At 38.9% G+C, this 72,089-nt stretch overlaps 1 protein-coding gene across 1 annotated transcript; it reads right to left on the reverse strand.

The window, feature by feature from the left end:
- Positions 1 to 9,587: 9,587 nt before the first annotated feature.
- Positions 9,588 to 31,581, reverse strand: IQCJ (IQ motif containing J). Its single transcript, XM_008710914.2, has 5 exons — positions 31,512 to 31,581; positions 30,660 to 30,798; positions 24,606 to 24,686; positions 12,015 to 12,204; positions 9,588 to 9,701 (listed from the first exon to the last, which is right to left on the reverse strand). The coding sequence occupies exons 1-5, from the start codon at positions 31,579 to 31,581 to the stop codon at positions 9,588 to 9,590; spliced, it is 594 nt and encodes a 197-aa protein (XP_008709136.2).
- Between the last annotated feature and the right edge of the window lie 40,508 nt (positions 31,582 to 72,089).

Raw genomic sequence — 72,089 nt, forward strand, 5'->3', positions numbered from 1 at the left:
AAACACAGAAGAAGAAGAAGAAGAAGAAGAAGAAGAAGAAGGAGGAGGAGGAGGAGGAGAAGGAGGAGGAGGAGGACGAGGACGAGGAGGAGGAGGAGGACGAGGAGGAGGAGGAGGAGGAGGAGGACGAGGAGAGGTAGGGAGGGAGGAAGGAAGAAATGTGAATGGTTCACAGTCTAAATAGCTCCAAATATATTTCTATTGTTCAGATGACTTATGCTATTTCAACAATGATTGAAAGGCTATCAAAGCAGAAGCCAAAACATGTTTGTAGTTTGTCATATAGGAATAATTTTTGGTTAAATAAATACACAGAAAACCATATCTCAACTATAAAATGTATGTGCTAGATAGCTCTTATTATAAATATATCACTAAAATGTGTGCAAAAATATAAAATGTTATACTTCTGACAATATCATAAGTGAATCACATCCTTGAGAGAGAAATATAGAGACAAAGATTGCCAGAGAATAAATTTCTGAATCAGGTATATTTCTCCCCATTTCAGGACATAAAGCAGACGCATTTTATGACATGAGCCTCAAATACTCTAAATTAGAATATTACAGTTTAATCAACCAGAATGATTTGTCCAAAGTCCACTACCAGCAGAAAATGAATGCAGTTTATCATAAAGAGACAATCAAAGTTTTAAAATCACAGAAGTGCACACAACAGTTATTTCAATAGTGTGTGAAAGGCACTACTACACTGTAACAATCAAAGCAGGATTATAAAATTTGGGGAAATGAAACTAAAAGAAACTAGAATCATAAATCTACCTTTCACTCCTTTCAAAAACTGATTTCTTTTAAATATTGATACCAATTAATGAAATCATCAGTGGATCTATTAAGCTAAGCAGTCAAAAATGTATAACAAGACCTCCTTAATATAAAATTAAGTCACATCCTCCAAAATCCTGCACTTCACACACTGTCAAAATGTAAATGCTATTTATCTAAAAATCAAATGCCTAATTACTAAAAAGTAAAGAAGCAACAGCAAATTGACTTGGAAATTATTTATAACAAAAAGAATTAGTTATACTTGAATTAGGGGTTTACTACTGGTTTTTACATATAAGAAGAACTATTGAGGGAAATAAATTTTATATTACAATAATATAAAAAGATAGTTTTATTAGACTTTAAAATAAATGGTTCATTATAAAAAAATGTTCCAAACCTCACTTAACTGACCTGAGAAAAGATAATTATTTGTTATATTACTTTTTTATGACACTATGTTCTCTTAGACAAATTTGAATAGATAATCAAAATATCTATTACAGTCATTCTTGGTAGCAATTTGAAGTTTCTTTTCTTCATTCGTTATGTGATATCATATCATAGAACAGTCTTAAGGATGGTATTAAAAGACGTTTTTGAATAAACCATTTCTTTAATTTCTAGTTTGAACAGTTAGACTGGACTATTTTGAAACTAATAAAACATTTCCAATGATGCCTAAAAGTATGTCTTTAGTGGCCTATTATTTAGTCATTTTATAAAAGGATTTGCCCTTTCCACTCATTATAAATTTTTACTGTATATATTTTATAACAGTAAATTTAAAATTTTCATAAGTTATCAAATATCCCCTATGTGTCCCAACATTAGAATACTTAGACATCTGCTCTTTTTGGTAACTGAAAATATAACCTGCAATTAAAAAATTTAAAACTGTCCTTCTAAACACAAATCAGAAACTACTTTTCAAAAAGAATTTTTACAAATGACAACAAATTGCACAGTTGGAATATTTTTATTGTGTACATAAAAATGCTATTCCCAAAGCAATTGTTTTGTCCAACTGCAATGCAATTAACTTATGGTGAATTAAAACAAAAACTTAGATTCTCAAAATTCAAAGCACCAAACATTCACATACCAACTGTTGCAATGAGAAAGTAATTTTTCAAATATTTCAAATATTAACACTTCTTAATATAGTATCTTTAAGTGATTAATACTGAATTTGAAATGCAATGAAAGCCATCACTTTTTATAGCTAAATTTAGCATAGCTCAGTTAGACGTCAGAGTTTCCTTTCTATATATGCAAAAATGTGATACAAGTAAAAAAAAATAACAGACATTTGGAAAACTTACACTTTCAGATTGCTTGTTCTGGTCACAGTCCCACGTCCTCGTCCCACACTGCCCAGACCTCTCCATGGTGCTGAAGAGCTACCCTTGCCCATTTGAGAGGGAAGAGTTATTTATTCGAAATGGCTTTGAAAGAAATCCATAAGAGAGTTGCCTGCGTTAGCAAGTAAAGTTATCCGAAGAATTTCTGTAACATATACTACAAAGGAGATGCTTTGCCCTTCAGTTATCAACCACGATGCTCAGGCGACTCAAAGAAGATTTTGGAGCAGAAATCTTCAAGTATTGACAAAAAAGAGAGAGTTCTTTGGGAAATGAAGTTTGCTGATTTTCTTCAGTGTTCTTCAAATTGAAAATACACACACACACACACAAACACACATACACAGAATAGAAGGCTATCCAGAGGATTCCATAAAAGTTCTCGATCTTCATGCAGAAAACAATCTCCCATTAGTCCAAAGCAACCAATTTACTTCATCCTATCATTGCATCTACTTTTTTGATAAAAAATAGTAAAATGAAATAAAGCTCAGAATTAAACAAGGCACTGCACACACTATATAAACAGGTATGCCTTAGCCTCTGTCTGCTGATTTTATCACAGCAGAAATCAGGCTCTTGTGGCTTTCACAGATTATCTCTTTCTGAAGCTGAAACGTATAAAGAGCCACATGACACCCAATGATGTCATCTCTAAAGCAGGTCACAGTTGCTGCTGTATGTAGATGAAGTCCTTCTAGTGAAGTGTTTGGCATAGTGATTTTCTTGAAAATCTACTTGCATTAAATAGCATGGTCTTCTATCAATATGCTTAACCCTATCAAAATACTGCCATGAAGAGAAAATCAATTTATTGCTCACATGTGAAGCAGTGTGTCTGTTTAAGTTAAAATCAGCTTCTGGTGCTGCTTTGGAAATGAATAACTGTAATTAATTCATAGTGAATATAGTGAAGAAGGAGCTGTTATGAGAACTAGAGGAACTGTAGAGACATAGAATCTACTTCTAAAAATCTTTCAGAATTTTTAGCAAGTTAAAAAAACTTATTCTTTTTAAAATCAATCCATGAAAATTGCAAAATAAAAATTAAGGCGATGGTCTTCAACTTCTAACAACATTTTATGCAATGAAAATTTTTTTAAGATTTTATTTATTTATTTGAGAGAGAGAGCGATCAGAGCAAGCAAGAGAGAGCCTAAGGTGGGGGAAGGGAAAGGGAGAAGCAGACTCCCCACTGAGCAGGGAGCCCGATGTGGGGCTCGATCCCAGGACCCTGGGATCATGACCTGAGCTGAAGGCAGACACTTAACCAACGGAGCCACCCAGGCACCCCCTATGCAATGAAATTTTTTAAATGTTTCAAAGACATAAAAAAATTTTACTGAAAGGATCTGAGTATGCTCTCAAATGTTAGTAGGAAACTTTAACTTATTATTTTTAGATATTTTTCAGCTCTGAATAAAGTAACAATTAAAATTTTAACTCTACCTAATCTATACATATAACCGCTGACAGTAAACATAGATTCTATTTTAGAGATGTGTGATAATGAGAAATGCCCTTTTCCATTCTGTGGTATGTATTTCTTTTCTCGTTCTCATATATGTAGTCACACATCACACTTGAGGATTTTCAGTCATAGTTGACATTCCTGTCAGCTAATAGTTAAATAATCGAATTCCCTTTCATGCCAACTAAATAATCTTCACAACCAAAGTGAAGAATAATTTGAAACTAATCAGAGTTTATTGAATGTATCCCCCTTTAATAAAAACCAAACTGGATCAAACAACAGAAACCTTTCTTGAAGAGCATAGTATACACGGTCACATTTTTTGAGGAAGAACCTTAAGTCTGAAGAAGAGACAATGGAATTTTCTACACAACCAGTGCCACTGGGAAAATTCCATTAAAGCTGTAGTGATTGTTTTGGTATCAAATCAGGAAAAATTTACTTCAGCACCTCCCCAAGGTATATCTATGCCATGCTAAAACATTAAAATAAAAATTGGAAGAAATACTGATCATCTGCGTGTTCTGTTCATGTGAGTTTACTAAATAAAATTTATTTTTTTTTTGCAATTCCTATAACGTGCTTTTTATACTTTAATGGTGATGAGGATTACATTTTTAAAAAATTTTAAAAATACAGAATCTCAGACTTCTTTTCAGATATTCTGATGCAACAGACCTGCTGTGGTTTTGAAATCTCTCTCTATTTTTTTAAAGTTCCCAAAGTAATTCTTATTTGAAAAATATGGCAATAATTAATATAGTACAATGTATAAGTCTTATAAAAATCAAAATAGGTTAAAAAATTGATATTTATCATAATAAAAGGCCAAATTGTTGCTACACGAAGCATCCAATGTTGGGGGCTCCCTTCTTTTATGTCCTCAGGTTTCCATGAGGAAGCACTTTCCTAAATACTCCTACACTTCAATATTCTCCATGAAGGTGGAATAAGTAACCATGATTGGGGATTAGGCAAAGGGACTGGGCAGCCCAGTATCATTTTCTCTCCATCTTTCTATGGGATCCACCTCCCTGCACAAGATCTATGGGTGAGGCTGGCAGTTTTCAGTGCTTCCCATGATTGGTAGGTTTCCCTACAAAGGTCAGTAGTAGGAAGCTCAGTGGTGCCACAAGTCAGAATTACACCCTCAAATCCAGCTTTGACAGTAAATAAAGATGAGATTTTGATGTCACTCTTCCTAAATCTCTTGCCTTTCAAAATAAGTTCCTAAATCAAGACAGGAAAGGAGTTATTTATTGCCTTCCTAAATCCACATCTCTGACATGGTTACGTTGTTAACTAGGCTTGTCCCTTTTATTTAAACTCTACCAGCCAGTTACTGTAACAGGTTTTACATGTGAAGTAACTTAATAATACTTATATTTGCATAATACAGTTCTGTATTAAAGGCCTATAAAAAGGAGTGTAAAAATTTCATTGGAAGTTTTCAAAATGCATTGTTCAACTCATATTAATTTTATTATTGAGTCACTTAGAAATTCCAGCTCTTGGAATTTTTCTTCAATAAGTACTAATTCCAGAACAGCATTTCCTGAAGCGTTTCATGGATTAATAGTCTAATGAGATGTGACTCTTACTGGGTTTCATGGTCTAAGAAGTACCCCCCACCCAAGTTCAAAATGTGTATTAGGTAAGGAAGGCCCTAAGAGGTCCTGATATAAATAATTTGGCTTATTTCACCCTTCCCCCAATTAACATCCTTCAATATGCCATGAAACTAATATTTCAGGTACCGCATTATGGGAAATTCCGCTCTAGAAGATACTTCAGCAGTCAGATTTTTATTAAAAGTAATACCTAAAACCTATACAATTAATTAATAAAATGTTATTATCCCCTACAAGTTACCAGTGCATCTGTGACAAGAACTGCCAACCATGACTGGGGAATTATGTAAATTCTGCAAGGGCAGAGGTCGAGTATATTTGGGTGATTGAATCACCAGTGCTTGGCAAAGGCCCAGGACACAGTAGGCACTCAGATATTTGTTGAATGAGTGAACAGATGATGTAGACCTAATCTAGGGATGTGAATAACTAACCCCCTCCCCAATGATGTCTTATTTACAAAAAGAAAGAAAGTCCAAAAGAACCTTAGGCCAATGAGCTTCCAGAATAAAAGGAATACAACAGTAGATCTTACTCCAGTGCTACTACATCCAACTTCTCCTTGGATCCTAAAGCATCTTTCACACTCACCCAGTGAGTGAAATACTGATCTGTAATACTAAAACTGGATTTTATAACAGAGGGTGTACTCTGGGTCTAAACAAGGGGATTTGACACTGTAGCTCGCCAAAGCTGTAGAATAAGGACAGGCTCTACATGAGGACAGACGCTGAGACTAGACTTGAGGTAAAGCGGAAGGAAAACAAGTTCCTTCTCAACTCTCTTTTTCAAAAGTGAGATGAGATGCCTAATGCCTAGGTTTTTGCATCTATACTTCAAGGTCAACAACTTTGAGACTGCTAGGGAGGATTGATTATAGTAGTATGGATGAGTGAGTCTGTTATCAAACAATGAACTGTAAATTTTGTATATCATTCTGAACCTAGAAAATGATCAGTATTAGCAGTCCTCAAAAAAAATTTTTTTAATTCCCAAACTGAAACAACATACTTATTTCTAAACCTATTGAGAAAAATGTCCTCAAATCCTTAAGTTAAAAGGAAAATTTGGGAAAAAGAATCTATAATATCAACCAATATTCAAAGATATAAAAAGGAGTGTTTTGGCATAAAAATAACATGTTTTTATACAAAAATATGTTAATTCAAACTGTCATATGTAGTTATATATTATATAACGTAATTTCTAAAACTTTGGGGAAAAATTGTTCTCTAAGGCTCTAGTTTGAAGAAAAGAGAATTATATCTACTTCTATGTAAATACCAATTAGTCTTCTCTTTTTACATATAATTACTATAGTCTCTAAACCAAAGTTTGGGATGAATAGACTGACAATTTGTGCTCTTTGGGGGTCTGAGAAGCTGGAGGGAAGATAGAGTTTGGGGACTGAACATTAAAGCTCATGGGACCTAAGTTTATAACAACAGCTGGGCATAATACTATAACTTGTCCCTGACCTGGAAAATCTAGGTTATTAAATTATTAAGTAGCACAAGGCTTACATTCTCTACAATTTCACAGCTTTCAAGACTGTACTGGAAGAAGTCCCAGGAAATCTTCTTTTAGGGTCTGAGTCCCCCCTCCAAAAATAATTGTGACTTTGTAAGAACCTTCTTATCCTTTTAGCCCCAAGATTTTTCCTGATGTATTTAAAGCCTCGAAGTTGTAAATCTCAAAATGGGCAATAAAACTTGAGGGTAATAAAGCAGTTTGAATGCAGGCGTACATGTCATGTTTGACAGACAGAAGCTTTTGGTAGCATATATGGGAAGGTGTGGTGGGTCACCTGGCTGCCAGTTGCTAACTATCCAGCAACTCTCGCGAAAAGCTAGGGCAACCCAAGCAGCCCCAACCACATAAGGGCTCCATGGACTTCTCTCCAGGACAACTGAAGTAATGGGGTCTTTAGCTGGCCTAGACCACTGATCTTTGAACCTGCTCAGAACTGTAATTCTTCCTGACCAGGAGTGAAGTAAGGGCTTGTGGCTGGAGTTGTGCAGCTGCTGGAAAGGTGCTCTTGCATTGACCTGCCTGAGAGGTGAGGCCACATAACCCTGCTCACCCCAACATGCTGCAGATCCCCCCACTTCTTTTTTCCCAAATCTGAAGGGAGCAGAGTGACCTACACTTGCTTTTACTACGTATATGGGTGTGGTAACTCAGAAGAGGCCTACTCACTGAGAAGCAAAAATACTTTCACCTACTTTTACCTTTGGACCTTGAAAATTAGTCTTTAAAAGAAGCAACTCTAAAACAAATGCATGATGTATTACTTTATAGCTCCGATCTCAGAACATACATATATATTCTGGTTTTACATATATATTCTAAGATACGATTTGGTTCTCATGGATTCATGAATCAGAAGCAGGCAGTGTGCCCCTCAATAGGAATAGAGTTAAACATTCCACTTCTGCTCTTCACAAGCTTTGCAGAGTGTTTTGAGCACATGGAGTGTTTTCAAGAGCAGATACAGAATCCACTAACATTTTTTGAGAGCCTTCAGAACTCTGTGCTACGTTTTACGTATGTAGTGCCATTTAATCTTCACAGTGATCTCAATCCATCAATAAGGCTGGTGTTACTTCCGGTTTGCAGATGAAGAATGGTCTCTCAAGCAGTACATCTCAGACTCACAAAAATTGTGGCAGAGCTACTATTAAGTCATGTCCTCTTACTAAGCCAGGGCTTCATTCCATGAGCCACGGAGCCCCCTACAGGTCACACCATAATAATATGGAAACCCATGGGAATAAGTAGGTGTGGCCAGGAGGATAGAACCAATTAGAGACAAATGGGATTGAAAAAGTCTCTGAATGATCCAAAGATTTTTCTGAATTTATCTGAGGGGAATGCTAATGATTTGTGAAAAGGTTGCCAAGTCACTTGCAATGTACCATTCTATTGTTTCTGTCCATGATGTTCTGTTAGACAAACTACAGATTTTTCAGAGCTGGGAACTAAAAGAATAAGTACTTGGTCATATGAAGCTGATTAATAAAAAACACACAAATCATTTTCCACTATTGTCCTCCATGCAATAACTAATATTTTTATGATAAAAAAGTTCTTTTTTTTTCACTTTGATACCCACAAGCTCCATTTTACAATAACTTGCTACTCAAGATTGGTTTTTCTAAAATAAATTTTTCTGTTACCTCATGATACATTGTGGTATAAGGACATTTAATATGCAAATTGCTAACATAATTTCATATATATTTTCCCTCCTGTTGCTCTTTAATTTGGCACTGAGCAGCTGAGTTTTGAGGTTTTAATCAAAGAGCACTGAATGAGGCAATTTATAAAATCAAATGAGGATTCTTTTTTTTCAATTATTTCATTCACTGTTTATACCTACTAAATTGTGGAACAGTCTTAGAAATGCATTGATGCACGGATTATTTCTTCCTCTGGCTGACCATGTCTAAATGCAGGCTTATTTTCAAGTGGTACAATACAGTAGAATAGTGAAGCATGACGGCTCCAGCCCAATGAGTAACTCAAGGCAAGTTAGTTATCTCTTTAGGTCTCATCTTCATCACCTGTAAAATGGAGGTAATAATATACCTCCGTCATATGGTCAGTGAGAGGATTAGGTGAAATAACCCATGGAAGGCATTAGCAAGGTGCCTGTCACATAACAAGTGCTCAGCTCTTATTAAGATGATGATTTTGAGAGCTCATACTGAAACATTACTGTTCTTATATATTTTAGAGTAGAAATATTCTCAGAACTATATTAACCATTATGTGTAGCCAAAAGAGAGCAAAAGCATGCAAGAGCATCATTCTCAGCTCGGCACAGGGACTCACCCAGCTCGGGTTGCTGGCTTCCCATGCAGCACATGCCTGGGGCAGACAGCTACTATGGGCAGTAATTTCAGTTATTATAGACATGGGCCAGGCAGAGCAGGTGGAAAGGTCCACGGGTTAGACGAGGGCAGACTGGCCTCCAGTTGAGGCTGTGTTAGAGGACAGTAGAGGGTTAGTAGTTGGGACAAGACAGGCAGCTGATCAAATTCGAGAAAACAGACAATGGTCTAGGCAGCAACAGTGACAGATCAAGCCCAGAGAAAGAGGGCTGAGTTCAGCAAGCTGGAGGTATCTGGTAGGAGTTAGGATCCCAGAGAACCCCCCAGGGAGATACCTCATTGAGAGCATTTGACTTGGACTACAGACTTTTACCCCTGAAGTTCCAAAGGGACTCACTGGTTACTAGAGAAAACTCATCTCTTTATGACAGGCTTAGCCAAGGTGGGCCAGGGCTCATCTTTATCCCCTCCATAAATCTGAGGTCTATTCATCAGAGAGTAGTAACACCAAGTCTTCCTATTTGGAACTCCCTGAGAGTATGTATGAACCCAGTCGGTCTGGTAGGCTGATCAAAGTAGAGCAGAGTCACTTTCCTTTCATGGGACTGTGACCACCAACAGATGTAAGAATGAATCTTCCGAAAGAGGTCCCAAACAAAGTGATGATCATGGGAAATAGAACAACCTTAACTAGATGTAGCAGCTCCAAACAACGAAGCATAAAGTTTTTAAAAATTATGAATTGGATGTTTTACCTGCCTGACAAACTAGAGACCTGGTGATGTTCCAGCAACTTGTATTTTCATATTTTACTTTGCATATTTAGTGTCATGCTACTGACACCATCAATGCCAAAGTTGTTGTTATTATCAATAACCTCTACTAGAATTCTGGGCGGGTCTGCTTGTTTTCTGAAGCTAATTCCAATAATGTTTTTTGAAAATGTTTTGATTCTCACTGTTTATAGGCAATCAGGAGTAAGCCAGCCTTCCACACAATGAACAGAGTTATCCTGGCCCCATGAGCACAGAGGTAAGGCATGATGATATCGTGGTGGAGCAGGCTGCCATTCCCAATTCATTCTGAAACACCTTATAGGAAACCAAATAGCTGGGGACATTTGAGAGAGGAAATCTGCTCTACTAAGAAATATCAGGGGACCTGGTGGCCAGGCTAAATTAAATAAGGCAGAACTGTTAGCAAAGCTGTGCAAAAGATATTACACATCACATTTATATGATGACCCATGGGGGAAGAACCTGCATTTATGCACAAAGATACTTCAGGTGCCAGAATCTAAGTGGTACGGCGGGGTAAATATAAAACAAAGATAGATTATTCCAGAATTTCAATAAAGTCAAATGGTTAATCACCCTAAAGCAACACTAAAACCATCATGTATCACTGGACACAGCAATGGTTGATACTGTCAGGAACTGGGGCTATGAGAAACTACAAAAGCAGTAAATCCAAACCTTCAACTCACAGGCAAAACGATTTCTGATACTGTTTCCACCATTCAAATAAAATATTCGGTCATTTAATTCCTATTAAATTAATTCTATTGTCACTCACAGCAAAGGCATCCTAAACACTTAATTTTCATATTATTTTTGACTTGCAAATCATGAGATAAATAGACACTTAACGGCAACAGACTTTTTCCAATGTGGCTCATCAGCGCCCTCTAGTGATCATAAGACCAGTTCAGACAGTCATTCTCCACCCCCCGCCCCCACGCCCCACCGCAAATTATTTTAAAAAGGCACAGATTCAGGGAGTATTCAGCCTGCTAAAAATAGATCTTCTGTCACTGTTATTTGCACTCAAGTTAGTGCTCTCTCTTTAGAATCCGTAACAGATAAAACCATTTATTAAAGAACATGCAATGTAATCATCTGAAAACATGTCAAAGCAACCTTTGCTTGATCCCGATGTGAATACCTTATTCTGGCCGCTGGGGAGCCTTTTAACTACTGAATAAACATGATTACAAAGTAGTCAAGAAACATTTTTTTAAAATAATACACTTGTACAGTTACTTCATTTCTCTTCTCAACTTCTTTCTGTGTATTCCAGTGACTATCATACATGATCACAATGGCCATTTTCACAACACTCTGTATTACGGTTGCTTGATCATTTATTTCCTACCACATTTGGTATGTTTGTTTGTTGTTGTTGTTTTAAATAAAGACTTTCAGCAGATGTTCCCATTCTTTAACTGTGTGCTTAAACAGGTTCTTAAACAGGTGGCCTCTGGGATAATTGTGATCTGCAGGCATGGTCTAGTTACATTTTAAATTCTTTACTAGTTGCCAAAATTTTAAAATCTGAATTTCTGGCATCCCTTAAGAGGAGAAATCACATTTGGCAGTGTCTGTCTGTCCAGCATCCCTGCACAGCAACATGCCCAGGATCCAAGCGGGGCTACCCCTTTAGGTAAGGCCTGTGTTCTTCAGTAGCCAGTCACAGCTTAGCCCACATTAGCCACAAGGGTTTCTTACCTGGCCCCTGTAGGCATCTGAGTTGCAATTCCTGAGTTTGTGACCCCTTTGCATTCTTCCTGTAAAGTTCTCTTTATAATCCTTATAACCAAACTAATCTTCTATCATATTAGCATAACAAAACTCTACCAGAGGCACAGACTAAAGGGAACACACTGTTATAAAGAAAAGGAAAAAGATATTCTTAGTAACAGAGGAACGCAAACACACAAATGAGCAGTTTAGGTTGAGGTCAAATGCAATCGATTCTCTCAGACCTGATGAAATACACCTGTACTTATGAATCATGCCTTCATTCTCAGATGACAAAACCCTCACCATGGCTTCAAATATAGCAAGTAAGCGACGTAGATACACCTAACAACAAACGGCCTGCCCACATCTCGACATTTCCTTCTAGGAACCAAAGACCTGGTGATCAAATGATTGGCCAATCAGGCCATAAAAAGGAAACATGGCACTCACGGGTGTGCTGCTGTCTGAGAAGGTGTTCATGCTGACAGAGCTGCTCAGCTTCTCTGAGGACACAGAGGGTGGGGACGGGCTCCTCTTCTCCAGGGGGTCCTGCCGCTGCAGGTACTCACGCCAGGCTCTCTGAATGCTGGAAAAACAAAACAAAACAGCACGTGCACTGTCACTACCTGGTTACAGTCCACGGACTCAGAAAAGCACACAACGTCTGAAGGAATTGGCTTTGGAGACAGGGAAAATGTAACACATAGAATGTGACACCGGAAATCAGAAGACCTGTACTGTTTCTCTATTTAACTGATCTGACAGTCACAGACTAAGCTAAATCAGTCTACAAGAGTCATCTTAGTCAGAAAAAGTCATCAAAGTAAAACTAGTTTGCACGTGTAAATGCACTTTGATTTATGGGATGTAAAATCTTTCTACTTCTCATCCTATATTTTAAATAAGAATAATAAATAGGCTGACATATCACTTACTCATGCACTAATACAGCCTTGTTGAGGGACTCCTCTGAGCCAAGGTCACCCTAGGCTCTGGACAGCGACTGCAGTGCAGCTCTAGAGGGTGCCATTTGCACAGACCTCAAGGCAAAGGGAACCCCATGATGCTGTACAGTGTAGTCTACCTGGCCAAACACAGTGGCCCTGCTCTGGGGACAAGACAGTCAAGAGCCCGGTCATCATGAATTTTTACATACCGTGGAAGGAAACAAGTAATAAATGATAAGTAAATAAAGGAACAGACAGAGAGGATAGAATAACTGAAAATGTTATGAACTATTCAAAAAACTAAAATAACACATGATTAGGTGGCTGTTTGAGATTTTACCCAAGGAAGCTGTTTATTTCTTGTGATTAGTATCAAAACAAAGTCAACTGGTTCGTTTAATAGAAAGCTCTTCTTTATGAAAGCTACATAATTTTTCCCTACCTGGACTGGTTTCTAATCTTTGAGATTAACATCTAGTTTTTCACAGGTGATCAGTGAACACAATTCTCTTCTGGGAATTAACCAAACATGAAGACCAATTTTCAAGATTCGGCCTTTTAAAATAGTTTTAAATAGTTGCATTAATTCCATTACTTCTACACTCTATAACTATTCCCACACACAAGGCAATTAAAGTTGTTTCTCTATAAACAAACTGATTTATTTTCACTTGGCTAGAATGGTTCAAAGACCATTAATTCTCAGTAGTCAGAAGATAGAAAGGCCACAAAAATGTTACCATGTTATTAAATTTACATGTGTACCCTAAGTTATTAAGGCTCTGAATTATAATGCTCAAGGTAAAGCCCAAAAGCTGCAGTTAAACACCACCTTTGAATCAGAGGCCAATTTCCCCTGAAGCTATGGAACATAAGCTTCAGGGGCCCTTACAGGCCAGGAGTTTCTTCTAAGACCCTACGAGGGGATCTTCATGGTTTGCATACAATTGCAAAAGTAGCTATCTTCTAGGGTTTTTTAAAGAGCACTGCAAATTATATATACATTTCAGACCTATTAAGGCAGGATATGACCCTGCTTTGGATTTTATGTGATTATTGTTTTATTATTCAATGCTTGCTCAAAATACATCTTTATTTACTTTGGTTTAAAGATTTTAAACAGAATCTCAAAGAAGGTTCTGTAAGACTTTGTCAGTCCTGTTGCTTCTTCAGGGACCCCTTTTATTAAGGAGTAGCAAACTTTGGAAACAATAATTTCTACATCATCTGAAATGCTTGGGTCTCCCAGAGTCCTAACAAGTTCCGCCACTGGAGGGCACCTAAAGTCTGTAAACCTGCTCATCAAGGGCTTAAAAAAAGTGACATTGTAAAGCCCATTTAGAAAATATAAAACATTAACAAGGCATGGAATACCCACGTGTTTATATTGAGGTGTTCCTCTCTCTCTCTTGCTCGCTCATCATCTTGATTATTCAGAAAATATAGAAAGAAAATGTAGCAGCCATTTGAGAGTTTACATTTTAGTTTATTGAACACCAGGGGGCAATGTAACACCTTTAAAGAACCAAGATATACTATATTCTTTTTTAACTCAGAAGTTAAAAATGAGAGGCCAGTCATCACTATTACCTAAATTGTTACATTGGATATGTTTTAAATGGTGGAATCATGCTATTATTACTCTGAATCATGGGAAACTGTTTACATCACACACTGTTTACTCCCATTTGACCACTTTGTAGATTGAATTGTTCTATTGTTAGCTCTCTGAATACAATCTCCAAATGCTATTTTACTGAAAGAGGGAATTAAAATGCAGAAGCACCTCATCACTTTTCAGCCTTCTTATCCCAGCTGTACCACAATTCCTACTCACAAGTCTCCTTTAAGGCTGCAGAGTAAACCCTGAACACCAACCACCTTGACATTTTTATTTCTAAAACTAAGCCTTGCTATCAATACAATTCTTTAAAGGCTGGCTGCAGTAAAGGAGCACATCTTGTGTCTTCCTATATTTTGAATTATAAATAGGCTTATTTCAAAGTAGATGACAAATACATTTTTCAATAATTGTTTTGCCTGTCCAACTCTTGTTTGTCTTCTATCTCAGGGACGGTGTCATCGCCTGCCTCTGCCATCTCTCTATACATCCCTGTCTGTTTCACAGTGCCTGTGGCTCCCTCCTGCACTCGCAGCCACTTGGGGACGTACAGCCAGTGCAGTCCTGGCTGTCACTGGCTGTCCTTACATTCAAGATGTCCTTACCTAGAAGACCGAGCTCTGTGAGCTAGGATGCTTAGAGGAGGTTTGAGGGAGTCCTGGTGCTTTAATTAGCCTTGAAGGATGGAGGGGATTTAGATTGATAAGAAGAGCGAGGAAGGGCCTTTGGGCAAAGCCTTGGAAGTGAGGAGGTTCCCAGAGAAAAGTGGTAGGGTATGAGGCTGTGAAGACAGGAGAAGGATCCCAGATGTCTCCAAGGGCGAGGCTGGGGGCAGACTGGCCAGCAGCTGCCCCTTGGGAGGGGGAACCCCATCTTGGCACAGTTGATTGTTGCCAGATCTTACTACTTATCAAGGACAGTCAGAAATCTGGGTTTTTATTTGGAAGTTACTGGTTCTTAAATGTTACCAAATAATTTTTACAAATTCAAAATACATTATTACCCAAAAAGGCTGAATTTGGGGATGGGAAAAAAAGGACACCATCAAAGAGGACAGAAGTCTGAGTATCTTGGGAGATAACATCTAATCACATGTAGCTCTTTTTATGTGTATTCTCCCATTCGATCCTTACCTCAAGTGGAATGTGAGGAAGACACTATTACCATCATAATTAATTAATTTTTCCTTCATTTCGTACTAGCATTCATTTTTCTTTGGGGACCCACCAACCCATGGCTATAATGTTGGGAGAGCCCACATGAGAATGAAGCAAAATGCCCAGGGCAGAGGTTACAGAAGGAGGACAGAGATGTCTGATGATGCTTGACTACCTGGGTCTAGATATGCTTGAAGCACATTAGCCCCTGGATGTTTCTGTTAGGTGATCCAATATAATCTCTTTTTTATAATAAGTTAGTTTGAGTTGTTTCTTTTACTCACAACCAGGAATGCTCAACAAGTTTCAGGAAACAAGATGGGAGCTAACTGACAGACCCGACATTTGGACAAGATCCCGTCTTTCCATTACATTGTGTTCCCTCCTCATGGTTCAGCAAAAGGCAGAAAGGGAGAAGAAAGCAAGGTGATGGATTTGGCTTGTCACATACTGACTTTGAGTAGATAAGTAGAACCCCTATTTGTTTAAGCCTGTTAAATTTTCTATGTGCTACTAAAAGCTACCCTAACAGGTAAGCCATGTTTTTATTATTTGGTGTCTGCCTCAACCCTGTATCCTGATACAAACCTGCCCAAAGGCCAATGAAGGGCCACTGCATGCAACAGGCAGGTTTTCCAGAGAATTTGCCTGTATCTCTAGCCTGCTTCCACTCCATTCCAGTTTCTGTCTGGTTTGTAACTCTTGACTTCATTTGATTGTTGGTACTTCCTAAGCATCTGGGTTTATGCCCTTCTGGATCTTTCTGCAGGTTCCTTCATTAACACCTATGACCACCTTGATGGTCAGCAACTCCTAACTCCCTCACAGATGGAATCTGGGCAACTTGGGCCTTGCCTCAAGTTGCCAAGATTGAGAAAGCACTTTAGAAATAAGGCACCCAGAGGCTACTGAGTCTGTGAAAGAGAACAGCAGCTCTCGGAGATATTAGCCATGCAAAAAGAAGAGTGTCAGATTAGGCTAATCCAGACAACTCTTTTCCAAGAAGTCTTCTTCCTCCACTAGATTGTGAATCCCTTGAGAGCAGTGGCCACATGTGTCCACCATATTGCCACAGTTCTAGAAATATGGTAAGTAGGTGATCAATAAATCCATTCTCCTAACAGTGCATCCCAGAAATAATTCAATAAATCCTCAAAGAAGAAAAAGTTTTACCTCATGAGGGGTGTGCTTAGAAACTAAATGTGTTTATTATATTCCTCAGCTCTGTGACCTCTGTTTGGAACTTTTTTATATTTTCCATCTCTTTTTGGAAGTTCTCACTGTGCTCATCCATTCTTTTCCCAAGTTCAGTGAGTACTTTCATAAGCATTACTTTAAACTCTTTATTATATAAATTACTTATCTCTGTTTAAGGTTTTCTTTTTTGTTTATTTTGTTTTTGTTTTTGTTTTTTCCCCTGAGGCTTTATACTGTTCTTTCATTTGGAACATGTTTCTCTGTTTCTTCGTTTTGTTTTTACTCTCTACTGGTTTCTACGCGTTCGATTCAACAGCCACCTTGCTGAGTCTTACACGGTTGGCCTCGTGCAGTAGGTGAACCCTACCCTAGCTGCTGGCTGTCTCTCAACCTTTGTGATTGTCCAAGCAGCGTAGTTTATTTTTAATAGCTCCCAGTAGTGGAAGATGTGCCAAGACCAGTCAGTGTCCTACTAAAGGGGAGCATCATAATCAGAACATAAATCCAGGCTGATTGGAAGCCAAACCCTTAGCAGAAGCTTTCAAAGTATGCGAACATATACATTCCTATGGGCCTGCAGTTGTAAACTCTGTTGGCCTCCAGAGCCAGGTGATCTGCAGATGTCCCCTGGGTGGCAATAGCAAAATTTGGGGCTCTAGACAAGTGTATTATCTCCTTTCTGGGAGATTTGGGTGAGCTGCAGTGAGATGTAGAGAGAGCACAAAGATGGCATCCCCAGGCCTATACTCCCTGGGAGCATCTCTGTGGCCTACAGATGTGTGCCAAATCTGAAGTCTGCCCCTAAGGCTCCAGGTCAAGCAAACAGACCTCTTTCACAGAGAGGCTAAGGGTGTATTTCATCTGTTGTTTATTCAGAATAGGGCCCTAGGATGGTAGCCTGCCAAGAACTGTCTTTCCAATTGTTACAGTCCCATAGGACCCAGGAACGCAAGCCCCCCTGGCCACCAGAGCAAGTGATCAAGAGGTTTCTCCTGGGCAGCAGCCACAAAACCAGGGCACCAGATGTAAAGACTAGGACACCAGACATGTATAAGAGCTCCCTTCCAAGACATGTTAGGACTCCGGAGTGTGGCAGAGGGAGAGTTTGAAGGCAGTGCCTGCCCTCTGAGGTCTTAGAAAATGTTGACAGTCAGTCCTTCGATGTGTGTTTAATTAAAAGTTTGCCCTTCAGGCTACAGCTATGGTGATAAGCTAATAGGCCTCTTTCACATCAATACTGAGCTCCTGGGTCTGTTGCCTCTTGCTGTGCCCTTGGGGTGGTAGCTGTTTAAGACTCTTTCTCTAGCGATTGCTAGTGCCACAAGAGCCAGGCAGTAGAGAGATATCCCCTGGCAGCAGCAGCAAAAATCAGGGCCCCAAACAAAGCTATAAGCTCCTTTTTCTGAGATTCCAGTGAGCTAGAGCAAGGCAGAGGGACAGCACAAAGATTGCACCCACTGGCCTTCGTTCCCTGAGACCCCCCCTCTGTAGGCTCCCAAATACGTTTAAAACCAGAAGCCTGTCACTCAGGCCAAAGCTCCTGGGACCAGCAAATAGATCTCTTTCTTAGAAAGAGGGGATGTGTGTTTCAGTCTGCTGTCTATGCAGTGTCCTGGGAGTGGTGGTCTGCCAAGAACTGTCTCTAATTGCCACAGTGTGGTGGGATACAGGAATATCAAACCCCATGGCCTCTAGAGCCAGGTGATCAAGAGGGTGTTCCCTGGGTGGCAGCCCCCAACACCAGACCATCAAATCTGTGTAGAAACTGTCTTCTGGGAGATACCGCTCTTGTGCAGTGTGGCAGAAGAACACAAAGATGGTGCTCACTGGCTGGAGCAAGGAGGGGGAGGGCAAAGATGGCACCTGCCAAAAACAGAAAAAAAGAGAGGAAGAAGGAAGAGGAGGAGGAGGCAAAGGAGGAGAGGGAGGAGAAGAAGGAGAGGGAGAAAGAAGAGAGAAAAAGAAAAGTAAAGAAATAAAAAGAAAAAAATTAAAAAGATGGTGCCCACTGGCTTTAGCAGGGCAGAGAGCAGGAAGATGGTTTCCACCATTCTCTGACCCCAGAGAATATCCCAGCAGGCCTCTGGCTCTCAGACTCATATTTCAAAATAAGGAGACCAGTCTTTTTCACATAAAGTCTGGGCACTTTTCAAAGGGCTACTTCTGCATGGGGCCCTGAGAGAGATGAGTCTGCGCACAGGCCCTTTAAGAGCCCTGCCCCAGGTGGCCGTAGCCCTGCAGGTCTCATGGGCACTGGAACTCCTCTGATCTCCAAAGCCAACTGTTTTGCAGGCTTGTCTTTCAGGTGCTGGTCTTAGCAGCAGGGGTGCCTGATGTAGAGCACAATCCTTCATGCCTCAGGAAGAACTTCCGTGTTACGAGTTCCTTCTCAATTGTGAGTCACCGTACTGAGGCTGGGGTTTACAGCAAGATTATGTCCCAGGCTTTCCTACCTGTTTTGATGTGGTTTCCCTCTTGTTTGCCTGATATAAAGGGGTTGCTCTGCCAGTTTTTAGGGTTTTTTTTCCAAGGGATATTGTTCCATATGTAGCTGTAAATTCAGTATGTCTGTGGGAGGAGGTGAATTCAGGATCTTCCTGCATTAGCCATCTTGAAAGAGAACTCCCCAGAAACTAAGTGTGTTTAGAGAGATACAGGTTTTGCTCAGTTTACTTATCATTAGCTGTAGTCTTTGGGCAAAATACTAAAGTTATTGGCCTACATTGTGTTTACCCACAAAACAAGAATAACAATAACCTCTGTGTCTTTCTTGTAAGGAATTAAGGATACGGTATCTAAGTCAGCCTCAAACTTGATGACAGACTCAGATAAATCATTATAATTACTTAAGAAAAGCAAACACTTTCAAAAATTTTTAAGTAATATGTGCTAATCATATACATTGGTATGATATGCTGGGTTCCTAAGGATTCTTAAGGGCAATATTTTATTAGCCCAATTTGGCATAAAAACATGTTTGGAAACAGTATAACTCCATGGAAAAGATATATTAGGTTAATTTTTTTTTAAATTTTCTCATCGAAAGCTCTCTCCAATACTTTTTGACATGGTTAGTGTTCTCATTTTATAGAGGAATGCAACTGTGGCCCAGACAGTGGTCACACAGTGGGCAAAGAGCAGAGCTGGGATTTCTCCTAGTTGCTCTAACTCCAAGCTATATGCTCTCAACCATTCTTCTCTTGTATCTTCTTTTAATTAAACTTTGACCAAAGTTGATAGGCATTACTCTCAAACAAATGACATTTAAAAAGGCTTTATTATACTCTGGTTTCTCTTCAGATTGTATAAATCTTTCGCCTTTTAAGAAGGCTTTATTGAGAAATATCTTTGAAATTCTCCTGGGAATTGTCTTTTTTCTCCAGTGCAGACACTGTGTGTCTGTGTGTGTCTCTGTCTCCCTCTCTTTTATAGAATCTAAATGTTGTTTCATCTCTAAATCATCAAATACATTAATAAAAAATGAGAGGAACTGGACACATTTAACAAGCTGATGTTCAAAAGATGATGTGTAGTCAACAGATGCCTATGTTGTCCGTAACAAAATAAGTATTTTGCTAAAACATCAGGAGAGGGATTGCACACAGTTAACGAACAACTGTTAAGTGATGGTTTATATTCAGAAGATGTGTTTTAGATCCTACTACAACATGCCAGATGTGACCCCATGTGAAGGGTAGCAGTTTCATGGGATTTGGAGAGTCCGTTTCCTCCCTTTCAGTCAGGCCGCAGTGCTAAAGCCTGTGTTCCTTTGATGTGTGCCTTCATCCCCAGGGCCTCACTCCAGCCTTGCCTCTTAAGAATACATCTGTCTTTAGTCTGAGAGTTGCGTTGAGACCCTTCACTGTGGTGCTCTCACTATTACTTTTGCTTTCACTAAATTTTCTGACTTGAGAGGCTTGCCTTTGCTTGATCTTCAGAAAACCTGCCTTTCACCTCCCCCAAATGACTTTTTATTAATAGCTGTGCAACCTTGATTGCTTTTCCCCTTTTGACACAGTCCTTTGATCCTTCAAGTCTAAAATTCAAAATTACCCGTTAAGGGTTGCATTCATGCACATTCCTGACACTTCCTCTAAATTCCACCCCCATACTCACATGTGTTCTTTCCCTGCAGGTCTCTACTTCTTTCACTGATACTTTGCACTCCACATAGAGGTTGAAGTTTTCTTATCAAATTCTTTTCTTTTTAGTTGGTCTGAGTGTGAGGAAACAACTGAGAGTCTTTTCTGCACCATCCAGCCCCCACCTCAAGTTCTCACTAGTGCAGGTATATGATGGAGGAAGCCCACACTTGAGAACAGTTCTCATCTTCCTTATTGTCTTTTATGTTCACAGATTAGCCTGCCAAGGTGCATCCCACCTCAGGGCTTGCAGAGGTTGGATTGTCCAGAAAACCTTCATTGGAACCTACTAACCCTCTTCTCCTTGTCAGGGAAGGGAGAGGAGAGTTTCCAGGAAAGCAGATTTTACAGTATAGTAATCCTTGCTTCCCTCACTTCTCTCTACCCACCAGAAGAAGACAGATGCTCAGCAGCTTCCCACCAATAAAACCCAGAAGACCCTGAGAGAAAGCCTGTGAAGTCTGACAGTGACTCTGGAATCTGGGACAAGGCACCATCTTTCATATCCAATGCTCTGCAGGTCTAAAGAAAATCCCTTGGGAAGTGGGAATGAAGGTTTGACAAGATCCACCCTGAGGGTGAGGATGCCAAGGTCAGTCTGAGGGAGACAGTTTCAGCAGAGCACGGGACACAATGAGAGGCACAGCCTACACCATCGGTGGGGACTCGGGGGAGACCAGACGACCCTTCTCATAGGCCCCGATCCTTAGAGCTATTTTTAAGGAAACACCTACCTAGGAGGGTAAGTGTTTACCATTAATGGGAATCTTGGGGCAGTTGGGTGTTCAGCACATGAGGGGTGGGAGAGGTAATACCAAGGAGAAGGGGCAACTAGAAAGAGGAGAGAACACAAAGGAGAGCAAGCTGCACAGCTGTAGGAAAGATCTAATGTGTGTAGAGGGGAGATGTTCAACCTGTCATGAGAGTTAAGAATTTAATAACCAGATTAGACAAGAGTCACTGAACTGGACTAAATTCCCCAATGGGACTCAAATTCCATTATTGGACAAGATTAAGTTTTCTCTCCCTCATCCTCCTCCAGTGAGTGGAAATGGGGTTCAGAGTTATTAGAAGAGATAAAACCATTCTGTTTGCACCTCACTGAGCTGAGACTCCTCCATCAAGCCAGCTGCAGGGAAAATCCCAGACTCTCTGAGCTGGCTGAAATCTCAGCCAGAGAGATTTTTTTTCTTGCCTGCTTCTCCTCCTGGCATCTGCCCCTCTGTATATTAGGGATGATGAAAACCAAAAAAGACCAGAGAGGTTTCCTAGCTTCATTTGCATTCAAATCAAACACTCTAATTTTTCACACAAACAACTCTCCATTCCAACACTTTTTCATTTAAGAGGATATTATCTTAATGAGAAAATTCCTAAGGATAAAGCAACCTATGTTTGAAAACTAACATCCTGTGTAGTGAGGCTACACATTGCTTGCATAAAATTTGGTAGCCTGATTTATTATTCCTTTAGTAAGCGTGACACAGAGCTTCCTAGTGGGGGACCCAACAGGTTCAGAAGCCATGTTTGAACTTTATCTTGAAGGTGTCTCTACGTTCTCACTCAGAGACAAACCTTTTATTGATGACCAGGGTTAATGTAAATTGGCAGGGGTTTATGTTAATATTTGCTTTTATCCAGCAGGATATTATATATCTGCATCATTTCTGTTCCTAAAGCCATGGCTTATTGTTCCTCAAAGTTGTACTACAAGGCTCCCTTCTTTGGGGTGACTTATTTTCTAAAAGATTCCTCTTTGGGCTTTTCTGCAAATGATCAGTGATCCTAGCCAAGCTCAGACATGTTTAAATTCTCGGATACATGCCTTCAGAGTGTTAAGCTCTGTGTGTGTGTGTGTGTGTGTGTGTGTGTGTGTGTGTGTGTGTGATATTACATAGGATCTCACCGAAAATTCTTATATGCAACCCTGATGGAAAATCAGAATGGGAAAGGATCACAGAAAGCAAGCATAGTTTAAAATTGCTTCTAAGGTGATTATGATAGGTCCCTTCTCTACTGAAATACGGTTTTAGAAAGTTGCTATTTTGGGGCGCCCGGGTGGCGCAGTCGTTAAGCGTCTGCCTTCAGCTCAGGGCGTGATCCCGGCGGTCTGGGATCGAGCCCCGCATCAGGCTCCTCCGCTGGGAGCCTGCTTCTTCCTCTCCCACTCCCCCTGCTTCTGTTCCCTCTCTCGCTGGCTGTCTCTCTGTCAAATAAATAAATAAAATCTTTAAAAAAAAAAAAAAAGTTGCTATTTTGTTCTAGAATATAGCCTGTCTCACTCTGGAAATTACCAGTTTCATTTTTGTTAATATTGAGGTATTCTTAGCACTATTTTTTTTTAAGATTTATTTATTTATTTGAGAGAGAGAGAGAGAAAGAGGACGTGAGCAGGGAAAGGGGGAGAGGGAGAAAGGGAATCCCAAGCAGACTCTGTAGGGACCCCTGACATGGGGGCTCCCCTGACCTGGGGGCTGCCAGAGAGCTTGAGCGCAAAGACCTGAGATCATGACCTGAGCTGAAATGAAGTGTCAGATGCTTAACCAACTGAGCCACCCAGGCGCCCCTTCTTAGCACTAGTGTTATGTAACAGTCATTTGTAGTGGGGAAGGGTCTCACATTTGACCTTATTAAGCGAGAATAAAAAGGAAAATGACAGGAAGTGAAAAGAAAAAGAAGAGATACTTTTCCAAAATATATGGATGAGAGGTGGAATGGAAATAGGAGGAAGAGAACTGAAAGTGTCTATGTGTATATGATGAAGAAATGGCCCAATGTAAAAATAGCCAGGTTGTTCCAAGGTGGAATTAACCAAGTTATTTTATTAAGATCCTCTTAATAGGACAGAATATGCTAGTGGATGCTGAAGAGCTGCATTCTGCCTAAAAAGGGAAAAACCAAGAAACTAGGACGTTATGACAATAAAAAAATTCCCCACATTGTGCAGTAGATGGCTCTGTTTGCCCAAAACAGTTTTGTTGCTGCTCAGAGAAAAGAGGAAATAGCGTTTAACATATAGATGTGAAATAAATAAATGCTTAATTCTTGTACCCCCAAATTCCAGAGTACTCTAGAAGGTCATAAAACAAGAACTTTATCTTGATGAAGTCCCAAAAGTTCTTTTTTTTTTTTTTTTTTTTTTTTTTTGTTTCTCTTGCCTTTGGAGACGTGTCATGAAAGAAGTTGCTGTGGCCGATGTTGAAGAGGTTACAGCTTATGTTCTTCTCTATGATTTTGATGGATTCCTGTCTCCCATCGAGGTCTTTATAGAGCTACCCTATGACCCAGCCATTGCACTGCTGGATATTTACCCCAAAGATACAGATGTAGTGAAGAGAAGGGCCATATGCACCCCAATGTTCATAGCAGCATTGTCCACAATAGCTAAATTATGGAAGGAGCCGAGATGCTCTTCAACAGATGAATGGGTAAAGAAGATGTGGTCCATATATACAATGGAGTATTACTCAGCCATCAGAAAGAACAATTACCCAACATTTGCAGCAACATGGACGGGACTGGAGGAGATTATGCTACGTGAAATAAGTCAAGCAGAGAAAGACAATTATCATATGGTTTCACTCATTTATGGAACATAAGAAATAGCAGGGAGATCGGTAGGAGAAGGAAGGGAAGAATGAAGGGGGTAGTAAACAGAAGAGAGAATGACTATGGACTCTGGGAAACAAACTGAGGGCTTCAGAGGGGAGGAAGGTGGGGGATTGGGATAGGTGGGTGATGGGTATTAAGGAGGGCAAGTATTGCATGGAGCACTGAGTGTTATATGCAAACAATGAATCACGGAACACTACATCAAAAACTAAGGATGTACTGTATAGTGGCTAACATAACATAATAAAAAATTTAAAAAAAAACAAGAACTTTAAAACTAATGCTTTGATGTAAATTTTGAAATAACTCACATTTTCACCTTTGATTCCAGGGGCTGTAGATTTAGGTGATATTTTTCAATATTATTCTCTGTATCCATGGCCAGCTGGTGACTAGAAACAGAAATAATGCCTCAATATAGCTGAATCTAGACAACCTTTATAGCAATAAAACTGCTAATTCATATTTATTTGAAAAAGCAGATATACATCCAATTTCATTCATTTTAATTAATTCACAGAGGCCTAAAGGTTGCTATTGATGGATAATGGATAAATAACCATACTATAAAAAGAAAATATTGTTTTGCCTTTTACCTTTTCTGTTCTTTTGATTTTTACTTTGATTTTTAGCTCAACATTCATATTTAAGGCATGAAAGTCATTTCCTTTAAGCAAAGAGGAAAACAAAATATTGGGCCAATTCAGGGGAAGGAAAAAAACATAAGAAGAGTGTTATAAATCCCATGGCATTGTCCAAGTTGTAGAGAGGATCTCATTCATTCTCATTCTAATAGCGCCACTGCCATTGAACCTTTCCTCCTTTCATTCTGTAAGCTTTTGCAGAGCCCCCACTATGAACAAAGCATGAATCTCCACCTTGGAAAACTGCTGGCAGGGGTCTATAGATATATGTTCACTGTTCCTATGGGCTTATTAGGCAATGACTGGGCGCTACAATGATCAGGGAAGATTTCATGGAGATGGTGTTAGTTGATGTGGGTTTTGAAGAATGGACAGGAATTAGGTAAGTTGAGATGTGAAAGTAATACATATAAGCGAGATATTAAAACAAAAGATTAGAGGTGAAAAAATTCAGGCTATTTTTAGACAATAAAGAGCAATGTGGTGAAAGTGGAGGATAAATGTAGGAAATAAGTTTGGATAAGCAGAAAACTAATAGTCATTGGCCACAAATTATACATAAAACACTGTCATAGATATTTTACATGTATTATCTTATTCAAGTCTCACAGTAGCCTCTACCAATTAAGTATTTTCCCCATGGTACAGCTGAAAAATCTGAAGCTCAAAGAGATTATGTTCGAGTCACTATACAGCAGAAGCCACATTAAAACTCAAGTCTCACGACAACAAAATGCTGCTTGAAGGATTTTAACACCATACTTACTAAACTTAATCATACTGACTGTGGTTTCCATAGGTCAAATATTTGGCATCCGAATCCATTACATGCACGTGTTAAGGGTGTGTGTGTGTACGTGTGTGCACATGTGTATTTAAAACTGAAACAAAAATTTCAGGGAACGTTATTTCCCCAACTACATGTAATGTATGCTGATATATTTTATTATATTTCAGATTTTTAAGATTATATTTCAGTGGTGACCCATCAAACTGATTTAACAAACCATCAGTGAATTGTTATCTATAGTGTGAAAAACATAGCGGCAGGGAAACATAAAGCATTTGGAGTGGGGAAACGTGAATGGGATGTTTAAGGGTGATTTTTGGTAGGAGTGAGCAAGGAGAATGATGGAAAATATTTAGGAAGGTACTGAAATTAGTCTGAAAATAAGTATCAGGATTGTGGTTTTAGAAAAGAAAAGAAAAAGATTTTTAAAAATTGTGCAGAAGGTATCTAGGATTTTCTCCTCTTTCGAAAAGAATAACCAAGAGGTGGGGAAACACACAGTAGATTAGATAAATTCCGATGTGGCCGGTAGATGGTGCCATCAGCACAATATAGCTTTGTGGTTGCCCAGCTGGGATGTTGAGGGGTAAGGAAAAAACCACTCGTTTGCTCAATGTCATTCGTATTCTGGGTCCGTTATTAATTCATCCTTATTCACTCATTCATAAATATATTGTATGTCTTCTATGTGTCAAAAATGATGCAGAACACGAATGATACAATGGTGAAAATAGTACTAGACATGGTCCGTGTTCTGCGGTTTTATAATCTAGGAGATGATGAATATTAAACAAAGAATTACAAGTGTGATGGATGCTATTAAAGGGGAAACACAGAGGGACCTAATCCAGAGTTGAGGGGCATGTAAAGTCTTGTTTTTACAAGTCTATGATCTCGTAGGGACAACAGCCTTATAGCAAAAATACTTTAAGATATTGTTAATTAAACCCCTTAATAGCATATTAGCAAATTGGGCAATAGAGAGACATGTGAGGTATTGTGGGACCTGTAGTTATGCAGCAACCAAAGGCAAAGCTCAAGTTTTCATAAAAAGAAAAAAAATTTATAGTATTAATAAATTTGCTAATTTGGGGTTATAATTTATACAACCTCAACAAACTATAAACTATGAATACCTGTAGGTTTAATTGGAAAGCTTTAGCTCATTCCATCCATAATTACCTGTGGGTAATAAAATGATGATATGTGAGGGGAATGTCTGACTTGCAATCACATATTTCCCACCAGAAACCCAGCCTGATTCAATATTTACAACAACTAGCAGTCACCCTAAGGTCTTATTTAAGTTAATAAATGATTGTCAAAAACCATACAGTTATAAGCAGGCTCTTAATTAACGGCCTTACTAATTACTCTTCTGTTGATGGGCACATGGAAAACTTTCCTGAGTATGTGCGTGTGTGTGCACAAATGCACTGGACTGGCCCCGCCTATCAAGCAGAATAGAGCTACAGCTTGCCCTCCCTTCATACTGACTGGCTACCACAAAACCCTGTTGAGCATTCAAAATAAATGTAATGTTCCAAGGGGGAATAAATGATCAACTGCTATGACACCACCATCACTTCACTTACGGTCATTTCAAGTAGCTGAGATGAGTCACATCAGCACCTACGGCAGCTACAGCTATAATGAAATGCCTAACTGCTCACTCAAAGTACACCAATTTTTCAATCAAATTTGACAGCTTTCAAGGACACAGTCCTGCCCCAAAGCCATCCAGGAAAGTCTCTAGAATTCCAGGCAAATGGGTATAGGTTGTTAGGGCTGGCAGCCATTGTTTTCTCCCTGCCCTGCACAAACATGATAAGGGAAGCTTACCCCACAGGCCTGTGTGCTTTGAGGGGAGACTTTAATTTCCATCTCTGGAATTCCTCAATCATGATAAGCAAAAATAAGCATGCAAAGCAGATTGGCCACTTCCAAAAGCTTTTAACTTCCCCAGGCTTCAGGATAACAAGGAAAGACTAGGGGAAGAAGGAGGAGGCAGAAGCCCACATATCTGCCATTAATCTTCACAAATCTTCCTGAGAGCAGAGAGCTGGGAAAGATACATGCTGGTATTAGTGAGAAGTTTAATACAGAGCTGTGGTCAATTAGCAAGGAAAAAACTTCAGGAGTTCACCTCTTACATTAAAATCAATAATGAAATACCAGCATAATCAAATTTAATAGATACAAAGTCAAGAGAAATGTAGATAAAATTAAATTTCCTTACAGCTTGCAGCCTATTGACAAATACCTAAGACAGGTAGAGTGTGACATTCCTCAAGGAACTCCTGGCTGCCTTAATAATGTTGATGTTTTGCTAGAGACTAAAAGCAACCTAGTTTGAGAACACCCAGACCTCCAGGATCCTGTAAGTCTTCTTTAGCATATGGAAATCCATTTAGAGACTTTATCTCCACCCTCACCCCATAACCTAAAAGTATATAATCAATCACAATCAATCACTCTTTCTGCTCACCGGTCCTGTCCCTATGCTTTAATAAAAACACCTTTTTGCACCGAAAATGTCTCAAAAATTCTTTCTTGACTGTTTGCTCAGTGGCCGCATGTCAAAAGGGCTGAAAGTCACAGAGAAAGTGTGTCCTAAGAGAATTAAACTACATGAGATTATTGAATAACCAAAGGAATCTAAAATGCACCTAGATCACTGGTTCTCATCCCCAGCTCCTTATTAGAATCACATGAAGTCAGCTTTTAAGAAATACTAATTTAAGGATTTCATCCCTAGTGATTCAGATTCAGTTTGTCTAGGGTGAAGATTATGCCAAGCCTTATGCCATTTTTATTAACTCCCAGGTGATTTTAAGGGCATCCAGGATGAAGAACCACTGATCTAATGTCATCACACTAATCTCCATAGAGGAAAATCTTTCTAGTTACACAGCCAAAAACTTTTTAATTATTATTGTTTACATATTGCTAGTGATGATGGGGGGGCAGAACTGAACTAATTTATTCTTAGTTATTCATATTAATGAGAGTAGACATGATAAGGATAAATTAAATCTGAAGATAACTCAGAAACATCATTCAATCAAAGGGCTGAAACTGTCCTTCAAGTGATGACATGGCAAAATCTTAGAACCATGGAGATAGAATGAACCTGAAAGTGTCTAGTCCAAACAGCCACCGGGATGGAAAGAGACGGAGCTGACATTGGAGGCACTGTGCTATTGTGCGTGTCTTATTTAATGCTCTAAGACTGAAAAGTTAGTGTTGCTGTCTTCATTTTTAAAGATGAGGAAGCTGGGTTCAGGGGGGTTAAATAATTTGTCCAGACTCACAAAGCTAGGATAAAATCAGAAAGAGGAATCATACCCAAGATTTCCCATTTTCAGGAATGCTTTCAATAGCACTTCAGCTGGATGGGCATTTCACTCTTTTTGGGTACTTCTAGTATCTGTCATCTCACTCCTTAACAAGGAAGTCCATTCTGTTGGGCAGGCAGCATTTTTACAAAAGTTATTAATTTTCTGAGTCACAAAGCTGTCTCTCCATAAATCCTGCTCGCTGATTTCTTGCTACGGTCTCTAGAGCAAGAAGAGCAATTTAGTCCCTTTTTAATAGGAAAATTCCTTCAAATGTTTAAGGAAAGCCATTATGTTCCCTCTGAGATTTCTTTTCTCCAAGTACACATACTCAGCTCTTTGTGATAGTTTCACATGATTCCAGAACCCTCACAATTTTAATTGACCTCCTCTGATGCTTTTGGGAAGGTCTATGTGGTTTTTATTTTATTTTATTTTATTTTAATTTTATTTTATTTTAGAAAGACACAGAGAAAGAGAAAGCATATGAGCAGCGGAGAGCAAGGGAGAAGGAGAGAGAGAATCCTAAGCAGGCCTCACGCCCAGGGTGGAGCCCACGGAGGGGCTTCATGGACCCTGAGATCAACACCTGAGCCAAAATCAAGAGTTGGACGCTTAACTGACTAAGCCACCCAGGTGCCCCTCTATATGCTTTTTAAATGTGATGACCAGAGCCACTGGTGACACCCACATGGGCTTTGCATTGGGACTTAGCCAGTGGTTGAGAGCTGGAGCTCTGGTGGTATCCAAATTCTTACTCTCACTACTCCTAGCTAAATATACTTAGACAAGTGCTGAAAGCTCTCTGAGCCTCTTTCCCCGTCAATAAAATGGAAATAGTACCTATGTCAAAGGCTGTAATCAGAATTCTATGAGGGAACATCTGTAAGCATTCACTAATAGGGAGGATATTGTAAATGCTCAGTAAATGATAGTTCATTTTTTCTTTTATCTTGACAATGCATGGCTATTGATCAGTCTAGTATTGTGATAATATTTTTAGAAGCCATATAGAATCATGGTCTCATGTTAATATCAGATAAAACCTCAAAGCACCTATTTACAAATTGAAATCACAGTATATCTCTCACATGCTCAAATTGCACAATTTTTTAAAAATCTAAATGAAAAATTCATTTGTATCTCTGTTAAATTTCATTTCTTTCTTGCTTGCTTTTTTTCTAGTGCAGTTTTGTTCCATTCTGTTGTATTATTTTAAATGTTTATTCTATTGGTCTTCGCGTTATCTTTAAGCTTTTTGCAAATTTTATGACTGCCTTCCATACATGTCATTGATTAAAAGCCAAAAACAGGGCAGGGTTGTTAAGTTTTAAGCCCTCAGACATAGCACCACATCTCCATGTATCATATTACTCTGTTAATCAGTACAGCTTGCGTATCATAGCTCAACTGGCCATAAATCTATCTAACTGTATCTCAAATGAGCCATATTGCTGGGTCCTGACTGCAATGATATCATAAAAAACTGTGGAATTTACTTATTCATTTTTGCCTTGCCAGGTTTTTTTTTTTTTTCTTGAAAGCTTTTTAACCTCAAATATAATTTAATTTCCTTCGGTATTTTTTACTTACTTTTCAAGTAAATATTTTCCATCATTAACTTGTTCTAAAGGATTCTGCAATCTTTTCATTTCTTCCTGTGAAAAAGAAAAGAAGTATCTTACAAATTGATCCCATGTATTTGTGGGTAATAATATTTGAGTACAGTTGTCTGCAAAATTGAGATAACACACTGTTGAGATTTCTGGACTTTGTGATGGATAAGTACTTAAACATACAGTAAAATTTGATCCTTGATCAAGCTAGAATATAATACTGCCACTCAAATTGTGTGATTTTTTTTAATGCCACTAGAGATAATGCTTCCTGTTATTTTCCCAGAGTAGGGATGTGTTTATATGGATCCACTCATGCTCTTCCAAATTTACTTTGTCAACAGTATTATGTTTGCTGGTTGCTGGGTGAAGGGCTCTAATGAGTGTGTGCTGGGTTTGGCCATTCAGCAATTGTCCTCTTCTGTCTCTTGGTAATTCTAGGTAACCTCATCCCTGAGTCACAGTGCTCAGAAATGCACAAGACAGACAGACAGGCGCGCACACACACACACACACACACACACACACACACCCCTTCCCTGCATTTCATGCATCCATAGTCTCTGTAATCCCATTCTTCAGGCCACAGTGTTTGAGGCACTACTTGCCTCTTCACAAAAATTGCTGAAGTGCCAAGAGGAAGCCCCAATTAGAATTAATTACACATTTGTCCCTACAATACCATCAGGACTAGTCTCCACATGCTTCTAAGCTACCAGACATCCAAGTCTCCTAGGTCATCCCCCATTACTCAATTTCTTTAACTTTATACTGCATTGTGCATCCCAGAATTTGACTCAGTCACCCACCTCTCCCCAATCCCTCCAACCTTTCCACTGAGCACTTCGGAACTCAGAATCTGTAGCAAAATCCTCTATCTCCTCAACTTCTTTGAACATTCCTTCAACTTATTCTGACTGTACCCTGCCTCACTGTTCTAAGTTTTTGTTAGAGCAAGAAGATGAAAGAACCATTTAGAAAAGAGTTTTAGAATATAGAGGACTTTGCTGATGGCAAACTTGGCTGAGTCCCTGAACACACCATCTCCCCTGCAGTCCACTTAAGAGGTGGTCATTTCTTTCCTACATGCTATACCCAGCAGTCTAAAGGAGGTATGGGACTCCTTCTTCTCTTCATTTCTTCTCCCAGATCCTCCTTACTCCTACAAAATCTTAGCTCCTCTGGAAATATGCCAGCAATTTATCCTAAGCCTCTGTCCTCTTCCCTATCAATCCTCACTCCTCAGGAGGTCTTATCCAGTCCTATGGCTTTAAATTTGTATTTGCGCCTCCTCTAAACTCCTCCCTTTCTACACCACTTTCTTGACAGCTCCAAATGCATGTGCAATGGGCATCTCAAGTTCAACACCAAAGTCTTGATTTCCTTACCTCCACCCTCCCACCCAAAACTCCTTCTTCACCACTTCTTCCTCATTTTAGCAAATGGCATCACTCACTATTCACCTAGATAGCAGAGCTAAAACCTAGGAGTCAGCCTTTATGTTTTTGTTTCTCTCACAACAATCAGCAATCTTGTTGATTCAACTTCAAAATATATCCAGAACTGACTTCTGCTTCTAAGCCAACTGTGAGTCTCCTATCTCTGTTTCCCATATTAGCCCACTTCAGCCAATTCTCCTTACATCAGCCAGCATGATCTTTTAGTACCTAGGCTTTCATTTTGAAGTGTGTGAAATGCACATATCATAAACATACAACTTTCGGCAAATGCATACACTGGCAGGACCACCACCCAAAAATGAAATAAAGAACATTTCTCTCTCTAGAAATTTCCTTTCCAATTCTTCTCTCTCAATTCCCCTATCCTGTTCTGATTTCTGTTATCATAGATTAATTTGGCTTATTCTAGAACTTCATATAAAATTATTCTTTTGTTTCTGGTTTAATTCACTTAGCATTGTATTTTAAATTAGTTGGTCAACCAGTGTTAATTGTTTAAACTTCACTTTGGAACCTAGAGAAGAATTTCCGTTTTTTTCCTCTGAATTCTAGAGTATAAGGATTTTGAAGTATGAAGAACCCTGGAACAAAAGTAAGTATTTGCTATGGTAAGAGCTACTAACTGGAAGAAAAAGATAACACAGCAGAGGGGATGGAAGCCAAGGAAAACAGCTAATGAACCAATGCCCTAGTGATGCTGTGAACCTCTGGGTCAAAATGGAGCTTGAAACCAGCATATTGATAGACTTTTCAGTTTCATGAGCCAATAGATTCTCTCACTTGCTTAAGGCACTTTTGGTTAAGATTTCTATTTTTTTTCATTTGAAAGAATCCAAACTCAGAAGTGACAGTATGAGCCATAACCTAGGGCTACTATATACAAAACCCTAACTTAGATGAGGCCTGGAACTATAAAAGTTCAGAACTGGGCAGTTCTTGTTTATTTTGTTTTGTTTTGTCAGTGTCTTAAAAAATGTGTTATTAAGAAGAATAATGGATGAAGCAGGTCATGGTCTTCAATTCCTTTTTATTAAATACTGCTGCTTTTATATCCAATGTTGGTATAACAAACCTCATATGAAGAACATTTCTGCATCTTCTGCAAAACTGCTATATAAGACACCGTACATTTTGCTACAGGTTCTCTCATATAAAAGAATAAAATTTTAGGATTTACCACGAGGGGTTATTTTCCCCTTCTGATACAACAGTACTCTTCTTTTCATCGACAATAACAATTCATAAGTCTTAACAGAGGTTGTTTATTTTGCCTTGAAGCTTAAGCTAAATTAAATAGTTGTCAGAACTACTTTTTCCATGCTGTTAGTACAATTATACCCCCTTCTTTCACTATATGATGTGTGAAATTCTTTATTTTTATTTTAACTCTTTTACATGTGTGCTTTTCACAGTAAGTGGAAGCCAGTACAATATTGGCAGAGTGTGTGTGTGTGTGTGTGTATATATATATATACATATATATACACACACACATATATATATGATAAATGGGTAAGAAGATAAAGATGATCAATAGGTAGATAGATCGATAGATAGAGCATCCTTCTCACTCTTACACATGGCTTTTTATTTTCAAGGTAAAACTAACTCTTCAGCACTACAGACATTGGTTTCTTATTCTAAGAACAAGTCTCCACATTTATCTTCTATTCTCCCCCAAACCTCCAACCCTCCCACTTAATCCTTCATCATATCCCATCCCACCTCCAGTGACATAAGCAACAGATGAACCAGCTGTTATACAGAAAGGAAATAGATGGAATAAGAATCCATAGTTATTCTTGAAAACCAAAGGAGGATTTTTAGGTCATAAACTTGTTCTTTTTTACCCCCTGGATTATGACTAGGAAAGAGACTAGGAAAGAGAGCTGTTAGTAGTCCCAGCACTTTCTTCTCTAAGATGTGCCTGTGGCGTGCTTTCTTCTTTTCTTTTCCCCTGGGGATTTGGGGGACAGGAAATAAAGGGCTTTTGCACTCTGTGCCAGCCACTCTCCTTCCCTTGGTTCTTTCATTGCAGAGAGCTTGCTGTGTGGGGAGAGCTTTGATGCAGTACTTTATTCAATCTGACTATCCACGTTCTAGGAAATCATATTAAACATAAGGTCAATGACTAACAAGAGCTTTCTGAACAGCTGTTCTGCTGACAATTTGGAGGATTGATTTCATCATTTGGTTATTTAAGCTAACGATACAAAAACACTTCAATTCAATTGGCCTGGAAGTTCCAAACCATGTCCTCATTTTCTTGGAAATGAATAAGGAAGTTGCTTGCTCAACAGATCTTCACTTGGAGTTTCACTTTTTGAGAAAGTTTTGTTTCAATTTACCATTAAAAACATATACAAATTGGTCTTTCCCATCACTGGTTTCTCCCACTAGTCCTTTTTGTCTCTGATTTCATATCTGGCAATGACATTCCCCTACTAGAAACCACCAGCAGCTCCCAGTGCTTTGAGGATAGATTCCAAATTCCTCAGCCAAGGTCTGGTGCAACAGGGCCCAGCTGTTTCTCCCGACTCCACCCCATGTGCCCTGCCCCACAGACTCCCTCCCTAAGTCTGGTCATGGGAAAATTCACATAATCCTAGAGCTCACATCCTCTCTTACTGGACATCCAATAACAGTGTATCCCCAATTATTCTACACGCCCACTCCCACTCTTCCTTCAGGAAGCCCCCACATTATTCCTCCCCATAGAAGCTTTCGGAACTCAACAGGAGGGTCAGAAACCTTACCTTGCTTCCGTAGCAACCCGTGGTGATCCCTATGTTAGCATTACCTCTCTACCTGACGCACCTGCCACCCCACCACTAGGATCCTTAAAGTCAGGGATGGTGACTTGCTCGCACTGAGATGCCTATTCCTCAGTGAGTCATTTAGGGGGTGCTTAATAAATATCTGTTGAATAAATGAATGATAAATGAACTGAATGCATTATTCTAACTGAAATGAAAAGAAATCTTAGTAACATAATGGCCCCCCGAATCCCAAGAAATTGTATGTCCTCTGCTGATTCTTTCTCTCTCACAATAAACTTTTTTAAATCATTCAGTAATTTCTTTTTTATACATTATATTTTCCCAGTTTTAAATTGACAATTTAGAATTATATATAAGGTGTACTACTTTATGATTTGATATATGTAAACATTGTGAAATAATCACCATAATCAAGCTAATTAACATATCCACCCTGTTACATAGTTACCCTTTCTCTCTTTCTTTCTTCCTTTCCTTCTTTTCTCTTTCTTCTTCTTTCTTTCCTTTTCTTTTTTTTTTTAGTGTGGTAATAACACTTAAGATCTACCCTCTTAGCAAATTTCAAGTACTGTACACTGTTATTCATTAGCTCTCTAAAAGTTACTTACCTTGCTAGCTGAAACTTTGCTCTGCTTGACCAACATCTCCCTATTCATACTCCTGACTCATCCCCACTCTCCTCTGAGTTCTGGGGGGCTCAAAATTTTGGGCTTTATCAACCAGGCCCCTTTGTCTTATGGCCTTGGATAGGATTTAAGCAGTGGGAGGTACTGCATAAGATCAAAGGTTAGCAGGAGGGAGAAGTTGGAGTACTTACTCTCTTTTCTCCTCTTCCTTATGAAAGCACAGACTGGTGTTACTAGAGGCCATAGCTCCTATTGGGTGGCCTCTCCCACAAGGTGGTTCTTGCCATAGTCCCATAACTGCTCCCATTTCTTGCCCCTTCAAGGCCTTTCTTTCCTTTTCTTCCTTTCCCTCACTTCCTTTCCCTTCCTTATTGTTGTCCTTTCTAGCTATTGACAGAGCCAGATGCATCGCCATCCCTTGTGATTGTCCCTACAACCTGCCCATATCTATGTAGCCACTCCATTAACTCTTTCAATCACCCTTTTAAATGAGTCATCGGTCTTCTTACTGGACTCTGGCTGACATGTCTCTAGGATCCTAAGTTTGCTTTTGCTTGAATAATTCAAGCACAACCGAGACAGAGTATTCCATATCCTTAATCCCATTTTCCCAAATAAAACTTGTGTTACAGGAGGCTGTGAAATGCAGGCTGTACTGTTAGGGGTATATTGATTACTTGCCAGTCTATGTCTCCCACTATCATAAGAGCTGGTCTGAAGTGACTTGGGTGTGAACTTTAAGATTAGATGGCAGATGCTGGATTTTGTTCTTTTGTGTCTGGCTGTCCTTCCAGCTTACTCCTGCTGGTTTTTCTCCTGTTCTTTTTTTTTCTTTTTTTTTTTTTTTGTCCCTGCCACTTCTACTGTCTAAACAAGCAGGATATGTTCTTTGAACAAGTTTAAAATAAGAAATCCACTCAAAATTATTTTTTCTCTAAAGTGCACTTATATTTAAATACCAACCTTTAACTTTTCTGACTTATACCTTGGCCATTTTATTCCCAGCATATCCCAGAGTATTTAAAGTAACTTAAAACACGGAAACAATCTGTAATTTACTTCATTGTGCAGCTATGGGTGACAAAGCCTGTGCCACTTACATACATCATTCTTTGTGCTGGAAATAATTTCATGTTAACCTAAAGGTAACTATTTAACAAAAGTTAAGAGCCAAAATTACTTTTGACACTTTTGACTATTCAATCATTCAATTAAACATCACCAATCTTCCTCAATGCCCCCCCCACACTGGCCTTTTTTTAATGGAAATGTAATAAGGGCACTAAAAAAGGGGATACTAATGTTTGCATAATTTGGAAAAGTAGAAGACATAAAATCTATACTAATTTTAGCTCTGCATCATTAAACATGAAATATTGATTATTGCTCTTTGCAACAGAATTTATGAAGCTAGCTAGGCTGCTGTGTCCACATAAAGTGATTCTGATGCTTTGCCCTCAGACCTCAGTGGCTGTAAATGATGCTCCTTGGTGACAGCTGGGAGGCTGGCATTCTGATCCACAGCCTTAAGAGATACATTTCCCAGATTAGACCAGGAATGACCCAGCTGCACAGCCCAACTTCAGAAAATTAAATTGGAGGGAGTCCAACCTCTGTTGAAATAACTGTGAATTACAATGCTTCCATGGGCCTTGTTATAATGTAAATGTGCTTTACAATTTACTGTCATTTCCCTTCTACTCCTGCTGTGAATATGGGCATTAATAGTCATCTCATATATTTACAGGCAAAACGGCATCAAAAATAAAAATGCAAGATTCATGTTTTCTCCCCGGAAAGCAGAGACTAAATTCCTTTCTTTTTTTTCTTTTGCCTTTTTTTGCAAAAAGAGCATACGTTTTGTTTATGTATTATGCATTAATGTTTTTTACGGCTGACAGACCTGTAAATTTCACACAGGAAGTTATCTTGCAGCTGAACATGAATTTCTTTGGGAGGAAAAAGCAGCTAATAGGACATCAACAGCTCATTTAAAGGATTCATTCAGGTAAGTTATGGGCACATGAGGCATATACAAGGTAGTAGACTTAAAAAGAGATTTGCCTGTTTCTAGCACTTTAAGGACATTATGAATGTCTGACAAGATGCAGAGGGGCTGTGATTTTATAGTGGCAATCACTGAGTGAGGTAGTTCTAGGCCTCACTATGCCAGTTCTCAGTGGCACTGTTATTTGCTATCTCATACATAGTAAAACTTACAAACTTACCAACATAAGATATGATGGTGCGAATTGTGATAGCTCATTCTTTATTCTTGTTTGACCAACCAGGCTATGTTCATAGGCATTAGGACATAAAAAAGCCTTTGAATGCTAATTCTGAGAATGCCAAACACCTGGGCTCATTTGAACAGACGCCGAAGAGAAACATATTAAGTAAAAATCCAGTTATGACATATATGTCATTGGTCACCTTGGATCTGAGCTGATTTCAAAGCTTGAGATTCTCATGGAGTAGATGTGAGGAAAGATACTCATCTGGAAGGGTATACCTACAACCAGACCAGCCACGTCAGCCCCTCACCCTAATGTGAATAAGCACCTATAACTTCATGCAGCTATACTGGATGGCCCCAGTGGATCCAGGATTGCCAGACAGGTATTTATGTTGAAAAATACCACTTAGGCTTAAATGTCCTCCTTTCCCTAAGATTATGCATGGTCTCAAGAACTTTCACTAGTTTTAGATCACAGACATTCTAAAGTTATCATTATAAAATGAAATACTCAGCTCATTACAAAAAGGCTAACCACTCCTATTCAATATAGGATGTGAGAAATTAAAACACTATTAGTAATAATTTTAAAGTAATCACTCTACTCAAAGTTAATTCAGCTTAACAGCTAGACAACCATGAAAACTCAACTGAGACTGAAATACTAAGTACAACCAATAGGGTATAGATATTTTTACATCTTATATATTTCTGTATTCTGGGGGGAAAAATCCTAAATACCATGCTTCAAGTGGAAAACTCACATGCACACAGCATACAAGCTATCAAATAAACACCTCTTGAAATGCAGACAATAGCAAAGGTAGATTAGTGAATCTATACACCAACCAACTCCAGGTTTCCTGTGCCAAAGGATAAAAACAAAGTACAGGCAATCAGAACATCATGTAAGTCCCAAGCCATTTATACCTAATTCTGGAATGTATTTCATTATAGTGTAGCAAATGCTGTCCAGATTAGATTTTCTCCTAGTCCAAATGGAAAATGAATTTGCATTTCTTATTTTTCACCAAGTGATATGGTGGGGAAACAACCCAAATGCATGCTGGGAAGAGTTCTCTAACATGCTCTGCAGTATCTCAGACCTGTCCTCTTTCTGTTCCTTCCACTATCACCCATGATCAGGACCTTAGGGACTCTTACCAGAACTATTACATTGGGTTACCTAATTGCTTTTCTTTAAGTACATTTCTAATAATTTAACTCTCCTACTCATAAACTCTAAACAAAAAATAATATCCAGGATTAAAAATATCCTTAATCCCATAACCACAGTATTGCTCCTTCTATACCTTCTGAAATCCCTTAAAGTTCATTTCAAATGGGATTTTATAAATTTTAATATTTCCTTCCATAGCTAATGTCATGTCATTTCTTTGAACTACTGTTATCACTACCAACATTTATGGAATTTTACTAAATTCCAGGTACTTTGTATAAATTATCTTTTAAAAATTATGACTGCAGCCCCATAAAAAGAGCAAAAGATACAATTATTATTCCCATTACCTGGATAAGAAAACAGACTCAGAAAGACTATATAACTTGAACAAAGTCTTACAAGAAAAATGTCATGCCAACCTAAGAAGTCTGATCCCAGAATCTAAATTTATCCTCTCTACTCTTTTCCCATGAATGACATGGAACATACAACAGTGTGAGCAGTAGCAGTAACTCACCAATGAAGCCTATAAATAAGAAGTTGTAGTGTTCTGCAAAGTACTCAGATTTCTTATCTGAACCAGACTTGTCATCTACTGCTGTGTCATCTTAGACAATAAACTCACTCTTTCTAGGTCTCAGTTTCAACATTTGTAAAATGATGATAACAATGCCTACTCCACAGTGTTACATGAGGATCAACTAAAATAACATTTTTAAAAGCATTCTTTGTACAATAAAGTATTGGCCATCCATAAGGAGATTCCTTAAGTGCCTGAGGACAGCAATCACGTCTCACTTGCTATTCCTGTGGCACCCACCTCTGCGCCATTCTAGTTGTGTGATCTAAGGCGGGGAAGCCCCTTTGAGCCCCAGTTTCATCATCTTTAAGATGGAGACACTAATTATACCAAATTCCAAGGCTTGCCGTGCTGCTTAAGAATTCATGTAAAGCATTCAGGCACATAGTAGATGCTCAACAATGTTATTTTCATTATTATTAAATTTTTATTATCATATCTCTCTAGCCCCTCCAAAACATGGATGTTTTAGACAACATCTCCTGGATCACTCTAAACTCATTTCCATTAGTCACTCAGTTCTGTCAGTTCTATTTTCTAATTGTCTCCAGAACATACCCTCCCTATTTGCATGGTCCTTAGTTAAGGATTTATTGCCTGCCAGAGGTAGCAACCTAAAATGCCAACCTCATTATTAGTTCAGTCACTTGCTTGAAACCCTTCTTGCTTTCCTTCACCTAGCTGTTAGAACCTAAGCCTCCAGGTCTGGCAGGACCTCATATGATGGTTCTGTGTAACCTGTCCCATCTGTCCTTCCAGTCCCTTTCCTAACAGACCCACCCCCACTCCACTTAATCCTTTTGGAACATCAATATGTCATTAAAACCCTGAGTTAAAATCAGGTGCTCAAATACTTGGAATGAGTTGGTCCATGTGTGAGTTGAAATAAAACAATGATAAAAAGAAGGTTTTTTTGAAACAGAAACAAAAGAGTAATAATACATTATAGTGTACATGTTATCATTAAATAATAAACACAGCATTACTTCAATTATCTGGACAGTGGTCTCTCAGAAAACTCTATACGTTGGAACATGTCTCCATACCTGGATATTTGGATTTCTGCATCCCAAACACCTCTCACACAGCCCCCAAATTCACCCATTTTTACCTGAAAGTCTTCATTTAGAGCCTTCTGTAGAAAACAATTTTTAAACAAGCTTAATTTTGTTTCCTGACTTGTAGCAAATAAAATAATTCATTAGAGATGAGATTATCAAAAGATGCGAGGTGAGGTGATCACTGACTAGATGTGGGAGGAGGAAACAGAAAAATAAAAAGTAGACCCTAATCTACATTTTCATTGAACACATAAAGGAAAATTCTTAACTGCCTGGAATGTTGCTTCCTCTTGAAAACTTCAAAACTCCCCTTTTGAAGTAAATTTTGCTTCTCTGAAATCTTACAGCTGTTTGTGTCTATGCTGAGAATAGCCCTTAAGTTGTTCATTAAGTTGTATTTTATTTTCCTTAATGTAGCCTGAGCGTTTAGTGGTAGAACTTTTTTTTCACTAAGCTTAAGTATCTTTCAAACTTGCAAACCCTATTTCTGAACTTCACAAACTGGGATGTGCCAGCCATAGGCTAGGGGTACATGGAGCTTTAGATCAGGGCAAATATACCCAGGATGTCAATTTTACTCCATGAATAGCAAATGCATGGTTTTAAAATGGAGTTCAAAGTTTGCATTAATTTTAAAGTGACTTCAGAATACATGGTTCTAAAAGATATATATAAAACATTCCATCCAAGAAAACCAGAATACACATTTTCTTCAAGTACACACAGAAGAAGCTCCTGGTTAAATCACATAGAGACATAACAAATATTACAAACTTAAGAAGACTGAAATCATAGCACATATATTTTCCAAACACAATCATACAGAACCAGGAATACTCACTTCTACATCTGATTGCACACCAGACTCAGTTGGAGCTGAGCTTTCTGAGCTTGGATTATGATCTCACAGGCACATCAAGTATGATAAATTTTAGCATCCAGCATAATTCTGGGCACACAGAAATAACTTGGGTGTTAAGAGGAATATTCAATAAAATTCATTAATGGAAGAAAGAGACACTTAAGAGGTTGAATGGAGTCTACAACACAGAAAGCATAAACTTGAAAGCAGAACTTGAGAGAGAACAAGAAAAAAAAAGCGCTGCGAGTCAACGAACTTTCCTTTCATTATCATTCATTGTTCCATTCATTCTTTAACAAAAATATAGTCACATATGTTAGGCACTGTGCTAGGCATGAGGATATAATGGAGACAAGGGAGAAGACAAGCAGGCACAGCCCTGTCCTACTATAGCTTGAACAGCTCAATACAAGCAGAGAAGAAAAGATGAGGGTTTTTTGGTTTTGTTTTTAAGATTTTATTTATTTGAGAGAGAGTGAGAGTGGGGGCAGGGAGAGGCAGAGGGGGAGGGAGAAAGAATCAGAAGCACACTCTGCACTGAGTGTGGAGCCCAACACGGGGCTCGAGCCCACGACTGGGAGACCATAACCTGAGCCAAAACTGAGTTAGGCGCTTAACTGACTGAGCCACCCAGGGGCCCCAAGATGAATTTTAAGTACCTGAAGAGTTATCAATGACTGCTTTGATTCAAAAAACTAGTTTAAACAGTTTGCCATTCAGGAAAGAATGCAGATCAGTCAAATAAGCCTGACTCCTGTGTATGTGTGTTACAACAGAGTTTGAAAGATGATATGCTAGAGAGGGCCAAGAAAAGATTTGTCAATCCGTGTGCTCCTGGTGGGACAATTGCTAGAATTAACTAGAATCGTGTGCCTGTGTAAAGAATGTGAAAAGGGTAATGGAAATGCTGTGAAAGTTGAAATGCAAAACTCCAAAGTATGGATTAGAGGATTATTCAATAAGAATTTATTGAGGAAGAAGAGACAAAGCAGGCCTACAGATAAGAATAAAAGACAGCGTGTCCACATCTGCTTTGTCATGTGATGAGCCATGACCTCATTACAAATAAGAATGCCTATTTACCCCCTGCATATTATAATCTATTAAAAATTGAGTACCACATGTGTCTAGTAACACCAAAGGCAGATCATGCAGAAGAATAAGTCTTTCTCCTATAGATTTATCTGTTCTAAACCAAGGGTTAATTTTCATGAATAGAGAAACCCATACGGAATGGAAAACATTAGGTTTATAAAAACAGAGCATCACTTTTCTAAACCAACAAGAAATTCCCATTGAGATGACTTTATTCTGCCCATATGTGAAATTCCCCATTAGATTTGTATCATTAGATTTCATGACTTTAGTGATTGCCCAAATTGCTTCATAACAAGTAGGTGAACAATCTTGATAAGAAGTACTTTATTCTAAACCAAGGCATGTTAAAATTGATATTGTTCCCTCAGACAGCTATGGCAGAATATTCAGAAACAACACTGAAGTGCCAAAGAGGAAATTAAACCTCAGTTGAGCTCTCTGTAAAACTACTATTGTATCTTTTAGACATGCAATGTACTCTATGTACTCAAGATACAGTGATGCAACTGTTATCTAAAAACCAAGTGGAAATATATATGGGAAAAAGAAGTGATTTTCTATAGGTAGAGGATGAGGAGAGAGAAAGGGGAGAACAACAAATGATTGGAATAAAACACAGAATCGCATTCTCTACTATTCAGTGCTAAATTCATGAGTGCTACTTACTCCCTGTGTTGAGCTCATTGAAGTTCCCATTCCCATTGCCCTACCAACTACACTTACCCTTATATTCAACATGAAATTGTCACTCTCAATATCTGTAAAATCTTCAAACTGAGGATTTCATCCTGAATTCTCCAATGACTGTGTTCTTAAACTGTGTTCTTACACCTGCTCTGTAACATCCATTGTTCTCACCTATAGTGATTGGAAAGCTCTTCTGAAAATGCATTCCTTCTTTGATAAAATATTTATACCATATTCTTTGGGTAAATGTTTCTCCTTTCCTATGTGGAAATGTGGAAGAATGCTCTTTGAATAATGCTGCAGGAAAAGATCTTCGAGATAATCTTTGAGAAAATAATCTTTGAGAAAAACCTGATGCACACAATAGGCTCCATCCAGCTAGCATTTGTTTAGAGTCCACTCTGAACCTGGCCATCTTCTGCCACCAGAAGCTTTGAAAGTGCTAAGGTGGGGAGATAGCCATCAAATCCACAAAGCCACATTTAAAGGTCATTATAGGGGTCCCTGGGTGGCTCTGCCATTCAGCGTCTGCCTTAGGCTCAGGTCATGATCCCAGGGTCCTGGGATCGAGCCCCACATCGGGCTCCCTGCTTTGCGGGAAGCCTGCTTCTCCCTTTCACGCCCCCCTTGCTTGTGTTCCCTCTCTTGCTCTCTCTCCCTGTCAAATAAATAAATAAATAAATAAATAAATAAATAAAAATCTAAAAAATAAATAAAGTCATTATAATATATCCAGCATTTACCCAAGCTGAGCGAGAAGACCAAATGCATTCTGGGACATTTCCTTAAAGAAAAGAGTCTTAATATTTCATCCTCCCAGCAGCCCACACGCAAAATAATAAAGATGCTCACTTTATGTAAGAGGGTCTTGAAAATATCAATATAAGTGGTTATAAGCTTTAATAGACCTTGGAATCCAATTAGCTACAATTTTGTGGCAGCTTAATAATTTATGATAATGGCAAATTCATTAGATTATAATTCACCACAGCCAAACCTATGGATTTCCTAGTATCTTTAAAAACATGCATTCTCAAGGTGAAGCATGGCATTGTCTATATTCATTGCTATCAAACAGTCTAATTTTAACAATTCAGGATGCATTCCATTACTTAAACCTGGACCATTTGGAGATTTTCCCTGTTAATGCAAAGACATAAAGCTAAGAGCGTTGCACCAGTTCATTAAGCCTCCCAATTTTAGCAGCTGTCTAGTATTAGCTGAAAGCAATCTACTGAGTGTGCTTAAATGGCCCCTGTTCACCTTTTCCTCTGCTCCACAAACAAAAGCAAATCTAGAGAAAGTATACATACACGTACATACACAACATATAACACTTGCACAAAAAATGCATAGTTTAGTGAATTGTTATAAGGTAAACTCCTATAACCATTTCCTAAGTCAAGAAATAGAACTTCACCAAATACGTCAGAAGCCCCTTCACGTGCCTCATCCTGATTACAACTCTTTCCCTTCCTCCCTCCAGAACTAACCACCATTATTACAACTTATATAGTAACCACTCCCTTACACTTCACTATAGTATTCTCACCCAAATGTGCATTCTCAACTACTATTGTTCAACCTTGCCCGTTTTTAAAAAATATTTTTATTTATTTTATTTTTTTTTTTTTTTGAGAGAGAGAGAGCGCATACGAGTGGTGGGGAGGGGCAGAGGGAGAAGAAAACGTCCTGCCGAGCAGTGAGCCTAACGGGGGACTCAATCCCAGGACCCTAGGATCGTGATCTGAGCTGAAGGCAGACACTTAACCAACTGAGCCATCCAGGCACCCCAGCGTTGCCCATTTTTAAACTTCTTTTCTGAAATAATTATAGATTCACAGAAAGTTGCGGAAAATGCATAGGATGATCCCACTCACCCTTTACTCCTTATCCCCCAATATTAGCATTTTGCATAACTACTGTACACTACAAGCTCCCATGAAATTGCCATTGACATATTTCACAGAGCTTATTGCAATTTCATCAATTATATATTCACTTATTTGTGTGTTTTATAGTGTAATGCAATTTTATCACATGTGTACCTTCATGTAACCACCACCACAATCAAGATGCAGAACTGTTACATCTCTATAAGGCTCCCCTATTTTACCTCTTTATAGCCATAAGCCTCTCCTCCTCTCCCAAATGCCAAAGCTGGCAACTATTAATCTATTTTCCATCTCTATGATTTCTTTCAAGAATATTCCAGAATGGATCCACACATGATGTATTTTTCACAAAACATAATTTCTTTGAGGTCCACCGACATTGCTATCTGTAATAATAGTAACATTCCTTTTCATTGTTGGGTAGTATTTCACTTATGTATATATCAGGTCATTTAACAAGTTACCCACTGAAGAACATTTAGGTTGCTTCCAGTTTGTGGCTATTATGAATAAAGCTGCTACGAACATTTGTGTACAAATGATTGTGTAAACATAACTTTTTATATCTTTGGAGTAAATGCCAAAGAATGTAATTTCTGGGTCATATGGTTAGTGGATTTTTAATTTTAGAATAAATTGTTAAACTATTTTCCAGAGTGACTATACCATTTTACATTTCCACCTGCAATACATGAGTTAGCCTGTTTCTCTACACCCTTACTAGTATTTTGTGTTTCCTATTCTTCACAATTTTGATAAATTAAGTTTCTTTTAATTTACAGATTCCCCCTCCATCTTTTTCTTTTCCTTAAAATATGTTTGTTGAAAAAACCCAGATAAGTTAAACTACAGACTTTCCCAATCTGGATTTTACTGATTTATATGCTCATGGTGAAGTTCATGCTCAAGTTCTCTAGCTGGATCCAAAAGCTTGATCAGATTTTAGTTCGACTCCTTTGGCAGGGCTTTAAGCGGAGCCATGTTCTTTCATCAGGAGACTCATAATGGTCTGGTGATCTCTGTATCTCTGATGATAGAACCACTGAAGCTCAGTGCTTACATCCATTAATGCAGGGGGGTTGCAAAATGGTTATGTACTAATTATATAATTTTATTGTATTTATTATATGAAATAATTTTATAAATAAAATTATTTACTATTGGCTTACCCACTAATACATTCATGTAAAAGAGGCAGGATAAATCTTATTTTCTTTGAGCAGCTTACTAGATGAAGTAGGTCTCTGTCACACTGCAAAGGTGGCCAATTTTTTTTAACATCACTAAAGAATTTATGAATATAAACAAATTTGATTTTTTCCCTTACTATTAAATATTAGGTATTTCTAATTATGATTTTTCTTATCACTAAAACTCTAATTATCCCATTTTGGGGCAGTGATAGCCTCTTCAAGTTGGCTCTGGAGTCCTTTCGATACAATCCCAGTAGTCTCTGATAACTTCCTGGCTATTTGCTCTGACAAAATGATCCAAACTTACACATTTTCTGGCAGAAACCAAGCATCACCCATTATTTTAAGAAGCCCTGGTTTCTTTTAGTGGGCAATGGTATTTTAATATCATAACCTGGGCAATAGGAATGCTCATTATCATTGCATTGGTCATTGTTTCTAAGACTTCTCACTGACAGTTAGGATATAAAATAAAATACCTCATGAGCTCTTACTGAGATTTCCAATCCAATTTCAGGACTGCAGAGTTTTAACTTAACCTCTTTTATAATATGTCTATATCTCCACTTCCACACTGAAGTCCTAGTTTTCAAGGACATAGGAGGTAACAGAATTAGAATATTGCATAATTGTTCACCCCATAACTACAATATATACATAAGAAACATGTATCATTAATTATACTACTATCACCCATTGTGACTGCTCACAATAGTTAAATTTTTTACATATGCTATCCTCACTTTTTATCCCTCACTTCTTTTTTTTTTTTTAGAGTAGGAAAACTTATTTGCAATCTGTATAATCAAAGTTATAAATTATATCCAGAATATAATTTAATCCCTCACTTAACAGTTTTATTGCATCTTCATTGTCGCATAAGGACATTATATACTATATCACTTTTGACACTTGTTTAATCTTAATTTTTCAGTAAATATATATTTAACACCTACCACCACTCCATCAGCTCATGTGTCTCTAGTCAGTTTGGTTGTCTGAAGCTTATTCTCTAGTAAATTTCTCTTAGAAGTAAAATTCCCTAAGTTCTTATATGTCTGTAAGAGTTTGTATTCAAAGAGTTCAGGAGATGCCACCCCAAAACATGCTGCTTTGGTATATTGATTCTTTTGAGCTGAAGACACTTGAAAAACAGCAAATGCAGAGATAGGCCTTCTCCGAACTCCTCTTATCTACAGATATTACAAAAGGAACCCATAAATCCCTTCCCCTGGGAGTTTCATCAACCAAGGAAGATAGACTCATACTACAGGAGAGAAGAATCGAAGTCAATACCACACCCAGACAAACTGCCATAAACTATCATATCTCCCATCTATTATTCTAAGGGCTTATTCATCTTTCCTAAAAATCATTTGCTCTCCTGCAAGTTGCCTACATCTTCCCTCTCCCTTCCCTATTATAATGATATGTAAACTCTCAAATCTCATAGCCTTCTTGGCTATTCATTTTCCCCCTATGATGCCCCTGTGCATGTAATATTAAAATTTAATAAATGTTTATTTTATTAATTTTCTCATTAACCTACCTGTTGTCAGTTTATTTCATAACCCAGGTATCAAACCTAGGAGGGTAAAGTCTTTCTTCCCCTACAGTTCTCTTTATACTTGGAAGTTTTGCTTTCAAGTACATAACATCTTTGGTATACATTTTCTTTCCTTTAGTATTTTAAATATGTTACCCCATTTTGTGTCTAATGAAAAATCTGAAGATAATATAACTTTTTGCCCTTATAAATCATATGTTCTTCTTGCCTAGATATCCAATGGCTGTTCTTTCTTTTTAGTTGAAAACGTACTAGAATATGTCTTGGTATTTGTCATTCTGGGTTGATTAGTCTCGAGTACACAGGGTCCTCCTTCAAAATGTAGTTTCAAATCAGAAGGTTTTCCTGATGAATTATAATTACATTATTTGGTTCCCTTGCTTTCATTTTATTTTTTAGGGATTGAGTGTGTTGAATCTTCCTTGCATGTCTACAATATTTGTCATATTTCCTTCTCAAATCTCTTTTTTCTATTCCTTCATTTCTTTTTGATTTTAAGCATTTTCCTCCTTTTCACCTTTTACTTCTCTTAAGACACTGTGTGCTTACTCACTCTTGTGTGTCTTCTAGTTCAGTGTTCAATTCTAAAATTCTTTCTTTCTTTCATTCTTAATTCTTTCTTGGCTTCTGTCACCTCCCCAGCAGAGAGGCTGGCTTGAGGATAAGCCCACCAGACTGGAAGAGTGAATGGAGTTGAAACTTCTTTTAAAAGCTAGTTTGGTCTGGCTTAAGGGACTGAGACAGCAGGGGCTTTTGTTACTTGGAAGAATTTGGACTAAGCAAAAAGCTGACAGGCATTCTATATTCAAATCTCCATGAAATCTTTGAGATGTTGAGCAGGACATTATGTGCCTTTTAAAGCTACAGTGTTTGCCTCTACTTAGAGAAAATTGTCGTAATTTATAATGACTTCATTCTCTGCAGGAAAACACTCAGGGACAATCACCTTCAGGCCCTTTGCTCCAGAATTCTAGGACTGCAGCAGAGACCATTTTAAGAACAACTTTTCAGAAAAGCATTACTTAACCCTTGACGGTCTCTTGTTAAGCATCTGTGGTGTCAAGGAAGGGGCCTAGAAATGATAGAGCGTCTACTCTGCATCAGACACCTTACATTTATTAAACAATTAAATTCTCCCCCACAAGCCTATGAGACTATTTTAATCATCATCATTTTAAAGAGGAAGAAACTAAAAACTGAGAGTTTAAGTACTTGTCTATCTAGTATTACACAGAAGAGTGGGCATTTGAATACAGGCTCGTTCTAACTCCAGGGCCATAAATAATGTTACCTTCTGTTTGAAATTTGAAATAGAAGAAAAAACAAAACCAAGTTTTGTTTTTTTCCCATTGACTTCTTAATTTACCTGCTCTCTGCTGTTTTATTCTAAGTTATATTTCAAATGCGGGCAACCTCAGTTACTCTCCACAACAGATTTTTTTCCTTCATATCGTTAGGCTTCTCAGATTCTGAAAGAACTTGAAGGGTAGCAGAATATGCCATCCAAAAATATGCTGCTTTGGTATATTGATTTTTGGGCTGAAGGCAGTTGAGATAAAGCAGGTATAAGAAAAGCTCTCTCCCTTCCCATATTTGCCTGAAATCAAGACATAAATTTACAAAGGTGCCTCCCCTCCCTTCTCTACCAGAAAGGACAGAAATTAATCCCCAGAGACAATTCTAGACTCTTATCGCTCCGGTGACCACCAGAGGAATCTACTTAACCCATCTTACTAAAACTAGGCCTCATCTACCATTAGTTTTCCCATATAATTACCTTCCCACAATTTGCTGCCCTAGAAACTCAAAGTTCCTTTCCACTGCCTTATCACTTCTCTAAAAATGTATTGTCCTTTTGTTAAGATGCTACATAAGCCCAAGTTCTAACCACCCCCTTCAGTTAATCATCACTGACTACTCCCATGTATACATACAATGCACATGTTATTCAACTTCTGTTTGTTTTTCTCTTGTTAATCTTTCTTTTGTCAGGCTAATACACAGGGCCTCAGCCTGAGAACCTAAGATAAATAGAAGCAGAATATTTTTTTCTCTCCCCCACAAACAAAACATGTAAATAACAACTGGTATGTAAAGAGCATGGTACAGTAATGGAGGCTTTAGTTTAGAGGAGAGAAGACCTTGGTCAAATCATCTTGAACTATCAACACTGTTTTCTAATATTTAAGATGAAATAACGACAATCATAGTCAGCACCTTAGTGTTCTAAAACTACAAAGTTAATGTTTGCTCATGTTCCATGTTCATCACAGATCCACTGTTGGGGTGCTGTATCTTTACTGTGCTGATGTGGGGCCTCTGGCCAATGAAGCAGCCACATCTGTAGTGTTTCCAACCCCCATGACTAGAAAGAAGAGATTGTATTAGTTTTCAAGGGCTGCCATAACAAAATACCACAGACTGGGTGGCTTAACCAACAAACATTTCTGGAGACTGGAAGTCTAAGATCAAGGTACTAGCAGGACTGGTTTCTCCTAAAACTTCTCGCCTTGGCCCACTGATGGCTGCATTCTTGCTGTGTCCCCACGTGGCCTTTCCTTTGTGTATATACTTCCCTGATGTCTCTGCCTCTTCTTATAAGGACACTAATCTTATTGGATTAGGGCCTCCACCCCATAACCTCTTTTAACCTCAATCACCTTTTTAAAAGTCCTATCTCCAAATGCAGTCACATTGGGGGTTAGTGCTTCAATACATGAATTTTTTTGGAAGGGGGAAAATTCAGTAACCTTACTCCCATTTTTAGGCTGCTGCAGAGACTGCCATTAAAAGGCTGACAATGTGAGAATGAAAAAGGAATTATCAAGGAGCACAAGTCATGGAAACCCGAGATCTAGGAAGAATAGAAAAACACCCATTGAAGACTCATTCCTTGTCCATTATGTTTCATTCATGCCTCAACAGAGAAAAATTTCAAAAACATAAAAAGGAAAGAGAAACGTGTCAAACTTCTCCGAGACACTGTTGAGTGCGGAGGAAAGCATCCCACTTAACTAGGCTTTCTCCTTCACTCACCAAGGGCCTCATCTGGTGGGATGGACAACAGGAGAATATTGCAGACTTCAACATGAAGTGGAAATTCTGAAGAAGTCTTTTTAGCCTGGACCAGAAATCATTTCTCAAATAGAGAAAAATGAGCCAGTTTACATGTATCTCCTAATGAGACCAGCCCCTCCATATTAAGGCATGGATACAAGTCAATACAATTAAAAGGAAATATTAAAATCTCTAGGAAAGGAAAGATCTTTAATGTTTCACTGGGAAAATATAGTGATTCTTTTGAAAGACAGGGAATTGGCATTTTTTTCAAATAACCTTTTTGAAGTTTGCTAATTTATGACTACAAAATTTACCTTCACCTCCTGTGCCAAGCATCAAATGGTCATGTGTCTCTGGAGTATCAAGAGATCGTCCTCCCTTCTGACCACAGAACACTATGGCAGGGGTAGGGGTGGGGTTCCTACACTACACTTACGTATAAAAGAAAGCCAGTCATTTTAATATGTACAGAACTGAGATGTGGTCATTCCAAACTTCTGGCTGAGGAAGACTCCCCTCCATTCTTCCTGCAACTAAATTCTTATAAAGAGCAGTTTCCTTTTAAATTGTAAGATTGAAAAAAATTCTGGATCTTTGGTTTTATTTTCTACAGTATTTTCAACCAGATGTAACATATTGGGGGTGTCCTTTGGCTAGACATATTTTTCTTAGAGGTTATTAATGATTATAATAGACAGAATAATGCCTCCTGGATCCAAAGATGTTCCTGAAACTCGTGAATATGCTCCCTTACATGGCAAAAGCAACATTGAAAATGTGATTAAGTCAAGGATCATGAGATGGGGAGAGTAGTTTAGATTATCCAGGTGTGCTCAATGTAATCACAACGGTCCTTATAAGAGGGAGACAGGACAGTCGGAGTAAGAGAGAAATCTGATGATGCTATGCTGCTGACTTTGAAGATGGAGTAAAGGGCCAGGAGCCAAGGAATGCAGGTAGTCTCTAGAAGTTGGAAGTAGATTCTCCCCTAAAATTTCCAAAGGCATGCAGCCTTCCATACACTTAATTTCAGCCCATTGAAATCCATTTCAGACTTCTGACCATAGGTCTGTAAGATAATAAATTTGTGTTGTTTTAAGCCACGAAATTTATAACCTATTACAGTAGCAACAGAAAACTAATAGAAAGGTTCAATCCATACAGCCTCCAAATAGGGTTTAAAATAGATAATTTTTTATGGCTGAGTAATGAATGACACCTTGCCATTTGCAATGACGTGGATGGAGCTAGAGAGTAATATGTTAAGTGAAATAAGTCAGTCAGAGAAAGACAAACACCATATGATTTCACTCAAATGTGGAATTTAAGAACCAAAACAAATTGAAAACGGGGGGGGAGGGAGGTAAACCAAGAAACTTGGTTTCTTAACTACAGAGAACAAACTGATGGTTACCCAAGGGGAGGTTGGGGGGATTGGGTTATTTAGGTGATGGGGATTAAGGAGGGCACTTGTGATGAGCACCAGGTGTTGTATGTAAGTGTTGAATCACTAAACTCTACACCTGAAACTAATATTATACTGTATGTTAACTGGAATTTAAATAAAAACCTAAAGAAAAAATAAAAATAAAATAGAGAATTCTGCCTGCTGCATTTTTACCCCACTGACAATATAAACCATTCTGAGACTTACTAACTCTCAAATCCTTTTTCTCCTGCCAGGTTACCTAGGGGGTTTCAAACGGTCCAATTAAATGACAGTCAGATTATGACACTTCTTCTTGCTCTCTCTTCTTGTATAAAAGACAAACTGGTTTCAAAAAGCTTTGATATAGTACTACATTTTTATGTTTCTGACTTGACCCCTGGGCCCCATGTCATTGACTGACTTGTCATAATCTTTCATCTTTCTTGTGTGTTTGAACTTTTGACAATATGTTCTCTCTCTCTGTGTCTCTCTCTCTGCACCCCCAACACACACACACACACACACACACACACACACACACACACACGTCTTTTGGGAAAATATATTTATCACTGTCCAAATCTTTCAGCATAATCCCTTAGGATACACCTAAGTGGGAGCTACATTCTCCATGCCCCTAGGCCCCTGTGACTCTACACTCACTCATACATACTTGTTCATTCAGGATATTTATTGAACTCAGACTCTGGAGCCAGACAGCCTGAGTTCAAATCCTACCAAGTTCTCTTCTTGTGTGAATTTGAATATTCAAGTTAATCACCTTTTTTTATTTTGCCTCATTTCATCACATTTAAATGGGAATAACAGCAATAACTGTCAGAAAAGGTTGTTTATGATGCTTATATGGAGAGATTATACAAAGCAGTTGGAATAGCAACTGCCACCAATGCTCCAATAGTGAAGACAACACAACCACTGTTGTCAAGGAGCTATCTAGTGGGAGAGTCAGGTAAGAAAAAAGTCAGCGTGACTCAGGGTGGATGCCTCAATGGAAAGGCTCTGGGAGCACATAGGGGGATGCAGAACCCCAGGGGTGGGTACAGGTAGGTAAGGCCACTTAAGGAAGGTAATTCCTCAACTGAGACCTGGAAAACAAAAGGAGTTGGCCAGGTCAATGGAAGAATTAGGGGGAAAGACTGTGATGTAGAATAGCCATAAAAGGGAAAGAACAAGAGGAGGTTCAGGGCAGTGGGAATTAAGTAGAAAGATGTTCCCTACAGGATGGACAGGATGTGCAGGAAGGACAGTATCTTGGGTTAGATACTTGATTTACTGGAACACTGCAAATTGAAGCCTGTTTTCAGTACAATATGCAAATTCAAGATTATTGTTTCCAGGGGCACCTGGGTGGCACAGCAGCTAAGCGTCTGTCTTCGGCTCAGGGCGTCATCCCGGCATTATGGGATCGAGCCCCACATCAGACTCTTCCGCTATGAGCCTGCTTCTTCCTCTCCCACTCCCCCTGTTTGTGTTCCCTCTCTCGCTGGCTGTCTCTATCTCTGTCGAATAAATAAATAAAATCTTTAAAAAAAAAAGATTACTGTTTCCATGTAATAGAGATTGAGTGGGAATCCATGCTTCTGATTCCTGTATAACAGGAATTATACATACTCACAAACTCTTACGCCACCATGATTAAATCTAGCCAAGCATGTCATACATGCTCAGCTAATACAAAAGATATTTTATTTTTCTGAAGAAAAATGTCTTGACAGACTAACTTGAAACCTAGATGACAACTCAGTCACTCAATAATAAGAAAATCACAACTTAATGTTATCTATAAGGACTCTATAGAGATAAATATCTAGAGTTTTTCAACCCTGGTTAGACATTAGAATTACCTAGGGAGATTTTGAAAATTACTTTTTCCTAGGCCTCATCTCAAACCAATTGCAACAGAATATCTATGGATGGGACCAGTTCATTGGCAGGTTTTAAAACTTTCCTAGGTGATGGTAATGTGCAACTGGGATACTGACTTAGCACTATCTGTAAGATTTTAAAGAGTTTTGAAGAGGTCGTTCAAGATGGTGGAGGAGCAGGAGACCTAAAGTTCGTCTTGTCCCAGGAATTCAGCTAGAGAGCTACCAAACCATTCTGAATACCTATGAACGCAACTGGAGAACAGAGTAGCAGAAACTCTATGAACAGAAAAGCGACCACTTTCTGCAAGGAGGAGAAAAGATGGAGGAGGATTAGGGGACCCCTTTTCCAGCTGGTCCCCTGAGTCGAGCTGGGTTTCTACCAGACCATCCTGAAAATCCACGAAATCAGCCTGAGACGCAGGAAGATACATCTGGATCTCTACAAACAAACATCTCCAGTGCTGAATATTGAGGTACGAAGGGGGGAGCCGTGAATCCACGCACAGATATTGGAAGATAAACGGAAGGGGGAGGGAGCCGACGTGTTTGGGCGCCGGGAAGCAGTAGCCACTTGCACTGGGGAGCAGGCTGGACTCGCGGACCGGCACCCACGAGAAAGCAGACTGAGACCATGAGCCCAGGAATGCGCGCGACCAAACTGAAAACTGGAGCTCCAGAGTGCTCACTGGAACAGGACTAAAACCGGGAGCTCGGGAGCCTGCGCACGTCCAAACTGAAAACCAGCGCTCCAGAGCGCCCCTGAACCACACTGAAACAGGGAGCTCAGGAGCGCACATGGGAACCGGGGGCAGCTGGCGATGTTAGAAGCATAAAGGACAGAGACGTGCCAGCCCTAGAAGTGAGGGCTGGGAGAGCGGCTGTGGGGCACACAACCCGGGACGCTGCACAACGGTTTTTTAAGCAGCAACAACAGAAACAGAGTTAAAGTGGCCAAGAGAGCTCAGTGGAGAGCGGACTGTGATCTCTCTCTGTTCTGAGACAGAGGCTAGGATACGGCCACTGCTGCTCTGACTCTCAGAAGAGTCACAAAAAACCACCAGGGAAAGCCGCCAGAGAACAAATGCCCGTAAATACCAGCTCACATTGTGCCTATCCCCATCCCCCCTCGCAGGGGACAGGGCAACTCTACCCAAACAGGGTTGCCTGAGTATCAGCGTGGCAGGCCTCTCCCTCAGAAGGCAGGCTGAAAAATCAAGAAGCCCATATCCCTAAGGTTCTTATAAAACAAGTGCACACTGCCTGGGTCCTGGGCAATAATTTGGGCTCTGGGTATCCCCGCAACCTCTCCTCATCAGAATGACTAGAAGGAGAAATCCCCCACAGCAAAGAAAAGATAATGAGTCTGTGGCCTCAGCCACAGAACTAATGGATATGGATATAACCAAATGATCAGAAATGGAATTCAGAGTAACAATGGTCAAGATGATGTGTAGTCTTGAAAAAAATATTAACGAGAATACAGAATCTCTAAGGGCAGAAATGAGAACGAATCTGGCAGAAATTAAAAATGCTATGAATCAAATGCAGTCTAAACTAGATGCTCTGATGGCCAGGGTAAATGAGGCAGAAGAATGAATTAGTGAATTGGAGGATGGGATGGTAGAAGAGAAAGTTAAAACAGAAACTTGGCTCAAAAAAATCCAATCTCAAGAATGTGGATAATGGGAGATTACTGATTCAATGAAACGTTCCAATGTCAGAATCATCAGCATCCCCGAGGGGGTGGAGAAAGAGAGAGGTCTAGAAGAGATATTTGAATAAACTGTAGCGGAGAATTTCCCTAATCTGGCAAAGGAAACAAGCATTCGTGTCCAAGAAGCAGAGAGGACCCCTCCTAAGGTCAATGAGAACAGACCTACACCACGTGACGTCATAGAGCAATTCACAAATATTAGATCCAAGGATACAGTACTGAAAGCAGCCAGGGGGAAGAAAAGCCTTACGTACAGAGGGAAAAATATCAGAATAACGTCAAACCTGTCTACAGAGACCTGGCACGCTAAGAAGGGTTGGCAGGGTATTTTCAAAGCTCTATCTGGGAAGAATATGCAGCCAAGGATCCTTTATCCAGCAAGGCTGTCATTCAGAATTAAGGGAGAGATAAGGACCATCCAGGATCGGCAGAAACTGAAGGAATTCGTAACTACCAAACCAGCCCTGCAGGAGATATTAAGGGGGATTCTATAAAAGTAACAAGGCCTCAAGAGTGATACAGAACAGAAAGTTACAATCAATAGAAACAAAGACTTCACAGGCAACATGACATCATTAAAATCATCTCTCAATAATCGCTCTCAGTGTGAATGGCCTAAATGCTTCCATAAAATGCCACAGGGTTGCAGATCGGATAAAAAGACATGACCCATCCATTTGCTGTCTACAAGAGACTCATTTTGAACCTAAAGATACAACCAGACTGAAAGTGAAGGGATGGAAAACCATTTTTCATGCAAATGGACCTCAAAAGAAAGCTGGGGTAGCAATTCTCATATCGGACAGATTGCATTTTAAACTAAAGACTGTTGTTAGAGATACAGAAGGACACTACATGATTCTTAAAGGATGTATCCAACAAGTGGATATAACAATTATAAATATCTATACCTCCAACAGGGGAGCAGCTAGATACACAAGCCAACTCTTAACCAGAATAAAGACACATATAGATAATGATATGTTAATAGTAGGGGACCTCAACACTCCACTCTCAGCAATAGACAGATCACCTAAGCAGAAAATCAACAAAGAAACAATATCTTTGAATGACATACTGGACCAGATGGACCTCATAGGCATATGTAGAACACGACACCCCAGAACAACAGAATACTCATTCTTTTCGAATGCACATGGAACTTTCTCCAGAGCAGACCATATACTGGGTCACAAAACAGGTCTCAACCAACACCAAAAGACTGATATCATTCCCTGCATTATGTCAGACCACAATGCTTTGAAACTGGAACTCGATCACAAGGAAAAATTTGGAAGAAACTCAAACACTTGGAAACTAAGAACCATCCTGCTCAAGAATGATTGGGTAAACCAGAAAATTAAAAATCAGTTTAAACAAGTTTTGGAGACCAATGAGAATGAAAACACATTGGTCCAAAACCTATGGGACACTGCAAAGGCGGTCCTAAGGGGAAAATACATAGCCATCCAAGCCTCACTCAAAAGAATAGAAAAATCTAAAATGCAGTTTTTATATTCTCACCTCAAGAAGCTGGAGCTGGGGATGCCTGGGTGGCTCAGTCCTTAAGCGTCTCCCTTCGGCTCAGGGCGTGATCCCGGTGTTATGGGATCGAGCCCCACGTCAGGCTCTTCCGCTGGGAGCCTGCTTCTTCCTCTCCCACTCCCCCTGCTTGTGTTCCCTCTCTCTCTGGCTGTCTCTCTGTCGAATGAATAAATAAAATCTTAAAAAAAAAAAGAAGAAGCTGGAGCTGGAACAGAAGAACACGCCTAACCCAGACACGAGAAGGCAGGTGATCAAGATTAGAGCAGTGATCAATGAATTAGAAACCAGGAGCACAGTAGAGCAGATCAACAGAACTAGAAGCTGGTTCTTTGAAAGAATAAATAAGATTGATAAGCCACTGGCCAGACTTATACAAAAGAATAGAGAAAGGACCCAAATTAATAAAATTATGAATGAGAGCGGAGAGATCAAAACCAACACCAATGAAATAGTGAGGATCATTAGAAACTTTTATCAACAGCTTTATGCTAACAGATTAAACAACCTGGAAGAAATGGATGCCTTCCTGGAAACCTATAGACTACCAAGACTGAAACAGGAAGAAATTGATTATTTAAACAGACCGATTAATTATGAAGAGACTGAAGCAGTGATCAAAAACCTCCCCAAAAACAAGAGTCCAGGGCCCGATGGATTCCCAAGGGAATTCTACCAAACATTCAAAGAAAAAATAATACCTATTTTCCTGAAGCTTTTTCAAAAAATAGAAACAAAAGGAAAACTACCAAACTCATTCTATGAGGCCAGTATTACCTTGATCCCCAAACCAGGCAAAGACCCCATCAAAAAGGAGAATTACAGACCAATTTCCCTGATGAATATGGACGCCTAAATTCTCAACAAGATCCTGGCTAATAGGATCCAACAGTACATTAAAAGGATTACCCACCAAGACCAAGTGTGATTCATCCCTGGGATGCAAGGGTGGTTCAACATTCGCAAATCGATCAGTGTGATAAATCATATCAACAAGAAAAGAGTCAAGAATCATATGATCCTCTCAATAGATGCAGAAAAAGCATTTGACAAAATACAGCACCCTTTCCTGATTAAAACACTTCAGAGTGTAGGGATAGAGGGTACATTCCTCAATCTCATAAAAGCCATCTATGAAAAGCCTACTGCAAATATTATTCTCAATGGGGAAAAGCTGGAAGCCTTTCCCTTAAGATCAGGAACACGACAAGGATGCCCACTCTCGCCACTATTATTCAACATAGTACTAGAAGTCCTTGCAACAGCAATCAGACAACAAAAAGGGATAAAATGTATCCAAATCGGCAAAGAAGAAGTCAAAATGTCTCTCTTCGCAGATGACATGATACTCTATATGGAAAACCCAAAAGAAGCCACTCCCAAACTATTAGAAGTTATAGAGCAATTCAGTAACGTGGCAGGATACAAAATAAATGCTCAGAAATCAGTTGCATTTCTATACACGAATAACGAGACCGAAGAAAGAGAAATTAGGGAATCCATCCCATTTACAATAGCACCAAAAACCATACGTTACCTTGGAATTAACTTAACCAGAGACGTAAAGGACCTATATTCTAGAAACTATAAATCACTCTTGAAAGACATTGAGGAAGACACAAAAAGATGGAAAGATATTCCATGCTCATGGATTGGAAGAATTAACATAGTTAAAATGTCCATGCTACCCAGAGCAATCTACACTTTCAATGCTATCCCGATCAAAATACCAAGGACATTTTTCAAAGAACTGGAACAAACAGTCCTTAAATTTGTATGGAAACAGAAAAGGCCCCGAATCTCCAAGGAACTGTTGAAAAGGAAAAACAAAGCTGGGGGCATCACAATGCCGGATTTCGAGCTGTACTACAAAGCTGTGATCACAAAGACAGCATGGTACTGGCACAAAAACAGACACATAGACCAATGGAACAGAATAGAGAGCCCAGAAATGGACCCTCGGCTCTTTGGGCAACTAATATTTGATAAAGCAGGAAAAAACATCCGGTGGGAAAAAGACAGTCTCTTCAATAAATGGTGCTGGGAAAATTGGACAGCTACATGCAAAAGAATGAAACTTGACCACTATCTCACACCATACACAAAAATAAACTCCAAATGGATGAAAGACCTCGATGTGAGACAGGAATCCATCAAAATTCTAGAGGAGAACATAGGCAGCAACCTCTACGACATCGGCCAAAGCAACCTTTTTCATGACACATCCCCAAAGGCAAGAGAAACAAAAGATAAAATGAATTTATGGGACTTTATCAAGATGAAAAGCTTCTGCACAGCCAAGGAAACAGTCAAAAAAACTAAGAGGCAGCCCACGGAATGGGAGAAGATATTTGCAAATGACACTACAGATAAAAGACTAGTATCCAAGATCTACAAAGAACTTCACAAACTCAATACACGGGAAACAAATAAACAAATCAAAAAATGGGCAGAAGATATGAACAGACACTTTTCCAATGAAGACATACAAATGGCTAACAGACACATGAAAAAATGTTCAAAATCATTTGACATCAGGGAATTCAAATCAAAACCACACTGAGATAACACCTTACACCAGTCAGAATGGCAAAAATTGACAAGGCAAGAAACAACAAATGTTGGAGAGGATGTGGAGAAAGGGGATCCCTCTTACACTGTTGGTGGGAATGCAAGTTGGTACAGCCACTCTGGAAAACAGTGTGGAGGTCCCTTAAAAGTTGGTACAGCCACTCTGGAAAACACTGTGGAGGTCCCTTAAAAAGTTAAAAATTGAGCTACCCTATGATCCAGCCATTGCACTACTGGGTATTTACCCCAAAGATACAGACGTAGTGAAGAGAAGGGCCATATGCACCCCAATGCTCATAGCAGCATTGTCCACAATAGCTAAATTGTGGAAGGAGCTGAGATGCCCTTCAACAGATGACTGGATTAAGAAGATGTGGTCCATATATCCAATGGAATATTACTCAGCCATCAGAAAGAACGAGTTCTCAACATTTGCTACAACATGGACGGCACTGGAGGAGACAATGCTAAGTGAAATAAGTCAAGCAGAGAAAGACAATTATCATATGGTTTCTCTCATCTATGGAACATAAAAACTAGGATGATCGCTAGGGGAAGAAAGGGATAAAGAAAGGGGGGGTAATCGGAAGGGGGAATGAAACATGAGAGACTATGGACTATGAGAAACAAACTGAGGACTTCAGAGGGGAGGAGGGTGGGGGAATGGGATAGATAGGCCGGTGATGGGTATTAAGGAGGGCACATATTGCATGGTGCACTGGGTATTATACGCAAATAATGAATCATGGAGCATTGCATCAAAAACTGGGGATGTACTGTATGGTGACTAATATAACAAAATAAAAATTATTAAAGAAAAAAAAAGGGTAGAGATGACCGAGCTCTTAAATTGATACAATGGGAGCTATTATTTTTAATGATTAAATTGACTTTGTGGTTTGGATTGTCTCTACTTTCATCTATACTCTCAGTCAAGTTATTGACTTCTATTTTTTTTAATCACTTTATTTTGTTTTTAAAGATAACATTAGGGGTTGTTTTGATAATACCCCTCTGACATTTTATTGTATTGCCAAACTGAACAAACAATTAATGGGAAATGGACTGTGTGCATTTATGCACTCACTCATTTTGAAGAAAAAATACATTCATGTCAGTCAAGAAACAAGTCACAGGCTGCAGAAAAAAAGAAAAATGTCCTGCTGAACAGAAAATTAGGCAATGGGCAGGAAACAAAGGGCACTATAATGGAAATCTTTCAAGCTTGAATTAGGTTACTGACTAATGAGGATCCTGCAGGGAACAGTGATAAGGGGCTGGATGTTATTAAAGAACTATTCATGTAAATTACCTGACTGATGGTGTTGCTGGCAAGGCCCCTAAGATCCCCCTGATAAGGCAGGACCTAAGGGGCAGCAGCCATTAAACAATTTAGATGCAGAAGCATCTGAAAAGAAAATTAAGAATTTTATTTACATGTACTCCAGGAGAAGAGCTGGCATTATTTATCAAAAGAAAGATACTTCAGCAAATATGCCTTAAGAAATTCGACCTGATGACAGACAATTTAAAAAGAAGGATCTTTTATTTGGAGTTCACCCACAACAGTGTGATGCATCAATGATGCAGTGACACTGTGCAATTAGTAGTAAGTCTAGCCAACGCTTGGAGTTAGCAGGAGACAAAAGCATCTCAGTTCCTCTTCTGAGTCGTGTGTGTGTGTGTGTGTGTGTGTGTGTGTACATAATACACACATATATATTTTTTTTTCCTCTTTCTTTCTTTCCCCAAAATGCTCCCTCTTTAAGGGAGGAGAGAAAATCTTCTAGTTTCTACAGGGAACACTGAGCTTTCATTCATTCCTTCTGCAGTTAGTGAGAGGTTTCCAAGTAAAATAAATTGTTCCAGGCACTGGGTGTGTAACAATGACTTGAACACAACCCCTATTCCTGAGAAAAACTTGAATCAGACATGAAACAAATTATAGCATAGTGTAGGAGGAAATTGTGCTTCAGTGGAAAACTGTGCATTACCTAAATCTAGCATAGCCTCCACAATATCTGGTCTAGCTATTTATTTTACAATAAATAAATAAAATAGCTTTCAGCTATTTTACAACTCTGTAAACTGTAGATAACAAGTAACAATGTGAAATAATCCTTGCCTACAGACAAGTAAACTCTGTCCTGTACAATGGAGGTTCTACTGACTTCTCCCTCTTCACTAGGTAAAGGGTTAGTTTAACCTCCATTTGTACCTCCCTTTCAATATTCCTGATCTATAAATGTGTATGGTTTTCAACTTCTTCTTTGATTTGGTATAACACCTTTGCTGGTTTTCTCATTAATGAGTTAAATAAAATCCTTAACATGTCTATGTTCTATATGAGAGTTGTGATTTTATACTCTTCTGAAATTGTTTTTTAACAGTAGACTTCCCTTCTGTGTGGCAGACTGAGAATGGATAGCAATATCTCCTCTGTCTCCAAACACATGGACTTGCTGGATAAACTTTTTAAAAACAATTGCAAATACAGAGCCAAGCTCAAAACTAGGAAAGGAAAATCTCCAGCTGCCAGAAACAAAGAAGCCACCAATAGCCACAGCCATGAGCCAGACCTGAAATCCTGCAGCTCACAGAGACACTGGGCTAGTGCATACCTCACAGGTAGGTTTTTATGTTTGTGCATGCCCAGTACCTGGTGGTAAAGTAGAAAAGGTCTTTTCTATAGCACTGGAACCAGAAAGAAGTTGTGATATATGTATACGGGTAGGGGGAAATCATTGCCAGCAGCCTCCCCTTGGCCACAAGGAAAAACTGAATCATCATGAACAGGTAGGGATGTAATTCTTACACTAGTAGATAAGAGGCCTGAATTTGAAGCATTCATTTGATTAGAAACCTCAAGCCAAGAAACAGCTTAAAAACCATGCAGAGCCAGTGAATCTGGTGAGGACCCTAATGGAAAGATTTGGGAATAGTTCAAGCGAGATTGTTAAAAGTTGAACTTGAGCAATTGAAGTGAGGATCTAGACAAGATAGGATGGAGCCAAGAGATCTTTAGGAGGCCAAACAACCAGGACTAGCCCTCGATAGAATCAGGGAAAGAGGGAGAGCTGTCTATAATAATTCCTAAAGTTTTGGCTCCTGAAACAGATATCATTAATAAGAACGGATAGAGAGAGAGAGTGAAAAAAACAGGTTGGGGTAGGGGTAGAGGTGATGATAAATCTAGTTCTGTGTTTTTGTTTGTTGCATTTAAGGTCCATGTATACGTCCAGAATGCAGGTCTACAATTCAGGGGATAGTCCAGGATAGAGTAAGAAATTTGGGTATCAATAGGTAGTAATAGGAAGAATGGGATTTCCCAGGAAAAGTATGTCAAGTAAGAATAAATGAGAAATAAAGATAGCTCTGAGGGACATGAACATTTAAGGGATGAGCTGATGAAGGGAAGTACAAAGAGTAGATTGAAAATCAGCAGCCAGTGAAGTAGGAAGAGACAACAGGGTCATAAAAGTTAGGGGTTTCCAATAGGAGGCCACCAATGATTAAGAAGATTATAATTGAAAGCTATCTACTGGTCCTGACAAGTAGGAGGTTGTTTGCGGTGGCAGTAAGTTTCACTTCTGTCGTCTAGTCAAGTATTAAGGGGAAAAGCCAGATTTCAGTGGTTAAGGAGTAAATTCCTCTTTCCAGGAGGAAAGTTGCTAAAGTTGGCTTAGTTTCTCCTGAATAGTATCATCTTTCAAAGACTGAGACTTGGAGAGGTGAATTGCCAGCACTCATTCATTTGTCCATTCAATAAATATTTATTAATATTACTACTTTTTTAAAGATTTTTTAAATTTATTTGACAGAGAGAGTGAAAGCACAAGCAGGGAGAGTGGCAGGCAGAGGGAGAGGGAGAACCAGGTTCCCTGCTGAGCAGGAGACCGATGCGGGCTCAATCCCAGGACCCCCGGATCATGACCTGAGCTGAAGGCAGAGACTTAAGCCACTGAGACACCCAGGTGTGCCAAGCATGCACTATTATGAAGAATTCTGCTAGGGCAGTGGGATATAGGAATCTATAATACCCAAATCTTTAACAGTAGGAGTTTAAAATGAGTAGGCGAATAAAATAGTTACAGCACAGGACAGCTGTGCTTAGGGCCTTATGAAAGGATGCCCCATGATAGCCTTGAAGTAGAATCAGGAAGCATTCCCACGAGGAGCTGATTTCATGAACTGAGTTTTAAATAATAATAGTTACTTTAGGAAGCACTTATTAGGAGCCAGCTTCCATTCCAGATACTACACATTTAACTCATTTCACCTTCACATCCTCACTAACCCACATTTTCCAGATGAGAAGGAAGTCCAGAAATTGGTTTGCCTAGGAACACACAGCTAGAAAGTGATAATGCTGGGATTTGAACCCAGGAACTGTGCTTGCAAAATTAGGGCTTAAAACTACCATTCTACACTGCCTTTTAAAAGACAGCTTGGAATTTGTTCATTGGATGACACGGGAACGAATGTTCCTAATCCAAGAAAGGGCATACACTAAGACAAAGAAACGTGGAGGAATGTGCACAGTTATGCTGGGTTTCACTTACGACTACCCTGGGGAAAAAAATTATCTCCTGATTTATGTCATCCCGATCTCACCTGCTATCTAATTCAGATTATACCTATTATTTTAAATTTGGTTTGTAGATTTATTCTCTGGATAGTCAAGACACTCTTCTACTGAATCCAGCTGCCTTTACCCACATGGTCCATCACAAGAACATCGCTGTCTCCTTTATCACCTTCCATTGTCTTCCCTTCCACTCTGCCTGACTTGACTCTAGTTCTGACAATTTTCAGATTTCACTCTAAAACTTCTCTTCTGTCTAGATTGTGTGTCACCACTATAGCATCCTTCCAAAGAAATAGAAATTTGATGAAGCACACCAGTGCTTCTGAAAGTCTAATTAATGAAAAGAGTTGGAATTTATTGCAACTTAAATGGACTCATAATCTCCCTTCATTGTTCATTGGTTATTCAATATTCATAACTCATAATTGATAGCAAAGCTGTCAACTGCCATTCTTCTTTTTTAATGAGGGTACTTTTAAAGTTTATTTTATTTTATTTTTTATTATTATTATTATTATTATTATTATTATTATTATTATTATTATTATTTAGTAATCTCTACACCCAGCATGGGGCTCGAACTCACAACCTAGAGATCAAGAGCCTCACAATCTTCTGACAGAGCCAGCCAGGAGTCCCAATTGCCACTCCTATTAATAGATGGTTCTTTCTTTTTTTTTTTTTTAAGATTTATTTATTTATTTATTTATTTATTTATTTATTTATTTATTTGACAGAGAGAGACACAGCCAGCGAGAGAGGGAACACAAGCAGGGGGAGTGGGAGAGGAAGAAGCAGGCTCCCAGCGGAGCAGGGAGCCCAACGTGGGGCTCAATCCCAGGACCCTGGGATCACACCTTGGGCCTGGGCCGAAGGCAGACGCTTAACGACTGAGCCACCCAGGCGCCCCGTAATAGATGGTTCTTAATGTCCATTTATTTAGAACTACAAACAATACTTCCAATTCTACACCTTGTTCTGTGTGAGCACAACTTGCCCCTCACCTAAGGGATAACCAATAGGGACACTTTGGAGAGTGGAAAGAAGCTCCATTAACTATGATGCTGGGTAACAGGCTAAACTAGAGGTATCCTACCCAAACCAGGACATATGGTCACCTTAATTATTTACATAACTTCCTTCTTTGCTGTAAAATATTTGTTAAAATAATGCTCAAATTAACCAGGATAATTTTAAGCAACAGATTTAAATTTGGAGGAATGACTTAAAACCCACCATTCCTCAATTTCTACATCTGCCCTTCCTCATTCACACAATGATGAATCTTACCTGACACCCAGAATGCATCATTTTTCAACACCTTACCAATACAATAAAATTTATTTTCAGAAATAACTATTTGATAATGAGTAATAACCATACTTTCTGGATTTACTCTTAGGCTTTTAAACAATAATGAAAAATAATTCATTTCAATTTTAAAGATATTCAAATTCACTAAAATATTTCATGTATGAAATACAATTTGCACTTACCAAACGAACGTAGTACACCTTACAATTTCACTGTTTGAAACTCAATCACAAATAAAAATTCAAAGTGTTGCACAGAGTAACAGAATTGACGTAACTCAAGTTGTTCCTTTGGCTTTAGAATTCATGTGCTACTATTGCTTCTTATGAATTTACTACTTACACACAAGAATATGTAGTCAGGTTTTGGAGTTATGAACTGTGCCTCAAATACTTCCTCACTCTCAAAACAAGTACATGTAGCTGGCCCTGTATGCCAGGGGTCAACTGCATAACTTGAATTAACTTCAATGTAAAATACAATGCTTACTAAAGGCTAAGTAATAAAAATGTGCTATTTTGAAACATACATATATAATATTAAGATCAATACTACAGCAATTGTTTAAAACTTATACCAGTGATGGGCGCCTGAGTGGCTCAGTCAGTTAAGCATCTCCCTTCAGCTTTGGTTATGATCCCAGGGTGCTGGGATGGAGCCCCACGCTGCTGAGCAGGGAGCCTGTTTCTCTCTCTCCCTCTGCTGCTCCCCCTGCTTGTGCCCTCTCTCTGTCAAATAAATAAAATTAAAAAAAAAAAACTATACCAATGAAAGATTTGTGGGGAGCAGTACTATCTCACTGACATAATTTCTTTTTGTTGGACCATGGTGATAATAAAAAGCAGACTGACTTTTAGTTGGTCTTATATTATTTTTTAGTTCCATAGAGATTATACACTCATCGCCTGCACTGGGCAGACTGTTCCCACCGGTCCACTCTTGGTCAGGCACTGCTTCTGTAAGATCACAGAAGCCTTCGGTCCATCCAACTGCTCTTTCCTCTGAGCTCTGGCCCACTTTCCCTTAGGTTTGTCAGTTTATTTTGGCGTGCCTTGTGTCTGTCTTTACAGTTAAGATAACTCCAATGTAATAACATGACATAAAAAAAAAAAAGTGTGTCTAGATCTTATGCTGAAAACTAGAACATAAACTCCCCAAAGAAGAGGCAGATTCATCCCTCTCAACTCAAAATGGGAATTTGCTAGTTTTCACTTGTTTAATTTGTTTTATCCTCACCACTAAGGCCATTATTGTATAAATCCAAGTTAGTATTGAGCAGCTTCATCTAAGCCCATCCCTTGCTGAAGCAGACAATGTATTAGTTTCCTAGGGCTGCCATATGAATAATCACAAACTTGGCGGCTTAAAACAACAGAAATTTATTCTTTCAGAGTTCTGGAGGTCATAAATTCGATATCAAGGTGTCAGCAGGGCCATACTCCCTCCGTATGCTCTAGTAGAGAATCCTTTCTTTCTTCTTCCCACTTCTAATGGCTCCAGGCATTGCATCCTTGGCTTGCATCCACTAACTCCAATCTCTTTCTCTGTCTACACATGGCCTTCTTTCTGTGTTTCTCTTCCTCATGTCTGTGTCTTTTCTTACAAGGACCTCTGTCTTTGACTTAGGGCACTCCCTAATCCAGGATAGCCTCATCTCAAGAGATCTCCAGATCCTTAATTAAATCTATAAAAACTCCTCTTCCAAATAAGGTTACATTCACAGGTTCTCAGGTCTAGAACATGAACATAATCTTTTGGGTGGCCACTATTCAACCTACTACAGGTAGTGATACTGTTGACAATCTAAGAACCTCCCACAAATAAAAAGTTGGACAAAAGAGAAGTCTCCTTTGTAAAATGAGGACCCTTAAAAATTGAGTAGATTTCAGCCCACTGGCCAAGAATTCTGCCCTGGGGCCAAGTGCCTTGGAAAGAGACTAAAAAGCATCCAGAACTCAAGAGGACAAGAAAAAGAGGCTTAGGTTTGTGTTTGGTGTCCCCACAGGGGAGTGTAATGGGAGCCAGAAGTATCACAGAAAATACTATGGGCAGGCAGAGTGTGGACAGGACAATGTGTGGTCCTTGCTGGTGCATGCAGGGGCAGGTGACTGCTGACCTGGTCCCTCTTGGGAGGGAAGTGCGTAGAGCAGCATGAAAACCATAAGGTATTCAGTATGAGTAGCTGGGCAAGGTAAAGTTGGGAACAAAGGCTGAACATGGCCTGGTTATTCTGGGGATGGCTTTGCCTTGAAGAATAGTCTGGGCCCTTTTCTATCATCTGTCAGGAGCTCCCCAGAAGCACTAACAAAGGGCTCTTTCACACCGAAAGGTCTCCGGACTTGATGGTCCATGAACACTCAATGAGCTCATTTTTCCTTCCTTCTAAGTTACTCCACTCCCACAGTAGCAAATGCACATTCATTATCTTGTCACAACTGTGCTAAAGGGTAAATTTTAAAATAATGCTGCTCTGCACCACAGCCCTAATTGCCTCCAAACTATTGTATGCTTGCTTTCTTAGCACATGTACAAATGAAGTCAGAAGATCTGGCTGCATTTGTTTTTCAGCTTGTTCAGCTGGGGATGCATACTGGAAAAATCAGTGCAATTTCCACGTGCCCCAAAGGTTCAAAATGAAGTTAGTTATTACCCCTCCCAATACCAACCAGATGGAGCTACATATCCAATAACTACGACAAATTTTCCCAAAAAGATACGTATTTTCAAAAACAACTTCCTGGCCTCATTTGCTGTATTCCCCAAATGCTGAACTTTCTTTCTTATCAACTTTCGAAGAATGATCAGAAATCTTATTTACAACTTCTGTGAGTGAGAATATGACTCCTTTAGGCCTGCTTACCCCCATGACACCAGAGTAGCAACAGTTCTGAAACCCGTCAATGCAACAGTGATTTTCAAAGTCTTCTTTTTATTTATTTTTCAAAAACAGTGTACTGGACATTTATTTTTCTCCTTGATCATTTTATGCTCTCTTGAATTTCCCCATAGCTCTTCATTTTGAAATGCCACAGCTTTTAACTTTCATATTTTATTAATAAGGAAAAAAGTTGACAGAAAATAAAACAATAAAGCCTTTACTGTTTTTCATGACTATGCACAGTCGCATGCTATAACCACTTGGGTTTTGAAGTAAGGTTCTGAAACAAGAAGAAATTCACAGAATATTAACTACGAACTTAACTGTTTAGGTTGATGGCATGAAAGCAAAAAGGAATTACAAAATAGGGCATGAAAACAGACTCTGTGTATAAACCTGTCTTCTGTTATTGCATGTAGAACACAGCTGCTGGGCTCAAAGGTTTTGTACAGCAATTATATAGTTATAGAAGTCTATTAGGATGTTGGCCATTGAGTAATAATTTATCTTGGGATCTTATAAGGAGAGCAAGATAGAGAAACCAAATTATTAGGGTTCAAGAATTGAGAGGGGAGTAGATAGCAAAGTAGCAAATACAGATGCCTCAAGAAATTTGCAAGTGATAGAACTATATGGGAACTTTTTTTAAAGATCTTATTTATTTATTTATTTATTTGAGAGAGAGAGAGAGAGAGAGAGAGAAAGAAAACAAGCAGGGGAGGGAGAGGTACAGGCAGACTTGGTGCTGAGCGCGGAGCCTGACGCGGGCTCGATCTCACCACCCTGAGATCATGACCTGAACCAAAATCAAGAGTTGGATGCTTTACCAACGAAGCCACCCAGGCACACTTAAAACTATATGGGACTTATACCAAGGTACATAATCTTTCTGAATTTAAACTTACTTAAATTATCATTACGTTATATACCTAAACTAATGTAACATTGTATGGCAGCTATACTTAAATTTTTAAAAATTTAAAATAAATAAATTTACTTAAATTAGCTAAACTAGAAAATCTGTTCAGTACATATTAGCTTTCCTCCTCCCCTGTACTTTACAAGATTAATGGAGAATCAAAACGTGCCATCAGGATTCTTTGGTTGCTAGTGGCAGAAAACTGACAGGCTAACTTAGGGGAAAAGGAATGATTTATCAAAAGGACAACAGAATTAAAAGAAAAGCTGAAGAACTAGGTCTTGGGAAAATACATGAACCATTGCAAGGTCAGACGATACAGGTAGCAGAATCTAATGGTCTGCATATTCCATCAGTCTCAGGGATGAACGTATGCTAACCACTTTCAATCTTGTACCACTCAGATAAGATTCCTGTTCCAGGGGAGAGCGCCTGAGTTACTGGACAGGATCACACAACTCCTTAGCAAGAACAGGGAGGGTATCTAGATTGATAATCCTAGCAGATTACTAGCCCTTGATGGAAAAGACATTGCTCTGCAAAATTGGGGTGTTAATACCTGACAACAGAGAAACAGCTAGCTAGGAACACAAAAACAAGGGATCCCACCATGGTATGCAACAGTGTCTGGTAAGCTACACAGCACTACATAAATGCAAGTTACAATCATTTTGACTCTACCACTGGAGAGAATTAGAAAGAAAAAAAGGAAAAGGAGGAAATAGCTTAAACTGGAAGTTTAAACTGGAAGTTACCAAAACACAGAAAATGGTGGCTAGAGGAACTGGTGGGTTTAAGCACACCACTGAAGAAGGAGAAACTGAAACTTAAAACAAGTAATAACTGAGGACTGAGGATCCAGCGTAGGTAGGGGATAGACTCTCAAGGGCGGAGGGACTGGCCCAGGCCAACACTCCCATCTCTGAATTAGGAAGTAGGGAACAAAGAAGAAAAGTAAAAAGGAAAATCTTCTGCCAGAGATAAATTGAGACACTGCCCACCCAGCTCATCTCCTTAATGTTTCTTTTTTTTTCCTTTTTTTTAATAATAATATTTTTTTATATTATCTTAGTCACCATACAGTACATCCCTGGTTTTTGCTATAAAGTTCGATGATACATTAGTTGCATGTAACACCCAGTGGACCATGCAATACGTGACCTCCTTACTATCCATCACCAGCCTAGACCATTCCCCCACCCCCCTCCCCTCTGGAGCCCTCAGGTTGTTTCTCAGAGTCCATAGTCTCTCATGCTTCATTCCCCTTTCTGATTACCCCCCTTTCTTTATCCCTTTCTTCTCCTACTGATCTTTCTAGTTCCTATATTCAATAGACGAGAGAAACCATATGATAATTGTCTTTCTCTGCTTGACTTATTTCACTTAGCATTATCTCCTCCAGTGCCGTCCATGTTGCAGCAAATTTTGAGAACTCGTTCCTTCTGATAGCTGAGTAATATTCCATTGTATATATGGACCACAACTTCTTAATCCAGTCATCTGTTGAAGGGCATCTCGGTTCCTTCCACGATTTAGCTATTGTGGACAATGCTGTTATGAACATTGGGGTGCATATGAACCTTGGCCAGCTTCTTATGTTACCCAGGACAAAGCCAAAACCAACAAGACTGACTTTTCACCATTCTGTAGCAAGGTAGTGTGGTCAGCTCCTTCCATCTTAAGTATGTAAATATTTTTGTTACTTTAAGTGGATAAGCACTCCTGCCTTGACCATACATTCATGCTCACAGATAAATGAATGCATTCAACACATACTTATTAAACATTCACAAAGTCCATAAAGCTTATATTCTAGAGGAGGAAGACAAGTGATAAACAGAATCATACATAAATGTCAGACAGTAAAATGAGCTACAAAAAAGAATAAGGTAGAGTAAAAGGACAGGGTAAGGAAGGGGAGTGTTCTTTCAGGTATCCCCTAAAACAGTAATCTCTGAAAGGGGGGAATTCGTCTTTTAATTTTGAAGTTTTCTATAATGCAAAGTCAAAAAAAAAGCAAACACGTTCCCCTTTTCCACTTAATATTCATAATATACTAATAATATCTGCAAGCATACAATGGTTTTTATATTCATTCAATACATTTTACTGAATAGACACTGAAAGGAATACATGCAAACAAATAAGATGTGTAATAAAAACATATTTCCTGCCCTCAAGGACCTTAATGTCTAGTGAGAGATTCCTATACATGTGTACATTCCTATACATTTAACCAACTGCAACATATTTCATAATGAAATAATCGTTCAAA

The sequence above is a fragment of the Ursus maritimus genome, unplaced genomic scaffold, assembly GCF_017311325.1.
Source record: "Ursus maritimus isolate PB19 unplaced genomic scaffold, ASM1731132v1 scaffold_20, whole genome shotgun sequence".
Taxonomy (NCBI): Eukaryota; Metazoa; Chordata; class Mammalia; order Carnivora; family Ursidae; genus Ursus; species Ursus maritimus.

Excerpts from the sequence above, each read along its gene's own strand:
- IQCJ (XM_008710914.2), bottom strand. The coding sequence starts at position 31,581 with ATGTTCAAAGAAGTTGAGGAGATAGAGGATTTTGCTACAGATTCTGAG. Across the intron at positions 30,799-31,511 it reads CCGAAGTGCTCAGTGGAAAG|ACAACTGTACTCAAATATTA; the intron begins GTTGGAGGGATT and ends TCAATTTTGCAG. Across the intron at positions 12,205-24,605 it reads CTGGAATCAAAGGTGAAAAT|CATTCAGAGAGCCTGGCGTG; the intron begins GTGAGTTATTTC and ends TTGTTTTTCCAG.